Source organism: Rutidosis leptorrhynchoides, chromosome 3, assembly GCF_046630445.1.
Source record: "Rutidosis leptorrhynchoides isolate AG116_Rl617_1_P2 chromosome 3, CSIRO_AGI_Rlap_v1, whole genome shotgun sequence".
NCBI classification, from domain to species: Eukaryota; Viridiplantae; Streptophyta; class Magnoliopsida; order Asterales; family Asteraceae; genus Rutidosis; species Rutidosis leptorrhynchoides.
Genome location: NC_092335.1, coordinates 232084102 through 232156190, shown reverse-complemented (window position 1 = coordinate 232156190; position 72089 = coordinate 232084102). Strand labels below are relative to the sequence as shown.

The 72089-nt window shown below is 35.6% G+C and overlaps 5 protein-coding genes across 5 annotated transcripts; 1 reads left to right on the top strand and 4 right to left on the bottom strand.

Annotated features, from left to right (window-relative positions):
- Positions 1-3680: 3680 nt before the first annotated feature.
- On the bottom strand, positions 3681-5139 carry LOC139900864 (uncharacterized). The gene is made up of 4 exons (XM_071883615.1): positions 4630-5139; positions 4184-4385; positions 3947-4044; positions 3681-3881 (listed from the first exon to the last, which is right to left on the bottom strand). Exons 1-4 carry the CDS (start codon positions 5137-5139, stop codon positions 3681-3683), a joined length of 1011 nt encoding a protein of 336 aa, XP_071739716.1.
- Positions 5140-5241: 102 nt separating this feature from the next.
- LOC139900863 (uncharacterized) lies at positions 5242-9976 on the bottom strand. Its single transcript, XM_071883614.1, has 5 exons — positions 9867-9976; positions 9694-9770; positions 9094-9580; positions 5612-5784; positions 5242-5510 (listed from the first exon to the last, which is right to left on the bottom strand). The coding sequence occupies exons 1-5, from the start codon at positions 9974-9976 to the stop codon at positions 5242-5244; spliced, it is 1116 nt and encodes a 371-aa protein (XP_071739715.1).
- Positions 9977-26885: 16909 nt separating this feature from the next.
- On the top strand, positions 26886-27623 carry LOC139900862 (uncharacterized). Its single transcript, XM_071883613.1, has 2 exons — positions 26886-26945; positions 27024-27623. Exons 1-2 carry the CDS (start codon positions 26886-26888, stop codon positions 27621-27623), a joined length of 660 nt encoding a protein of 219 aa, XP_071739714.1.
- A 526-nt stretch (positions 27624-28149) lies between these two features.
- On the bottom strand, positions 28150-32418 carry LOC139900861 (peptidyl-prolyl cis-trans isomerase FKBP43-like). Its single transcript, XM_071883611.1, has 12 exons — positions 32338-32418; positions 32085-32158; positions 31709-31941; positions 31460-31599; positions 31059-31380; positions 30751-30903; positions 30477-30644; positions 29748-29988; positions 29592-29676; positions 29124-29165; positions 28521-28569; positions 28150-28439 (listed from the first exon to the last, which is right to left on the bottom strand). Exons 1-12 carry the CDS (start codon positions 32348-32350, stop codon positions 28358-28360), a joined length of 1602 nt encoding a protein of 533 aa, XP_071739712.1. The 5' UTR covers positions 32351-32418; the 3' UTR covers positions 28150-28357.
- A 1054-nt stretch (positions 32419-33472) lies between these two features.
- Positions 33473-41247, bottom strand: LOC139897277 (ATP-dependent DNA helicase 2 subunit KU80-like). Its single transcript, XM_071879973.1, has 12 exons — positions 41121-41247; positions 39538-39630; positions 39394-39445; positions 38998-39129; positions 38401-38807; positions 37784-38070; positions 37480-37675; positions 37195-37401; positions 35504-35671; positions 34418-34738; positions 33844-33974; positions 33473-33733 (listed from the first exon to the last, which is right to left on the bottom strand). The coding sequence occupies exons 1-12, from the start codon at positions 41133-41135 to the stop codon at positions 33667-33669; spliced, it is 2076 nt and encodes a 691-aa protein (XP_071736074.1). The 5' UTR covers positions 41136-41247; the 3' UTR covers positions 33473-33666.
- Between the last annotated feature and the right edge of the window lie 30842 nt (positions 41248-72089).

The following is a 72089-nucleotide window of genomic DNA, read 5'->3' as shown; positions in this document are numbered from 1 at the left end:
ATACAATGAGAGCTCGAGCTATACATACAGATAGTAGTATTATTATTTTTTTTTTGTAAGCGAGGAAACTCTCCTATGAACGAGCACATTGGCTCCCCCATAGAAGGTAAAACCTCAGGTAATCAAGCCCTCCGAGTGCGAGACCTGGTACCGGGTGAATTGCGCATTATGCGCACCCTCTAGTCACACTCCCTTTTTGAACAATTTGGCATAGTAAGGAATTGAACCCGGGTGGTGTGCTTCATTGGGCAACTCGGTGGCCACTCTGTGACGCCCCGTACAAAATTAACGTGTACGGATCATCAACAACAGGATCATTACAAGATCAAACACTATATGATGTTTTAAAATAAATTTGCATTCATAAGAAAGGGTGACGTCATAACCAACGTCATAAGTTTTACAAACGATAGTAGGCTTCTACGAATAGAAGCAATTAACATAAGTACGATACCCAATGGTCATTACAAATTCATTGTTTCAAAAGTAACATAGTTGTGAATGCAAGGTAAACGTTTCATGCAGAGACATCTCTAACAAAAGTAGCGGGAGTCTACACAGCAATACTACTACAGCGGAAGCATCAAACCTATAAGCACCTGAGAAAATATGCTTAAAAACGTCAACACGAATGTTGGTGAGCTATAGTTTAAGTATAACAGTAATGTAAGGTAGGCCACGAGATTTCGTATTTCAAAACAGTATGAAAAGTATATGCTTAACCGTGGGCACTTGGTAACTAACTTAACGTAATATCACCCCCTAAAAGTACACTTGGGGAGTGCGTAAGTTTACGAAGTATTAAACACCCGTTAAATGCTAGCGCTACTAGCCCGAGTGGGGATGTCAAACCCTATGGATCCATATCTAAGATTCGCGTTCACCGGTTCAAAAACCAATGACTAAACGTTACCGAGCTAAGGGAAAAGTTTATGTCGTTGTATAACCCACACATATATAAAGTTTAAGTACTCGTGCCTAGTATGTAAAACGTAAAAAGCACATGTATTCTCAGTTCCCAAAATAGTTAAATTAAAAAAGGGATGCTATAACTCACAGTGAAAAGTAGTAAAGTCGGTACGAGATAAGTAAGCAAGTAGTTGGTCCGAAAGGTCCTCAACCTAAGTCAAAAGTTACTAAGTTAGTAAATCGTTCCCAAAGGTTTAAAAGTATGTAAATTAGGTCTTAAGTATCATCATCACCAACAACATAAGTAAAAAGTAAAGTAAGTTTTCAATCAAGAATAGAGATCGAAACAAAGGCTGATTTTGTTCAGCTGTCACGACCTATATACAAAATGAAATGAGGTCAGACCAGTGGCCATGGCTCCGTATACGAGTCCTTTAACCACTGACCAATTTTCAGAACCAAACTCGTCTTCGTTTGACCGTGGCGACGGTTTAAGTGCGAGTAGGTCAGAAATTTCAGCACGACGTTAAAAGGGCGTAGTGAATTCCGGAAGGCTATAAATCCTAAACCGTAAGTCGGATTAAGATGAGTCTTAAATGAAAAGTCATCTACTCGAACCAAAAAATCTGGAAATCAACTTTTTCAGTAGCCCAGTAGCCTGATCAGATCCATAAAATAGTAAGCAAAGTGCTCCGGTGGATTCTTGGTGTTTGATGCTCATCACGGTTCTCATCCTTGATGCTTATAGCTTCAAGTGTACAACTCGTTGATGTGTTTGCGTCATCTTTACCAAGTTTTGACCATCATAACACTAGTGTATGTCTAATATAAATACCACAACTCATTTAAGGGTTGTAAGAAGGTTGATGAACCAAAGTTACATCAAGATCTTAGATCCGACACATACATGAGTTCTAATAGTAATATTAAGCTATAAACTTGAATGTAAACTAAATAAACAAGATCTTAAGTTATAGAACTTAGATATTAGTTAGATCTTGAAGATCCTAGACTAAAAAGTCTAGATCTAGTGTTCTTAAGTTAAACCCTAAATTATGGAACTTCGATCTTTACTTTAATAAAACCATAAGTTATGAAACTTAGATTTTAATCTTGTAGAATGTATATATAAGCTTATAAGCTTTTGTTTAAAACAAAATTAGAAGACCATAAGCTATAGAAACTTAGATCCAACATAAGTGTATGAAGTTATAACTAGAAAGTTTAACTTCCATGTTCTTGAACTTACAAAGTTTAAACTTCAGTTTCAAGAAAAATGAGATCAAGTTTAACTAGTAATACTTGACCAATATTATACAATCACAAATTTAAAACAAAAAAATAAAGAAATAAACTAAAGTTACAAGTAACAAGTTCATGTTTGTTTCATACTTAAGAAGATTCAAGCCAAAGCTTGGATCTTAAGAAAATGAACCTTAAGTTTACAAAACATGAACACAAGTAAGATCCTAAAGCTTATGAACTTTAGATCTTTACAACTTTTCAAGTGTAGAACCATAAGCTAACAAGCTTAGATCCTTGTTCTTAATTCCTCATCAAATAAAGGATGGAAGAAGCAAGATTCATGAATATACAAACTAGAAAGTTTGATCTTTAACAACAACAAGTAAATTGATGATGGTACTTGGTGATTTTTAAAGGAAAAAGAAGAAAGAAAAATAAAGTTGTTACTTACAGTTTAGAGAGAAAAAGTTGAGAGAAAAGAAAGTGTAAGAAGGTATGTGAAAAATGAAGTAATACTAGCATATAAGTAACAAAAAAAAAAAATTTGAACTCCCTCCCATGCTCCCAATGGCCGACGGTTTTTAGGGGTCCAAAAGGGGAAGTCAAGTTTGATCTTTCAAGTGTGGGAGAGTATTGTATGCTAGGAAGAGTATAAGGTTAATTACATGGGAAAGAGGTGCAAGCATGCTTGAGACATTCTTGTCTCCAACACTTAATTAATCTATGTTTAACCTTAATAAATCACAAGCATAATGATGGGCTCACAATTAGTCCATTAAGTAATGTAGGGTGGGCTTTGATAGTCCAAGTCCATAATAAAAGCCCATGTAAGTATGCAACAATTTAGTAACAAGCCCAAGTAATCAACTACTTACATTAGTTAATTAGGAATAATTAATAATAATTAATTATGAACGTAAATAATATTCGAAATATTATTCGTGAAAAGCACGTGTCGAAAGACGAGTCGGGACATGGAAAGTCAAATACGGTAACAAGTAAAATGTATAAGAATACATTTATTAACACGCAAGTATTAATAATAAATATTAATAATATAAGTTGAAAAATCCAGGGTCGTTACACACTCAGGCAAGCCTACATAGTAATTGATCTCGAGGTACAACTCCAGATTTGAGATCCAAGTACACCAATATACCTTCTTTCCTTTTACCTTACGAGAGATCCAATCATGGGATTTTACTTGTACTTCATTTAGAATCACCGAGACACTCCAACCTTTGTTTCGGAAGGTCATCATATTTCGGTTCTTCCAAATTAAGTATGCGCACATCCATCCAACGGCTTGCCAAATTGATGCACCAAGCATTGACATCTTGCGTGATGATTTTCCTTGAGAATTTCTTCGATATTTATACTTGAACTATCACCTAGATTCCACCATTTGAAAACCAGACACGAGACGTCCGAAGCATATTTACATAGCAATAAGGAGTGCTCCACTGATTCAATATTATCGTCACAAATGGGACACCGTACACTATGCAAATCAATGCCTCTTTTGCCTAGTCCGACTCGAACCGGGAGCCTTTTTGTAATGCTCTCCATACAAAAATCTCAACTTTTTTTGGAATAAGCTTATTTCTTACAGTTTCAGTACGAGAGGAACCTAGAAAGCATAACAGTTTATCGTCGATTAAAGAAGTGAGCTTCTTAACAATGAATAGCCCATTGCTTGCTAAATCCCACGACCATGAGTCTTTTTTCTGTCCATTAAATTGAATAGAAGATAGCAGCTCGATTAGTGTATGCAATTAGGTTAGAGTCCTACCAGTATGATCTCTACTCCAACTCCATGAGTGATGAATTTAACCAGGACCAGCTGCATATATACGATCTTTAAAGGAAACATCATGCTGCATTTCCAACCTGAAAAGTCTCAGAAAGATGTTACAGAATTTGTCTGACCCGCACCAGTGTTCACACTAGAAAGATGTAGTCCCACCATCACCGATTATTTTCTTGAATGAATATATGAAAGGAATGTGAAGTTCTTCTATTTGATAACCTGCACGCACAATGTTATTCCAAATGCCACCAGGCGGAATGTGAGTGAGCTCACGCTCCGCCCAAAGACCACCGTCAATTCCATAAATACTGCGAATGAGCTTGACCCAAAGACAATCGGTTTTGGTATTAAACTTCCACCACCATTTGCCAAGTAAGGCCAAGTTTTTACTTTTCAAAGAGCCAATTTTCAAACCCCCTCCCTATATTTAGCAATTACCCATTCTCATTTGACCCAAGGAATTTTTGAACCCAAAGAATCCCGCCCCCAAAAAAAAGCATGTCTCAAACTCTCAAGCGTTTTGAGCACACAGGAGGAGCACAAAAGAGCGAAAAGTAATACAACGACAGGAAATTGAGAACTGATTTAATAAGGACTACCCGACCACCAAATGACAACGTTCTCATTTTTCATTTCTAGAGTCTTGCTTTGAAATTGTCTATCACCGGGCCCAGTCCCCCAAATTTTTCATCATAGCTCCAATCGGTAAGCCAAGATAGATAAAAGGCTAGACAACCCATACGATTTGCGAACAGAACAACCTCATCATGCTTAACCCCAGCACCATATAAACAACTCTTACTGAAATTAACCTTGAGTCCTGAAGAAAGTTTGAAGCATTTGAGGATACTAATTAAGTTTCTTGCGTTTGTCCTAGACCACTCGCCGAAAAAATTAGTATCATCCGCATACTGAAGATGAGAGATTAAGACCTTATTAGACCCCACTTCTACTCCATTAAAAAGGTTCCTATCCACCGCAGCTTTGATAAGGATATTTAACCCTTCAGCTGCGAGGATGAATAGAAAAGGCGATGACGGATCACCTTGCTGAACACCCCTACCCATGAAAAACTCCTGTGTAGGCGAACCATTTATCAATATAGATATAGAAGCTGAACTAAGACAAACCAAAATACATTTACGCCATTTAGCACCAAGGCCTATGCAACCCATGACCTCCAATAAAAGTCCCAATTGAGACTATCGAAAGCCTTTTCAAAATCGGCTTTGAAGATGATACCTTTGTGACGAGAAGATTTCACGAATTCCACGGTTTCATTTGCAATAAGAACCCTCCATGATGTTCCTTCGCTTCAAAAAAGCACTTTGTTCCGTCCCGATTAGCCTAGGAATCACCTTTCTAAGCCTGTTGGAGAGGATCTTTGCGATGATCTTGAAGTAGTTTCCTATTAAACTGTTTGGTCGATAGTCCCAAAGACCGAGTGGATTGGTTTTCTTTGGTATCAATGTTACGAAGGAAGCATTACAACCACGAGAATATTCGGCCTTATCCCAAAACCACTTGACTGCATTTATAACCTCATCTGGAATTACATCCCAAAATTTCTTGAAGAATCGCATATTGAAACGTCCGGGACAGGTGCCTTAGAGCCACCGCTATCATTTATAGCCTCAATAATTTCACCTTCGCTAATTGGTGCTTCTAAATCAGCAGCCTCATCTTTGGATAGTGACGGATAGGATAAATCTTCCAAGCTAGGCCTCGATGTCATTTTATCCTCGAATAGTCCTTTGAAGTGGTTTAGGGTTGCGTCTTTAATTTCTGAAGGTTCTTCATTCCAAATGAAATGTCCCGTTCTTATTGATTAAAAACGTTCCATATTAATTGATTTCGTTGCGAGGTTTTGACCTCTATATGAGACGTTTTTCAAAGACTGCATTCATTTTAAAACAAACCATAACCTTTATTTCATCAATAAAGGTTTAAAAAGCTTTACGTAGATTATCAAATAATGATAATCTAAAATATCCTGTTTACACACGACCATTACATAATGGTTTACAATACAAATATGTTACAACAAAATAAGTTTCTTGAATGCAGTTTTTACACAATATCATACAAGCATGGACTCCAAATCTCGTCCTTATTTAAGTATGCGACAGCGGAAGCTCTTAATAATCACCTGAGAATAAACATGCTTAAAACGTCAACAAAAATGTTAGTGAGTTATAGGTTTAACCTATATATATCAAATCATAATAATAGACCACAAGATTTCATATTTCAATACACATCCCATACATAGAGATAGAAATCATTCATATGATGAACACCTGGTAACCGACATTAACAAGATGCATATATAAGAATATCCCCATCATTCCGGGACACCCTTCGGATATGATATAAATTTCGAAGTACTAAAGCATCCGGTACTTTGGATGGGGTTTGTTAGGCCCAATAGATCTATCTTTAGGATTCGCGTCTATTAGGGTGTCTGTTCCCTAATTCTTAGATTACCAGACTTAATAAAAAGGGGCATATTCGATTTCGATAATTCAACCATAGAATGTAGTTTCACGTACTTGTGTCTATTTTGTAAATCATTTATAAAACCTGCATGTATTCTCATCCCAAAAATATTAGATTTTAAAAGTGGGACTATAACTCACTTTCACAGATTTTTACTTCGTCGGGAAGTAAGACTTGGCCACTGGTTGATTCACGAACCTATAACAATATATACATATATATCAAAGTATGTTCAAAATATATTTACAACACTTTTAATATATTTTGATGTTTTAAGTTTATTAAGTCAGCTGTCCTCGTTAGTAACCTACAACTAGTTGTCCACAGTTAGATGTACAGAAATAAATCGATAAATATTATCTTGAATCAATCCACGACCCAGTGTATACGTATCTCAGTATTGATCACAACTCAAACTATATATATTTTGGAATCAACCTCAACCCTGTATAGCTAACTCCAACATTTACATATAGAGTGTCTATGGTTGTTCTGAAATATATATAGATGTGTCGACATGATAGGTCGAAACATTGTATACGTGTCTATGGTATCTCAAGATTACATAATATACAATACAAGTTGATTAAGTTATGGTTGGAATAGATTTGTTACCAATTTTCACGTAGCTAAAATGAGAAAAATTATCCAATCTTGTTTTACCCATAACTTCTTCATTTTAAATCCGTTTTGAGTGAATCAAATTGATATAGTTTCATATTGAACTATATTTTATGAATCTAAACAGAAAAACTATAGGTTTATAGTCGAAAAAATAAGTTACAAGTCGTTTTTGTAAAGGTAGTCAGTTTAGTCGAAAGAACGACGTCTAGATGACCATTTTAGAAAACATACTTTCACTTTGAGTTTAACCATAATTTTTGGATATAGTTTCATGTTCATAATAAAAATCATTTTCTCAGAATAACAACTTTTAAATCAAAGTTTATCATAATTTTTAATTAACTAACCCAAAACAGCCCGCGGTGTTACTACGACGGCGTAAATACGGTTTTAAGATGTTTTTCGTGTTTCCAGGTTTTAAATCATTAAGTTAGCGTATCATATAGATATAGAACATGTGTTTAGTTGATTTTAAAAGTCAAGTTAGAAGGATTAACTTTTGTTTGCGAACAAGTTTAGAATTAACTAAACTATGTTCTAGTGATTACAAGTTTAAACCTTCGAATAAGATAGCTTTATATATATGAATCGAATGATGTTATGAACATCATTACTACCTTAAGTTTCTTGGATAAACCTACTGAAAAAGAGAAAAATGGATCTAGCTTCAACGGATCCTTGGATGGCTCGAAGTTCTTGAAGCAGAATCATGACACGAAAACAAGTTCAAGTAAGATCATCACTTGAAATAAGATTGTTATAGTTATAGAAATTGAACCAAAGTTTGAATATTATTATTACCTTGTATTAGAATGATAACCTACTGTAAGAAACAAAGATTTCTTGAGGTTGGATGATCACCTTACAAGATTGGAAGTGAGCTAGCAAACTTGAAAGTATTCTTGATTTTATGTAACTAGAACTTGTAGAATATATGAAGAACACTTAGAACTTGAAGATAGAACTTGAGAGAGATCAATTAAATGAAGAAAATTGAAGAATGAAAGTGTTTGTAGGTGTTTTTGGTCGTTGGTGTATGGATTAGATATAAAGGATATGTAATTTTGTTTTCATGTAAATAAGTCATGAATGATTACTCATATTTTTGTAATTTTATGAGATATTTCATGCTAGTTGCCAAATGATGGTTCCCACATGTGTTAGGTGACTCACATGGGCTGATAAGAGCTGATAATTGGAGTGTATATACCAATAGTACATACATCTAAAAGCTGTGTATTGTACGAGTACGAATACGGGTGCATACGAGTAGAATTGTTGATGAAACTGAACGAGGATGTAATTGTAAGCATTTTTGTTAAGTAGAAGTATTTTGATAAGTGTATTGAAGTCTTTCAAAAGTGTATAAATACATATTAAAACACTACATGTATATACATTTTAACTGAGTCGTTAAGTCATCGTTAGTCGTTACATGTAAGTGTTGTTTTGAAACCTTTAGGTTAACGATCTTGTTAAATGTTGTTAACCCAATGTTTATAATATCAAATGAGATTTTAAATTATTATATTATCATGATGTTATCATGTATGAATATCTCTTAATATGATATATATACATTAAATATCTTTACAACGATAATCGTTACATATATGTCTCGTTTAAAAATCATTAAGTTAGTAGTCTTGTTTTTACATATGTAGTTCATTGTTAATATACTTAATGATATGTTTACTTATCATAGTATCATGTTAACTATATATATATCCATATATATGTCATCATATAGTTTTTACAAGTTTTAACGTTCATGAATCACCGGTCAACTTGGGTGGTCAATTGTCTATATGAAACGTATTTCAATTAATCAAGTCTTAACAAGTTTGATTGCTTAACATGTTGGAAACATTTAATCATGTAAATATCAATCTCAATTAATATATATAAACATGGAAAAGTTCGGGTCACTACACCAAACACCACCGATATTTAGCCCTCTAATATTGTTTGTGTTATTTCTTCTTTTGATAACGGAGTGAAAGTACTTGGTATTCTCGTCCCCCTCAAGAATCCATTTAACTCGTGCTTTTTGTTTTAGCATATTTGTCTTAACTCGATCTTTATGCAACCATTCTTTTCTTACGTTCCTCCATTGATCCATCTCTACATTGTTTAGCACGTTTGATTCTGCCTTAAGCTCTAGGTTATGTGCCAAGTCTTTATAGAACTTGATTCCCTTGTCTAACTTCCCATACAGTCGCATGCTCTTTTCCTTTATTGAAAATTTGATATTTTTTAACTTATTGCGAAGAATACAATCTTTACGCGAACTCCCTCCTGCACATTCTGCCCATTTTTCACGGATTAAATCATCAACACCTTCCATGTCTAGCCATTCATCAAACACTTTTACGAGTTTTGGACCAAAAATTTTCTCGTCATCTTTGAGTACAATCGGGTAGTGATCCGAATGTTGTCGAACTAAAGACACCACGGAAAGACAGTTCCATGCCGAGAAGAATTTGTCATTTGCTAAAAAGCGGTCAAGTTTACTGAATCGTAAGCCATCATCTCTCACTCAAGTGAACTTTCTTCCACCGAGAGGAAGGTCGATCAAATGAAATTGTTGAATTCTTTGTCTCTACTTTCAATGAAAACGCATTTGAATCTATCGTCTTCTTCATGCACTTCATTTCCACCTATGATCCAAGGCTCATCAAGACTGCCAATGATGTTTGTTAATTGATCCTAGCACTTCTGTTTGTTTGCATAGCTATGGGGCCAGTATACATTAATGAGATTGCAACTAGAGCCTTACCTTTTCCATTTTCCTTGCAAACCAATACAAAAATTGCGCACAAAGGCATCGGTAGCATCATATCGAAGGGTATCCCAAATAATTAATTGTCCACTCGATTTCCCAACCATGGCCTTTTGAATAAAAGTACACTGATTATTACCCCAGGGAGATCGAACCCAATTTAGATCAATTAGATGTAATTTTGTTTCTTGCAGGAAGATTATGTCAGGTTTTCCAGTCCTACAAAGTTTTTTTAACCATCCGAATTTATCAACCTTTCCATTTCATTCCCAGCCCGCACCCGAATTCGTGAATACCAATGTTGCAATCTGAATATGAGGAGCTTCTCGATGTAAGAACAGGTCCTTTACCCTTCGAACTTTTAACGACCCGTCCTAATCTACCTGGACGAAGTCATCAACATCTGGTCCCATTGCGAGGTACTGGCCTAAATATGCCATGAATGACTCCAAGTAATATCTTTAAAATGAGCAAATGTACAGCGGAAGATTTCTTTCATACCTGAGAATAAACATGCTTAAAAGTGTCAACCAAAAGGTTGGTGAGTTCATAGGTTTATCATAACAATCATTTCAATATTTTAATAGATCACAAGATTTTCGTTTATAAGTATATGTACACTCGCAAGTGTATAAAACCGTTCTGTTTATGTTGAGGCCTCAGTAACCAACCTTAATAATAATATAATAAGTCATCTTCGCAAAGATGGATATGTACACTCGCAAGTGTATAAATAATCCTCGAAGTACTAAACATCCGCCCACTAGCTCTTATGTCTAGCGCAGCCTACAGGATGGGGGTGTTAAGCCCGATAGATCTATCTTTAGGATTCGCGCTCACATGCTCTTATAACATGTAACTAAATTACCTAGCACATCAATCCGCATAATATTATTTTTAATCACTTGTCTCTATTTCGTAAAGCATTTATAAAATATTGCATATATTCTCAGCCCAAAATATATATTGCAAAAGCAATTAAAAAGGGAGCAAATGAAACTCACAATACTGTATTTTATAGTAAAAATACATATGACGAAACTGCACAATGCAGGGTTGGCCTCGGATTCACGAACATATACCAAGTATGTATATTAACACATATAATTGAAATCGAACAAATTTATATATTATTAGTGATTTAATTGTTATTTTTAATTATGTTTTTCATTAATAACCTACTTAATTATATTTATTATTATTTATTATAAAAATATTAATATATTTATGTTATATGTAGGAAATATAGTTTTAAATAACTAGTAGTTATTTGATATAATAATATTGATAATAATAAATAAAAAGTTATTTTATTTTGTAATAATAATAGTATTAATAACAAAAATATATTTTATAAAAATGATACTTTTAAAAATAATGATATAAATGATAACTTTTATTATTAAGGATAGCTTTAATGATAATGATACTAATAATAATTTTATCATAATTTAATTATAACTTTAATCATTTTAATTTTCATATTCGTATTTATAATCATTATATTTAATCATCTTTTTAACAATATTTTTGAAACCTTAAATATTCATAATCATAATAATCCTAATAATAAAAATAATGATACTAATAATAATAATAATAATAATAATAATAATAATAATAATAATAATAATAATAATAATAATAATAATAATAATAATAATAATAATAATAATAATAATAATAAAGTAAGACTACCTTTAAAAGAAGTTTTAAAAAAAATAAATGCTATAGCCGGGGCTCGAACCATCAATATGAGTCATCTCCTTTGTATGGACTAGCACATGACCAGTAACTAAATTTTGATTTGCTGATGTGATTTTACAGTTGTCGAAATCATGGACCACTCCCCACCATCTAGCAACTGCTGCGAAAGATGTTTCATTCCAGCATGTGACCGGAACACCTCTTATTTCCAACCATGCAAACCTTTCATTTGAATGATAACCTTTATTTAATCGATCGATATGAGAAAACCAATTCCTGAAAACCTGGTCCTTCTGTGAAATCATTAAGTCGGCCGCCTTTTTGGTGTCGAAGATCAACATGATATCAAGGCCCCCAAATACTTTAGTGTATAATCACTCAGTCCTTCTGATTTGCAGAACACATTGAATTGATTTAAAAAATCAATTTTTTAAGCTCCAAAACAATCGATCTATCAAATAAAGCACTGTTGTCATCGGTGCTTTTTATATCCACAACTCTTTCAGTGTTTATCTCCGTAGTCTTCTCAAATCTTTTGATGTTATCCAGTTTGACCCTTAGATCTTCCTTTGAGCTGTTAAGAACATTCCTTAAATCTTCCTTCGCAGGTCGAGAAACTTCGCTAAACCTCCTTTCATCTCTGAAGGCGTTGCCATGACTTGCCATATCATGTACCTTCTTTCCGTATCGATCAGTTTCATGATTCACTTGAGTCACCTTAGGGTTATCCCTATCATGAGCCTTAAACACCCTTATAGGGTTACCATTGAAGGTTATTTTTTTGAGTGCGGACAGTAGCAAATCTGGGTCCTTCACCTCACCAAACCTTGCGAAGGCAAATCTTTTCCCATTTCTTAGACGCTTTCCTACCATATAGATGTCTTTTAAGACGCCATGGGGCTTGAAAGTCTTCCACAGATCCGATATTTTCGAATCCTCCGGGAAGTTGAAAAACATGAACGAAGTCAAGTGGATGCTGAATAACCTCATAAAGTTTCCCTGCAGTCTGTCGTTGTATCTCTCACGCAACAATCCATTGCTTGCCTTGTTGTGCACTTGCGTTGCTCTCTCTCTCTCTCTCTCTCTCCTCTCTCTCTCTCATCTCTCTCTTGTATTCTATATTGTAAAGTTCACTAAATCTGTACTACGTGCATATAATAAGTAGTTCAATAACTAATTTAAATTATTTTTCACTTCTAAAATAACGAATACTATAAAATGGAGCACTTTCATCGGAAGATGAAAGTAACAAACTAATACAAAAAACACGGAAAAGCTCGAGACTAGAAAATGCAAGACAACGAACAACCGTTATATACTATCGAACATAACCTAATCAATTTAAATTATTGTTGTGGTTGAGAACGAGAATCCTTCATTGCAACTAAATCATTATCAGGTAATGATTGAGTTGTGATTAGGAAATCTCGATCATCACCTGGTCGAAATGAAGAACCTCGGCCATGACCAAATCGCGACCAAGAAATTACGGTCACAACCAAACATGATCCGTGATTTTTTTTATACTGCGCATTGAGATGATCGAGAAAACCCATCGAGTCATGACCTGGACGTGATACATATCACAGTCGTGAGGCGTGACATGGAAAAATCGGTCATGATTTAGTCACGATCAGAAAATTCCTATCATTACCTGGTCGCGACCTGAAAATGTTGGTCACCGCAAACGCATTGAGAGATATGTTTTCATTTTGGTACTTGCGTGTCCAAGAAAAATTGATAAACCTAGCAGCGATCAGGAAATCTCGGTCATGTCCCGATTGCGACCAAAATAGCATGACTTGGTCTCGACTAACAAATTTTGTTCACTGTAAAACACAAACCGGAAAAAGGTCTCAATTTGCGATATTCGGTGGCCGGTAAAACCTGATCATGAGTCAATATAGACATGGTTACGATCAGGGTCATGATCTATCGCAACCATTAAATCCCAATTACCGCATCAGTGTAATTGTGAAAACAAATTTATTTTTTCTTTTTTCTTAAGGAGTGGGACATTTTGCAAGTTTATGATAAAGTCATAATGTCACGACCTGGAAAATTTCGACTGATTTTTAATCAAACTCTCGATACGATTTAATATTTTTGACACGATAAGAAAAGTTTGTTAGGTTGAGTCTCAAAAATTTTGAACTGTTTCATATATTCGATTGACCTTCGACTGCTCTCGACGATTCACGAACAATTAGTTGTAAATAGATATGTGTGTATGTATATATAAATAATAATTCGAAATATAATTTAAAGTATTATATGTTGTTGTTATTGAGAAATTAATAAAATAAAAATATGATATTATAATAATTATTATTTAAAATATATCTCTATATATAAATAATGTATATTAAAAATAAATATTAAAGGATTGAATACTCGTTTGATGTTTTGATTGATATTGAGCAAGTTAAATTCAAACTTATTTGATTTTAAAATAAACGGTGATACGAAAATGAGTTCTATAAATTTTTGGCTTACTAAAAATATATTTAGGACCTAGTTATTAAGTTTTAATATTTTTTTATATTTCTCCCATAAATGAGAGGGGCAGATGATGTAATTTTTATTTAATAGTTAATGACCAAATTTTATACTATAATGATCAAAATAAATAAATATAGTTAATTTTAAAAATTGGAGATTTTTCTGATAGACTTTTATCCGCTACTAATTAACAACGGAGTACGATATAACACTTCGTCTTAAAAGTGTTGGCATAAGATTCTAAATCAACCGGCTGCATTACTATGCTTTATTATTGGACACTGTTTAGATATTGAATTTATCAAAATTATTCTGTGTTTGTTATTTTTCTTTTGGCATTCTGTATTCCACTAACACATAATATGTATTTATATATGGTAACTTATATATGCATGGGACACAGGTAAAATATCAACTACACATGGTACTCTTATATAATCAATTCACTTGTTTTATTTAGCATTTTACAAAACCCAGTACTTGTTTCTTTCTTCTAATAACCCAATACACCATTAAATATTTTATGGTTGCTGCACTCTTGAACGACATCCAAGCACTCATATACTACCACTATTTCGATTTCTATTAAAGTTGAAAAACATTGAAACCACCACCCATCATCACCCTAACAACCGTCACTCCATGTATTTCACCACCTCACCACCATCGTTGCCTCTTCAACCACCACCATCTTCAAACCTACCATCGAGCTTCCACTACCTCACCATCTTTATAAATCACCACCTTCATTTAATCACCCTAATAACCACAACATTCAAGGTCCTGTTTTGGTTGCAAATAACACAAACTCATTTGTTTGCTCGAGCCATTTGATGCTACTACACCCTTTTGTTCTATTACCATCAAAGATCAAACACAACAACTATTAGCACAATCAAAGCCGCCATGGCGCAATATTTTTCTGTTACAGCTAAAATTTAACACCCTCATTATTAACAAGATGGTGAATATGTTACATAAAATAACAATGATGATATATAATATTTTTTTTACTGCTACCGTTATTCATGGTATTCGTAAACCACCAAAATAAATTAGACTTCCCTTTTGTTCTCTCCTGTTCCGAACACAACAACAACCTAAACCATCATCTTCGTTTTCTGATCCGATCACAACCAAAACGCCACCATGTTTGCAAACCGTTGAAACAACCATCACTTTCCCTTTCGTCTTCAATAAAATCACAAATACCATAAACAACCGCCACCTTTATGATCTTTTTGCTCGACAACAATCAATACCACACAATTAAACCACCACTACATCTTGCTGCTACTTTTATTTTTTTGTTTCAACTCCTATTTCAACGAAGGAGATACTAGTGATGCTACCGTCATCTCTTCTTTATGTCTTCAGTCCAAATAGTCGACCCAAATTGCAACAGGAAGCTAGTATTGCCTTTCTGTTTCTTTTTCTGTTTCTATCTTAATAAAATCACGAAGAGATAATGATGCTGTGAGGATTATACGTTTTCCTGTTCTTTTTCCTTTGTGGCAGACAACAATTAAACAATTAAACCCACTTGACTTTGGTAGGGTTACTCTACTGGATCATTAACTTAAAATACAGAGACGGGCCGAGTTGGTATGAGCTAGTATATTGGGTTTTAGATGAAGGGGATATTGGGCCGTGTTTTTATTTTTTTTGTTGGGCCAAATATATCAAATGTCATAAGGAAATCGCTGCTTATGTTCTTTAGGAGTAAAACGCGAAAATGATGATGTTTACGTGTTTATGAAGTATGATAAACGATGATGATGGTGTCGTGGTTATGTTGTGATAATAAACGAGACGTTGATGTTTATAATTATGATTATGATCATAATAACATGATATAGAGGAACGATGGTTATGAGTATGTTTATTTTTGAGAAAGAAACAAAAATCGAATTTAAGGGTTAAAAGAATTTAATGTTCATACTTAATCAGAAATGAATGGACATTGGAGTGGTTAGAGTGTTGTCATTTTAAGCAAGCGGTCTCGAGCCGCACTGTGGCATTTTTTTTTTAAAAGAGCTTTAAAGGTAGCCTATTTTATTTATTATCATTATTATTATTATTATTATTATTATTATTATTATTATTATTATTATTATTATTATTATTATTATTATCAATTATCAATATAAGTATCATTATTAGAATAATTATTATTATTATCATTTTTACTATTATCATTATTATTATTATTATTATTATTATTAATATTATTATTATTATTATTATTATTAAAAAAATCATCATTATTTTTAAAATTTTCATCTATATTAAAATTATCATTTTCATTAAAATTATTAGTATTATCATTTTTATTATCATTATCATATTTATTAAAAGTATCATTATTATTAAAATTTTCGTTAATAATAAAACTATTTTTTTTTACTAAAAATTTCATTATCATTATTATTATAACAAATAAAATATTTTGAATATAAAAATATACTTATACTATAATTATATTAATATTACTTATATATTAAAAACATTAACATTTTTATTATATACAAAATAGATGCATATATAACATGTAATTTAAGATATATATATTATATAAACAAAATATACATTAGAATTTAGTACAAATTCTATATAAACTGCAACACTAAATATATAAATACTATATAATAAATAGATGGATTTTTTTTTTTCATTATATGCTTTAATATATAAAACTGATATAGGTTCGTGAATCCGAGACCAACCCTACACTTGTTAAATGACGTTATATGTATTTTTACTACAAAATACAGTATGGTGAGTTTCATTACTCCCTTTTTATATATATATTTTGGGCTGAGAATACATGCGCTGTTTTATAAATGTTTTACGAAATAGGCACAAGTACTAAAACTAATTCTATGTGGGTTTAAACCAGAAATATACCCTTAGCTTGGTAACATTAAACTACTTGTCTATGTACGGTAGGCGCGAATCCTAAAGATAGATCTATTGGGCCTGACAAACCCCATCCTGACTATGGGATGCTTTAGTACTTCGAGGTTATTTTAAACACACCTGATCTGGTGTACTTCAGAGGGTAAAACATGAACGTTAAGGCTTGTTACTGGGTGCCTACAACTTATAGAATACTTTTATACACTTGCGAGTGTATATATATTTACAAACGGAAATCTTGTGGTCTATTAATATATTGAAATGATTGATATGATAAACCTATGAACTCACCAACCTTTTGGTTGACACTTTTAAGCATGTTTATTCTCAGGTACGAATTAAGTCTTCCGCTGTGCATTTACTCATTTTAAAGATATTACATGGAGTCGTTCAAGACATAGAGGTCTGTACCTCGCAATGGAACCAGTTGTTGAAGACTTCGTCCAGGTGGATTAGGACGGGTCTTTACAGGTGGTATCAGAGCGGTGGTCATAGCGAACCAGGTCTTGCATTAGTGTGTCTAACTAGTAGTTGTTAGGATGCATTAGTGAGTCTGGACTTCGACCTAGTAGTTGTTAGGTTATATTAGTAAGTCTGGACTTGAACTTGGTCTGCACGTTAAAAGTTTTGCTTATCATTCATTGTCGAAATATATCTATCCATCGTTTTTAGTCTCGACACGTCTTATTGCAATTATTGCATAGATGGTGTACAGATAAATTCATATCCAATCACATTAAATCTTGTCTGATATGTTTCCTTAATTCCCTCCGTAATTTACGGGATCTTCTGTAATATATACATGTATTCTATGTAATTAGAATATCATCCGATATCCAAAAATCATCTCATATCAAAAATCCTTTATCTAACCGTACAAGACGGAACTCGCAACTAGTTCAAATTCCTTAGATTCCCACAGCTATTTCGATATGGATTTCGACTCAAGCTCCGAAGACAGTGTCACCGGAATGGATCAACCAGTTAGTCATCACCAATTCTGGATGAATTGGGGATGGGTTCATAGCCTACTTAATCATTGGAGGCATGAAGAAGGTGATCCCTTCCACCAACCGAATTCACCTCTGGGTGAAGAACCTGAAGCACTTACCGGCGAACCTGTCCGAAACACCATTTTCTCTCTCATTTCCCGAGTATCTAGTCACGATCATATACTATACCAAATTCTAGATCTTATTTATCCACTCGTCCGAACCGACAGTCACCCCGGTATAATATAAGAAGTCAACGAGCTTCGCGCTCGGGTAGTGGCTTTAGAGAATATGGTGCGAAGGTTACAAACACCACCAGCAGCACCAGCAGCATAACCAGTACCACCATCAACAACATCAACAGTACCATCACCACCACCAACATCAATATCTGCATCCCACATCTCAATATCAAAATCTTTACCACAAACATCAACATCATACGCACCATATATACTAAGGAGTACCAACAACAATGAAAGATGAAGTATTGATCCATAACTTCATTGATATTCTGCGAAGAATATGTAGTTCCTAATAGGTTTAGAGATTACATATTCTAGCTCAAACTGAAAATCATATGAGCTTAATATCATATTAACTCATTAAATCCATGATTATATCTGAAGAAAATATATATGTATGTATATTTTCATAAAGATTGTAATTAAAAATTCTTTTGTACAAACTGTTAATGGTGAAAATATTTTAACGGGTAGGTAATACCTGAGAAATATTTAAATTTCACATTAATAAGTTACACTGTACATTCTTCAAATCTGATTCAACAGTCATTCACTATCCTACTTACAACCACCGATATACGTATCCATTCAGCACAGAATAACCATTTTCATTCAATTTCATATTTGGATTTTGATCTATCAGAATCCAACAAGTGGCATAATGAAGAAAATATTGACAAAATAAAATTTGATAGAAACAAACGAATTAACTAATTGAAATTTTGTTAAGAATCCACGCTAACTGTTCCAGCTAACTATTCCTAGCTAACTGATTACATTCTATTTATCACAATTTATTTATCGCAATTTACATTCTGGCAATTTTGTTTATCGTCATTTAATTTCTGTTATTTACTTTACGCACTTTATTTATCGTCATTTAATTTTTGTTATTTATTTTTACGCACTTTAAATATCGGGACACGTATACAAGGTTTTGACATATCATATCGACGCATCTATATATATTATTTGGAATAACCATAGACACTCTATATGCAGTAATGCGGGAGTTAGCTATACAGGGTTGAGGTTGATTCTACAATAATATATATAGTTTGAGTTGTGATCGAGTCTGAGACGTATACGGGTCACGAAACGTATTAATTAATTCGAATATTATATATTAAAGTATATATGAATTATTGGACTGTTAACTGTGGACTATCGACTGTGGACTAATAATATTGGACAATTAAAATGAATTAAAATATTAATTATAACATATGAAACTAAATAATTCTTCAAGTTTGCCACTTGATTTCATCTTAAACATCCTTGTAACTTGATTTCATCTTAAACCTCATTTGAATCTTGATGATTCCAATCCATGTTCAAATCTTACATGATTCTTGAAAACACCTCAATCGAGAGGATAAATCAACCGCACTTCATCTACGGAAGAAAAGATTGATACACATAGTTATGCACCTGAAAAACACTCGGAACCTGAGCAAACGTTTAACACGTATCTGTGCTATCACCTTGGGCGTTATTATTACCGAAAAATCACTTTATAATCCCTTTTCAAAGTAGCCAATTTTGTCACAGCTCCAGCAAGTCAACTTCAACTTTCATTCGGGTTTGCCTTATTATAACGTTGATATATATGTACGTGCTCATTTATTGTTACCAGGAAACCATTTATATTCCACCATATTACCATCAGCGTTTAATCATCTAAAAACACAATTCTCCTGAAACCTCCTCGGTTTGATAACCGATGACCCAGATCCGTTAACTTTGAAAATGCTGAGGAAGTAGCATGTTATAGATGGTCTTAATGGCCAAGAGTTTGATGATAAAGAATGGAGTGTTGGGAACGCTTGATAGAAAGTTTGATATTGAAAAACGGATTGAGCTAACCATGAAGGAGACTAAGGACAAATACAAGGACCAAACCCTATATTCAAAGAATCCGGGTAATTCTGAATCCACCGAAATCTTTAGAGAATATCATGTTCCGAAGTCATGTTAAAATCTTGAGGAAAATCTTTCTTCATCAACCTTCGAACTTAGAAACTCCAAAATATCATCATAAATATCTTCGATATTTCTGGGGATATTTTCATAAATATTCTTGTCCGAAACTATCTACCTCTTCGTGTTTTCTGTATTCCATTATATTGGAAACTCCTATAAAATCTGAGTATGAATTATGAATGAATTGTAGAGAAGTATTGGGAATTGAAGCATGGGTTAGTATAATATAATGACACTTGGCCAACGTGATTATATTACAGTAAGTCATGCTGAGTTTCTAATGGAACATGATAAAGGATCACGGATCATACCTTTATCATGAACCATGTTACATAACTCTTTCATTCTATTTAACCTCTGAACATATCAAGAAAATATATATTCTTGATAGTTCCAGCCTCAGAGATTCTGGTAATTTGACAAATCAAATCGTGCTAATACATTCCTTTCTGCTTAGAATACTATAATCATTTGAAACTCTATATATACAAATTCTGGACCATTATTCGGTTGACTTAAAGTCGGGAAGAGAAAACAAAAGCATAGAGCTTCGAAATATAAGGGAGAATGTAAAACCCGATAACAACACATAAATTACAAACCGTGTATATCAATGTTTATCGCAACATAAAGACACGGGAGAGTTAAGAACACTATAACCCCAAGGGCAAAGTAGAAGAAAGCAGATTCCTTCGGTGGTAGATGAAAAAGGAAGAAGACAGAAGTGATTGACAGAAGAAGGACAAGGATTAGAACCGGATTAAGCATTTTTACAATCTTTTGGATATATGAACTGAGAAAGAAAGTATAGGAATGGTGAGAATAATGGGAAGGAAGAGTTTAAATTATAATGGAAATATCAGATAGAGTAATCGAGGCAGATCACCATATCTAATCATAGAGATCTTAATTTCCTTACTCGCCGAAGAATCAAATCTTTTAGATTTCGAAGATTTTCTTTAAATCCCTTGAATTCCGGAATTCAACCAAGACAACGTCAAAAGTTAAGACGCACCTTATTTTCTAAATTCAAATGTGACTGCGTCAAAAGTTAAGACGAACCTTTAATTTCCCGGTTCGCTCTTTTGTGACATCTTCCCTCGTACGCTTCACATAATCGAATCGTTTTATCTATATATTACCCAATAATGATAAAACTCTATTTATCAACTTATATTCATCATGAAAAACATTTTTAGTGTTAGCCATGACGACCTCGATCAAATTTCGGGACAAAATTTCTTTAACGGGTAGGTACTGTCACGACCCGGAAAATTTCGACTGATTTTTAATCAAACTCTCGATACGATTTAATATTTTTGACACGATAAGAAAAGTTTGTTAGGTTGAGTCTCAAAAATTTTGAACTGTTTCATATATTCGATTGACCTTCGACTGCTCTCGACGATTCACGAACAATTAGTTGTAAATAGATATGTGTGTATGTATATATAAATAATAATTCGAAATATAATTTAAAGTATTATATGTTCTTGTTATTGAGAAATTAATAAAATAAAAATATGATATTATAATAATTATTATTTAAAATATATCTCTATATATAAATAATGTATATTAAAAATAAATATTAAAGGATTGAATACTCGTTTGATGTTTTGATTGATATTGAGCAAGTTAAATTCAAACTTATTTACTTTTAAAATAAACGGTGATACGAAAATGAGTTCTATAAATTTTTGGCTTACTAAAAATATATTTAGGACCTAGTTATTAAGTTTTAATATTTTTTTATATTTCTCCCATAAATGAGAGGGGCAGATGATGTAATTTTTATTTAATAGTTAATGACCAAATTTTATACCATAATGATCAAAATAAATAAATATAGTTAATTTTAAAAATTGGAGATTTTTCTGAAAGACTTTTATCCGCTACTAATTAACAACGGAGTATGATATAACACTTCGTCTTAAAAGTGTCGGCATAAGATTCTAAATCAACCGGATGCATTACTATGCTTTATTATTGGACACTGTTTAGATATTGAATTTATCAAAATTATTCTGTGTTTGTTGTTTTTCTTTTGGCATTCTGTATTCCACTAACACATAATATGTATTTATATATGGTAACTTATATATGCATGGGACACAGGTAAAATATCAACTACACATGGTACTCTTATATAATCAATTCACTTGTTTTATTTAGCATTTGACAAAACCCAGTACTTGTTTCTTTCTTCTAATAACCCAATACACCATTAAATATTTTATGGTTGCTGCACTCTTGAACGACATCCAAGCACTCATATACTACCACTATTTCGATTTCTATTAAAGTTGAAAAACATTGAAACCACCACCCATCATCACCCTAACAACCGTCACTCCATGTATTTCACCACCTCACCACCATCGTTGCCTCTTCAACCACCACCATCTTCAAACCTACCATCGAGCTTCCACTACCTCACCATCTTTATAAATCACCACCTTCATTTAATCACCCTAATAACCACAACATTCAAGGTCCTGTTTTGGTTGCAAATAACACAAACTCATTTGTTTGCTCGAGCCATTTGATGCTACTACACCCTTTTGTTCTATTACCATCAAAGATCAAACACAACCACCATTAGCACAATCAAAGCCGCCATGGCGCAATATTTTTTTGTTACAGCTATAATCTAACACCCTCATTATTAACAAGATGGTGAATATGTTACATAAAATAACAATGATGATATATAATATTTTTTTTACTACTACCGTTATTCATGGTATTCGTAAACCACCAAAAAAAATTAGACTTCCCTTTTGTTCTCTCCTGTTCCGAACACAACAACAACCTAAACCATCATCTTCGTTTTCTGATCCGATCACAACCAAAACGCCACCATGTTTGCAAACCGTTGAAACAACCATCACTTTCCCTTTCGTCTTCAATAAAATCACAAATACCATAAACAACCGCCACCTTTATGATCTTTTTGCTCGACAACAATCAATACCACACAATTAAACCACCACTACATCTTGCTGCTACTTTTATTTTTCTGTTTCAACTCCTATTTCAACGAAGGAGATACTAGTGATGCTACCGTCATCTCTTCTTTATGTCTTCAGTCCAAATAGTCGACCCAAATTGCAACAGGAAGCTAGTATTGCCTTTCTGTTTCTTTTTCTGTTTCTATCTTAATAAAATCACGAAGAGATAATGATGCTGTGAGGATTACACGTTTTCCTGTTCTTTTTCCTTTGTGGCAGACAACAATTAAACAATTAAACCCACTTGACTTTGGTAGGGTTACTCTACTGGATCATTAACTTAAAATACAGAGACGGGCCGAGTTGGTATGAGCTAGTATATTGGGTTTTAGATGAAGGGGATATTGGGCCGTGTTTCTATTTTTTTTGTTGGGCCAAATATATCAAATGTCATAAGGAAATCGCTGCTTATGTTCTTTAGGAGTAAAACGCGAAAATGATGATGTTTACGTGTTTATGAAGTATGATAAACGATGATGATGGTGTCGTGGTTATGTTGTGATAATAAACGAGACGTTGATGTTTATAATTATGATTATGATCATAATAACATGATATAGAGGAACGATGGTTATGAGTATGTTTATTTTTGAGAAAGAAACAAAAATCGAATTTAAGGGTTAAAAGAATTTAATGTTCATACTTAATCAGAAATGAATAGACATTGGAGTGGTTAGAGTGTTGTCATTTTAAGCAAGAGGTCTCGAGCCGCACTGTGGCATTTTTTTTTTAAAAGAGCTTTAAAGGTAGCCTATTTTATTATTATTATTATTATTATTATCAATATAAGTATCATTATTAGAATAATTATTATTATTATTATCATTTTTACTATTATCATTATTATTATTATTATTATTATTATTATTATTATTAAAAGAATCATCATTATTTTTAAAATTTTCATCTGTATTAAAATTATCATTTTCATTAAAATTATTAGTATTATCATTTTTATTATCATTATCATATTTATTAAAAGTATCATTATTATTAAAATTTTCGTTAATAATAAAACTATTTTTTTTACTAAAAATTTCATTATCATTATTATTATAAAAAATAAAATATTTTGAATATAAAAATATACTTATACTATAATTATATTAATATTACTTATATATTAAAAACATTAACATTTTTATTATATACAAAATAGATACATATATAACATGTAATTTAAGATATATATATTATATAAACAAAATATACATTAGAATTTAGTACAAATTCTATATAAACTGCAACACTAAATATATAAATACTATATAATAAATAGATGGATTTTTTTTTTTTTTTTGATTTTCATTATATGCTTTAATATATAAAACTGATATAGGTTCGTGAATCCGAGACCAACCCTACACTTGTTAAATGACGTTATATGTATTTTTACTACAAAATACAGTATGGTGAGTTTCATTACTCCCTTTTTATATATATATTTTGGGCTGAGAATACATGCGCTGTTTTATAAATGTTTTACGAAATAGGCACAAGTACTAAAACTAATTCTATGTTGGTTTAAACCAGAAATATACCCTTAGCTTGGTAACATTAAACTACTTGTCTATGTACGGTAGGCGCGAATCCTAAAGATAGATCTATTGGGCCTGACAAACCTCATCCTGACTATGGGATGCTTTAGTACTTCGAGGTTATTTTAAACACACCTGATCTGGTGTACTTCAGAGGGTAAAACATGAACGTTAAGGCTTGTTACTGGGTGCCTACAACTTATAGAATACTTTTATACACTTGCGAGTGTATATATATTTACAAACGGAAATCTTGTGGTCTATTAATATATTGAAATGATTGATATGATAAACCTATGAACTCACCAACCTTTTGGTTGACACTTTTAAGCATGTTTATTCTCAGGTACGAATTAAGTCTTCCGCTGTGCATTTACTCATTTTAAAGATATTACATGGAGTCGTTCAAGACATATAGAGGTCTGTACCTCGCAATGGAACCAGTTGTTGAAGACTTCGTCCAGGTGGATTAGGACGGGTCTTTACACATAAGAAAAATCTTTTGTATTTAATTATCCGAGATTTTACCTTCTATGGGGAAGCCAATGTGCTCGTTCATAGGAGAGTTTCCTAGCTTACCAAAAAAAAAATAATAATAAATAAATAAAGCTTACAAATAATCAATAATCAATAATATATATTGAAATAAACTTCATAAATGTTATATGTGGTTTGCATTAATTTACAAAAATCATCTATACTGTTATTTTTAAATATTAATCATAGATTTACGTTTTACCAAAAAAATAATTTGCCCATCATTCTAAAGTAACTGAAGTGTTAGTATGTGACACCTAAAATGACTACAGATTTACTTCGTATTATTGAACTTGGTGAAATCAAGGAAAAATTGATAAGGGTATTCTGGTGTAAATCTTATAGTACTGAAAACGAATTGATAAAAGTATAAGGACGGTTATCGTAAACTGATTTAAACCATGTGAATTAATTTACTCTTAATTTTTCACACGTTCCACTTAATTTTTTTCAAAGTTTTACGACAAAAATGTCGAGATCCAACGTTCCATCACTCCACTTCGGCATTTGCTTGGCGTTGTACATCGTCGTTTTACTTCAGAGTCTTAAAATGGACTTCGGGTTTTTCAGTGTTCCACATTTTATTTTGATTATTTTTAATTTATTTCTTTTGCTTATTACATACTCTTCTTGAACAGTAACCTGAACGCCAATATCATTCTCTTACTTTTAAACTTCATTGTTCTAGAAAAATCGCTAAAGTATACTGGAATTATAATTATAATGATTTATAGTTTCTATTAAAATTCTATAATGATGATGTCATTAATAGAATAATTCTTTTATTAAAAAAGAATCAAAAAACAAAAGAAAAAAATTTAAGCATGGTGGGTGATGTCATTAATCTAAATAATTTTGAATAAAATTAAATCTTATTAATTATTTATTATTATTAAATCATATTAATAATTATTTATTTTAATTATTAAAATTAAATAATTTTGAATTATTTTAATTAATTATTTTGAATTGAGTACGATAAAGTATAAAAGCTAGGTAGAAGGAAACCAATTCTAAATTTATATTTTAATTTACATTTTTAAAATAAAATGACAACCAATATTATCTCTTATGATTGGATGTGAATTATTTAATATGCATTTTAGGTTTTTGATGAAATGTTAAGCTGACGAGTTTCTTAGTCGAACTTTGTGATTCCACGGGTTATTAAACTAAATGACTTTAGCATTTACGTTCACTTAATACTTAAAACATATCATTAAACTGTTTCGTTTAAACAAACTCGTGATTCCACATGTCATTTCACTAGTAATGATATATATCGGTAGTTTTATGGAACAATCGATAATCTCGTACTTAACTTATTAAATGTCCATTTTCTAGCTAGCAAGTAACGTAGAGCTTTCTTGAACTTAAATGCAAGTTTATGTATTCCTCACTAATATTTTATTGCTATAAAGAAAGTTTTGTGGGACCATGTAATTTGTCAGCTTTAGGAAATTGAATTGAATGAATATTGAATATATAAATAATAAAGTGACACACAAATATTTAGTACAAAAATGAGCTTATATATTTGCTCATATCAACCTTTTCATATTTCAGTTGTAAAGAAGAGATGAAGTTAGTTTGGTCACCGGAGATGGCATGTAATGCTTACATTGATACTGTAAAAACTGTAAGTACTTTTATAAGATTCTATGAATATTTTCTTATTTTCTTATAGTTGTGTTGATATTAATTTTTTTTAATATAGTGTAAAGATTTGCAAGAATCCGATCAAGCGGAGATGATCTCAGCCATGGCGGGCGGATGGAATCCAAGATTTATCGTAGAGGCATGGTCGAGTGGTATTGAAATCACAACGAGCATCGCGTTAAGTATTGCAGCGCGCCATATAGGTGCGCGTTATGTATGCACGGTACAAAATGAACGGTCAAGATCAGAGTACACAAACGCCTTCAAAGATCATGATCATGACATACAAGTGCCAGAATTGGTAGTGGGAGAAGCTAAAGAAGTCATGAAAAGATTTAAAGGGGTTGAGTTTATGGTAGTTGATGGTCGACGAAAAGACTTGTATGAAATGTTTGGGGCGGCTAAGTATAGTGTCCGTGGTGCGGTTTTAATGTGCAAGAATGGTATGCAAAGGTATATGGATGGGTTTCGATGGGAGTTGGCTGTTAGTGAGAAAGAACATGTTGTGAGATCAGTCATTATTCCTGTGGGACAAGGATTGAATATCGCTTACGTAAAGGAACGACGTGAATCAGAAAAGGCATTGGTTAAGGATCATAGCCGTTGGATCACGAGAATAGATAAGAAGACTGGCGAAGAACATGTTTTTCGAGGATGATTAAGGCTTAAGATGACGTATTTTTTGTATTAATTATAATGTCGTTTTTGAAATGGTGAGTTTTTATGGTTCGACTTGTATTAGAAATCTAAATAGATAGTTGACATAAATTATATTAATGATCTTAAGGAATCAAATACAATCTATAGACCGTAATCTATGTTACAAATTCTTAATTAGATTACTAATCTAGAAACAAATAAACTATAGCTAAACACTTGTCTAAATATAACCTTTGATATCAGTTGGCCAGTTGACAAAGTACACAATTATTAAAATAGACCATGTTCACTTTGATCTGATCTAGTTGAAAGAAGTTTAGTAGTCAAAAAACTAAAAAGTTTGAGAATCATGCAAATGACATTAGGCTTTTGATCGTATCTAGCAGCATACAGATCATGGTTAAGAACAAAGCGACTCGTTTAAATATACACGCCTTTAAAAATTATTACAGGAAAAAGGAACCATTTGAGTCCATAATAACCAAACTGTATAAATAACAGTAACAAAATTTTTTTGCATAATAAAATCCAAGTCCATAATAACTAAACGGAATATAGATTTGAAGTAACAATATATCTGCCTTCAACACGTTCTTAATAAAGGAGACTAATGATCAGCCCAAAAATACAACGAACAAAACTTTTTGAGCCATATCAATAACATACGTGCCTTTCAAAAAATATATATATCAATAACATACGCATTGGTGTTAAAAACTTTGGCGCATAGAACTAATGGATGCTAGTCATTTCAACATCGAATACCAGCCATGAATTTGGGGGTACATTCTCGCCAGTTCCCTTATACCCTAAACTGCACAGTCAACAACAATCGTATGTAACAAGAGATTTTTTTGGTATTAAAACATGACATTTATATATATCACTTGCATACCTCATCGACGGAGGAATGGTAAGTTGTCTTTTATCACCAACTCGCATACCTGGAAAATTGAGCATAGACATAATGATGGAAATATCAAATAACAGAGCATAATGAGTTTGGGTCAAAATGTGTAAGCTTAGTTCGGGTCGGGTGAAATTGACTTGAAACACTTCCTTATTAAAGAGAACATACCAATTTTTTAGTTAAGTAATTGGAAAGGTTGTATACATTATAAATACACATTGGAAAACTTTCAACCAGTTTGACCCCTTTCTTCTTTACTTAATACATTGTTTAATTTTATCATATTGCCCAAAAGAAAGTAACGCAACGATCCTATTGTAAGAATAATAGGTCAAACTTGCTAGTTGCTACAACTATTATCTTCCACTACAAACATATAATTTGATATGTTCCACGAAAACTGCAGGTTATTCAATTTTGACAAGTTCTAAACTCAAAATTACACAATTTTCCCTTTAAAATACTTTTAGATGAGGTATAATAAACTTTTGATAAGCTATTGTCAAATACTCATATCAAACGTTGCAGTTTTCAAGAAACAAAAAAAAAAACATGAAACTTAAAGTCGAATAAGTCAGTAACTATTACCATCTAGTCCAATGTTCAATCCTTCGATTACTTCTTTGTCACCTGCATAATAATTTTAATACACATGTAAGTGCAAACACACGAGAAATAAGATACAAAAAGAGCATATTAAGTATAGCTAGAAAAACAGACTGGTCTGGCAGGTTGGGTAAAGGGTCAAATATAGGAATTTCAGGGATGTGGGTCAATAGGGTCAAGCCAGGTTAAGTTGGCCCGCCAACATTTTTTATCCATTTATTAGTAAGTTTAAAAATAGCTACTGTTATGTGTATTATACAAAAGAATATCATTCAAAAAACATATCTTATCCGTATGAATAAATCAGTTTAAGAGGTAAACAGATATTGCAAACAATTGGGGCGACTTTTTAATCCATTTGGCCCGTTTCACCTTTAGGTAATATTTTAAGTTTAACCCAATGACCGTTTATATATAAAATTTGATCCAAACTAATCCATTTCCAAATACCTAGTCGGAATTTGTGAGGAGATTTTCCAGTTGAATCGATAACTTGTCCATTCTCTTTTAACTTGACAACATATTGTACCTTGACCTGGTACAAATAAAGGTTACATAATGATGAATTTTGAATAATAGACGAATTAGCAAATCATGAAAACTTACCTTTTTTCCTGCTGTGGCCACTTTTCTTTTCGAGTTGCCACCTGTCACGAGGTCTTCAATAACAAGTCCATTCGATAGGGTCCTTTTGTTGCAAGATTCACGTTTAATTTCCTTCTCATCATCCTTTTTTATGTTTTCTTCAACCTCTTGTGTTTTAGTTGTTTTTCTCCTTTTCTTTTTAATCTTTTTCTCCTCCGACCCGTTTCCATTAGCTAATTGATTGGAATCAATACATGAGCTCCTGTATGCATAAGATACAAGAGAAGTTTTAAGCTACACATAAACATCACAAATCTCACAAAAGACCTTTCATATGTATAATAAGAGATTTCAAGGCTCTATTTTAAGTATAAAACGATATCAAATCTTGTAGTGAGTTACTAGCACTATGAAGTTTCACTATAAAGTGAACTCACTTGTATTCTATAAAGAAACGTATGCAGGTGCTAATTACTTATTTTGAAAGATGAGTATTCTATTAAGACTATTCTAGTATTCAGATATGATAACTAATATCAAAAAGTTAATCAGATATAGTTTTCTTCCATTAGTACATAGAACATTTTCATATAATGGTGCATATGTAAAGATTGACTTATAGTGCTTGAAGTTACGCTAAGAATAATCACCACATCAGTAACTAAACATTTCTCGCATTTAATCGATAACTTCAAAAAAAAAAATTAAAAAAAAAAAATTACCAACATATTAATAAAAAAAAAGAATTACTTATCAATTGCCTGTTGATCATTTTCCTGTTTGTTTCCTGCAAGCAAAGTGTTGTCCGTAGCATCAGCAATTACATCATCGCGTCCTTTCCTTTTCTTCTTCGGTTTCAAATTCTTTTCAGGCACAACTTCAACAGAATCCAAAACCTCGAGTGAACGGTCAACACCCCTACTTATAAAATCATATATAACACATACAACAATCAACAAAAAGAATACAATTATATTTCCAGTATACCTTTAGAGACCAGAAGTAGGTATAAAACTAAACTTACGTATCACTAGGAATTTGATCATCTTTATCAGCCAATTTTCCAGTTGGTGTCTCTTCTTTAGACAAATCTCGTTTTTTCTTTTTTGATTTCGATTTGCTTTCTCGCACTATTTCAACTGAAGAAGGGACGGTTTTATCTGGTTGTTCCTCTTTCCTGTCACAAAATAAAATAATTAATAAAGAAAATGCATAAAAATTGTTCACTAAAATATCATTCTTGATTTCAGATCCAACAAAATACGCAGATAACAAGTAATTCCCCATGATACTTTAAATAAAACCTAAATTCAAAAATTATAAAGAACTCACCTTTGTGTTTTTTCGTCCACTTTGCATGCTTTATTTTTTAAATCAAGAACAGGGGGAATGACAGCCTCTGACTTAAACTTGTCATCACCATTTTTCTTCTTTTTGTCTACCTCGGCTGATGTTTCTTTGTTAGTTTTTTTAGCCGATGCTCGTGACTTATTCTTCTTACATACAGATGAAATTGGAACATCGTCTTCTTCATCATTCTCCTTCATACTCATTTCATCGTCAGATTCAATTGACTGATACCTCTTTTTCAGTCTTTTGAAACCGCCGTTCGCAACCCGTTTCTTCTTTGGAAGATCATCCTCATCATCGTCATCTGCTCATTAAAATACAAAACCATTTTAGATAAAAATATATAATAATTCATTTTAAGGCACGTGACTATTAAAATTTACCCTTAATACTGGAAACAGGAGAAGGTGAAAGAGGTTCAGGTTCATCATCATTAATAAAGCTATCTTCATATTCATCCTCATCAGAACAACGATTTGACTCGTGCGTATCAGAATTCGCAATATCCTCTCCAAATGATTCTCTTTGCCATCAAAGTAAAGGATATAGTTGTTTGATTCAAGTACTAATTTTTTTGACAAACAGTTAATTTTATTGAATAATACAAATTAACAATAAGCAAAAAAGGATACGATTCATCTTGCAAATTCGTGTGTCGGTTGCGACCAACATAGTAGCCAGAAAGGTAAACAGAACGTGGACCAAGCACAGAAAATGTTACATCTTCAGCTTCATCGAATTCCAAATCCAGTTGCAATGACTCGGTCTTATTAGGCAGTAGGGCACATAAAAGAACAGGGTGTTTATCTCCAACATTGCATTGCACTGAACTCCTCAATGTGGGAGTTCCAATACCCAAAGTTGCCTAAAACATCATAATAAAGGAGAAGAAAAAGCTAACAGGTTCGTGTGTGTCTATTGTATACAGAGTATATAAATATAAATTACATATATACGGTATATAGATACAACTTAAAAAGTGACCGCACAAACAAAAATTAGGTTTACCTGAGAAATTCGCAGTCGTCCTGTACCATTTTTGGATGAATGAGTGTAAGGAGCGCCAGGTTTCACTTGAATTCCTACATATAATACGATTGATGGTTCGATTCATTAGGAGATGTTACTAAAATTTAATAATAATCGTTAAATACAGAAAACCTAATTGCATGAAAGCAAACATATGCGATTAAAATTATCAGAGAGGAATACAATCAACGACAAATTGTATATTAAAGTAGAATAATTAATGAAAACTGACCCCAGAAAGCCATGATTTGAATTTTTGAATTCGGTTTCTAGGGTTTTAAAAAACCCTTGGCTTCTTTTGTCTTAAACCCCTGCGTTTCTAGTCTAGTCTAGGGTTTATATATGTGCTAAAAGGACAGAAACCGGAAGAAATTTTAATTTGGTGGTGGACCATACAAAGTGCCACGTGTATTCTTATACGCGCGAGGATTTAAACCAGCTTCCTAAAATCCTAAAAAGCAAATATTCAAAAGCTTTTTAATACGTTTAAAGTGCTACAAGTATACAACAAGAACAACAACAACAAAACTCAATTCCGTAACTTCGAGGTATATGGAGGTGAGATATAGACAATCCTTCCTCTACCCTAGCGTAGAAAAAAAGTCGTTTTTCTAATCACGAGTCGAGAAAAAATTCTCCACTCACAGGAAGAGAAAGGCATCTTCCGGTCTAAAAAAAAGAAAACTTAAAAGAAGGAAAACTTTTATTAACATGTTAACATCAACCTAATTGAAAAATACTAAAAATATATATATATTTTTAAAAAGTTTAACCTAAACATGTACGCAGTATCAAATAGACAACAAAATCTTAAATTTGTAGTGATTGAATCAGAGGTAAACTTCTATTTTTTGAAAAAATGTTGAATGTGTATTGACCCACAGTCCCACAATGCAGAACATACGATATATGCTTATTCACATTGTACCAAAAAAATATTTTTTTTTTTTTTTTGGAACATCAACAATTTTATCACTCACCTGCTTAGAAAGCTTCTAAGGAGCATAATCACGAAAATTACAACGGATTCATCATCCAATCGTTCCACGAAATATTACAATGACTTCTACTTTTTAACCAATTAAAAGAAAGATCACAAAAGAAATATTACATTGTTCAAGTATTTATGTACCAGTCTCGAACTCTCAATTCACATGTATAGTTAAGGTCGAGTAATTAGTAAAAGGGTTCTCGAGTTCTTAATTCAAAAGCCGAGCTCGATATCCGATTAGTAGATATGAAGAATTTTGGCCAGGTAAATTTAGTGTAGGATGCTTATTTCTAAGTATTGTATTCTTATTGTATGTTTATAAATTGATGTGATTCTTGTCAGTGTTAGATAAATATTTTCTAATGCTGAACCTTCATACATGTTTAACCACACAAAAAATAGTATTCAGCGCTGTTATAATTACAGAAAGCACAAAATTCCATCCTAAACGATTCGATACTAATTAAATCTTCTGTCAAATAGAGCATTTTCAGGTCTAAATACAGAGCTAGAACAGAGCACAAAACTTAGCATCACAATGGCCTACACCAAGGTTCAAAGTGTTTAGCATTACACTAGTTGTGTATTTGGTTCCGCTTTAACAAACAAGCTTCTAGCGTCTTTTTCTTCAATTTCACTGCTCAAATCCACATGTAATATAGATGTCAGCATAAGTTTAATACTGAATTACTGATAGACATTTTCTAGTTCAGAAACAATCATATGAAAACAGACAAGATTTAGTACCTGTCTTCAGCTTCTGTTTTAGTGATGAAGGTGACATCATTTGTAGCAAGATACTCAGAGAAACTTGATAAGTCTTTCTCCTGACAGAATCTAAAAAGATGGCGCAGAAAGTTGTTGAATTGCTTTGGTTCCTAAATATTTTAGACAAAAGTTCAAAAGTTAAACGTGCATGCAATGGTAACGTTGTCTTCTACACTTGAATAACGCTAGCAAAATGGGCAGGTTGAGTAATGGGTCGAAACAAACAGTCTAAACGAACTTAGTTTCCCTGAAACAATTTCCTCTTACATATTAAACTGCTTACAAAATATTAGTGTGTATACAAAAGAAACTACTAAACCATTAACAGATAATTATCAGAAAAATATAATAATACAAGAAGTTTAGGCGTTAAAATACTCTTTCAACTATTTTCAACAGAGGTTCAAATGTTTCCAATCTAACAATTTCTGTATAAACTTATTCACTTGGCAAATTAGATACAACGTGAACCGGGTGTACAGAAGTAAGTGGGTTAAAATTGCCACCTTTAGATTACTATCCATAGGCTTAATAGAAGGGGAAAAATGCTTACTTGCTCAATGACACAGCCCTTTCGAAGTGCAACTAAACATTCTAAAGCCTTTGGATAAGTGTCACCTTCATAAGAACTCTCCACCAGATCAATTACTTTATTTTTCATAGCGAAAATCGCTTTACTAACCCACTCGGGACTATCTCTACGAGATATCATAGCTTCGAAATCTGGTACGGGGCTCGAGTCCCCAATTGTCTCTACCTTCACTTTAGACGTAGAAACCGCTAAGTCTGTAGAGTCGGCATCGTTCTTACCAGCTTCCAATTCAAATGATCCAGATGTTTTGTCCTTTAACAACCGCCTACTTGACTTCTTTAACTGAAATCAAAATTTTAAATGTTATATGTATTCAATATTTTGATCGTGTTCCAAAAAAAAAGTAAAAAAAAAAAAAAAAAATAGAGGTGACAAAACGTTTTGGGCAGTGTGAACCCATAACAGTTTTTTGTTCACATGAAATATCAACCCGTGTGTCAAAATATAGTTATAACTATAACTATAACAGTTATATTATAAGGAATAACTAGATTTAGAAGGTTTTGCAACTTCAGAATACCTTTTGGGCAACTTTTGCCACACTTCAACTCAAGGTTACAAAAATCGCTACTCGGGGAGTACTCGGTCGGAACATTGTAGGGAGTACCCAGATGTTGACCAAGTTTGACTTTGACTGATTTTGACCATTTTTACCGAATTTTTACCAATTCTCCGAATAATCCAGAGTTTTGGTCAACTTTTGACCGATTTTCTAAATAATTCCGAGTTTTGGCCAATTTTGGCCAATTTTGACCAAGAACTCGCTGAGTAATTCTGAGTTCTGCAACGCTACTTCAACCATTTGACCTAGTTACCCGTTTCCTTTTAAGCTAGTTTACATTTTATTCCACTCGTAACACGTTTGACCATGCCCAAATCAACCAATATATAAGAAAATAGATTACAAAAATGATACCTCCAACCTTTATATAAACAAAAGATGTAGACTTGGGTAGTTGGGTCCCAGTTACTTATATAAAAAGCATTATGATTGGGACTCAATCTGGTTATAAATCTAAAAAATAAAGGAACTTTTGGAGAAATAACCTTAGGATTCTCTTTTAGTTCAAAATGCCTGCGAAAATTATCAATTACGAGCTTATTCTGTGACATTACATCAGAATCAGGCTCTGTTATTCTTTTGAGAGTTGCATCAAGTGGCGGCACAGCTGCATCTGGATCCTTCGATTTCAGTTCAAGGTGATGGTAGAAACGCTGAACAAATAACGGTCAAAATTCAGAACATAAGCAAGAAGATTGGCGTCATTAAAACATTTGTAGAAGTTAAATAAAGCATACCATTTTTTCTGAGCACACACGATAAGGATTCAAGTAAAATAACAAAAATGAATCATAACTTTTCTATCCTGTAACGACAAGATTATTTCCTTTATAATATGCGCCAAATACATTAAGACAATTTATCCAAGATGATCTCTTTGCCCATTAATGCTCATTACAAACTGTTGTCGGTTAACACTTTGATCCACCTTTTGAATTGCTTAGTCTTAGTAAGAGACAGTTTCTTATATTTAGATAAGAGGCTGACCAAGCACTTTCGAACCAACGGGCTACGTGTGAACTCAAACACGGTCCTCATTTGGGGATAGAGAGAGTATATTGTATTCTCTAACAAAGTAAGTTGACACTAACTAGCCAAATGATAATTCCATTCATCAGAAAGACACCCGTTTTGATTCAGGGCAGTAGCTAGAGGTGGCAATTATATCTTTTTACTTACGGACGGGTCGATATAAGCAGTATAATACAGAAGATTGTTCAAATACATAATAGCTAAAGAAGAACCGATGAAACATGTTAAAGCTCACCCACAGTCTATCTACATAGCACTAAACCTCCTAACGCATTATCATTCACGGATTAAAAATATCATTATAATAACATTTTCATCATAATAACTAACCCAATATATATGCACTAAAAAGTGTTTACAGGTCACGTCAATCCGTCCGGTTCCAACCCATACTTAAAATAAAGGTTAAAAAAGTCACAAGATGGAGACGAGTCGGTCCGGACTTTGAACGACTAGTCAGTCGAGCCCGGGACTAGTTGGAAGTTGAGTAACGTTGACTTCTAGCAATATATATTTAATATATAATATCACATAAATATATCAAACATAAATATTTCAAATGTAATGTTTCAGACATTTTAATATAAAAAATAATAAAATTTTTGAACTAACTTTGACCGACTCAGATAGACTCATACTGACTTTGATCTGACTTTATAGCGTTGACCGACTAATTAGATATCTTTGGGCGAGATGGGAGGGGCTGGTCACAGTGGTGAGTTTAGCTTTACACCCGTGGGTCACGGGACACCGCTAGTTTAAAATTTTTATGTAATCTTTAAATTAGGACACCACTTAATTTAACTACATGACCCCATATATTTTTCGAATTTATAGTTTTTCTTTAAATTGTGTAGGACACCAGTAAATTTAACTACCCGAACCACATATATTTTTCAAATTTGTAGTTTTTGAAGGTAAACGACCACTAAAGTAACATTCAAATATAACTTGAATCGCCAGTGGCTAGTCAATTAACCGACTAGTTGCCTAAGACGGTCGACGTTAACATCACTGCTTAAAGTAACTCGTTTAAACCTGTTGTTGTAACGTGTAACCCAGCTTGACCATCTTACCCCCTATAGTAGCAGTACTAGAATCAGTTTTGCTTCTAATTACTCGAAAACAACTCACAACTACATACCTCCAAAACAGGATTTGGGGTGAAATCTGGCCTTAAAGCTTCCTCCTTACCAGCCGGTGCTAAATCCAGCATCATTACCAACTTATCAGCAGCTTCTTGCTGTTCTGCATTTGGCTGGACAGATGTCGGAAGGTTGCTGAACGACGGAAACTGAAACTCTCGAACGTCTTCAGCAAACGGAAGAACATTGAAGTAAAACGAATCTGCCTGTCATTTAATGAATAATGTCAACAGCAACAAATGGACAAAAGTCAAAAGCCACCAAAAAGGCAACCGAGAACTCACAATGTTATCCTTGTCAGATACATTAGGAGTTAGAACACCTATGACAACATTAGCTTGCCCTTGTCTCCATACACATCGTAAAATTGCAACTTTATTCATTTCCTTCATTGCTCTTGCGAGTGCAGATACCGCAATAGCAGCCTTTTTGTTGCCAGGATCGGCAATAAAGATGTTGACATCTTTCATATAGTAGTGTCTGCCATAAAGATTTAAAAAAATGAAGTCAGAGTAAACAGTCCAATTACTTTATGTATACATATAAAATTAAGGCTATCTATCTCAATAGATAAAAACGTAATCGTACCGCATAACATTTGAAGCGTTTGTGAATCCTAAAAGTTTAACGCCTTTCTCTGGTCTGAATTTCACTGCTTCTAATTCAGCAGATGAGATAGGAATCACTTGAGGTCCATATCTATAGCCTTTTATCCTTTGTTCAGGCGGTACAACCTTATTGGGATCTTGAATACTTTTATACTCGTAATCTAATTTAATTTCATGAGTGGCAAATTTATCTGTTGAAGGTGCTTTGTCAGAATATTTTTTTAAAGTAGGGAACTTTTCTTCACAAGTTTTCTTGTAGACCCAAACCTGACCATTAGCAAGAGTAAGAAACTCAGTTTCAGTTCAAGAAAAAACAGGAAAAGATTGATACATCAAACCAATATCTTGGTTTGATTATCATAAGCTATGTTGTAGGCTACATATGCGAGTGATGTAATCCTTTGTAAATTGTGGTCATGGATAGAGGTGCCAAAATGGGTGGGTTGGGCTGCAAACCAAAAAGGCTAACTTTTGGTATAAGTCGGGCCAAAACACTTTTTGTCCATTATTTCTAAATACAACATAAACTTGTGTCTTAATATGATACCCAATAACTCAATTAATATAATTATGTGATGTGATAAATATATAAACCACCTTTATTTTGAAGGCAGAGCTTATTTCGAGATCACCCCTGAATGTGGTTACAGGAGCTATATTACGAGTCCTCAGAGCACCTAATAATGAAGTCGAACTCTCAACATGCACTGCCTTTGCCTTTGTCTTTTTTGAAAATATACTCAGCAACATATCATTTTCTTCAATGATAGATTTATCCTGTGCATCCTGTTCTTGATTTCCCCTATACACGATACAATCAATTTTCATCCCACATGTATTCATCTGCTCAGCGATAGTGTTGACTTGATCTTCTTTTGAACCTTCGTACGGTGCTTTGATAGGGTACATAGCATTAGTAATAAGACATATACGTTTTTTACCCTTTAAAGTATCTTGATATTTCTTAATTAGCATATCCATTCCCACAACAATGGCATCCATAACTGTCATCTAAGTCAAGGTATCAAATGCTAAGTTTTGAAACCAACAAGTACAATGTAGACTTATATGATGACCTGCATGACATGATGAGCTTATAGAGAGCCGCATTGGACATAGAATCTTCTTTTCTAAGATAAAAGTGTTGGAAAACGTATGTGATATAGATAATGTAACATGAAAAACGTAGGATACAATCACCGGGAACTGTTCCTAAAGGAAGTTGTTGTGTAACATCAACAAGATCTCCATCCACGACTTTGATTGGCTGCAAAACGGTGACGTGTTCATATCCACCCACTTCTTTTGTCAGATCATTCTTAGTATCTGTAAAATATACAGACCCAAAATACAAATAAGACAAAAAAAAAAAAAAAACGGTTGATTCACTTGATGTAGCAGTATACTTATGAAGGATGTATACAAATTAGCCTCGTGCAACTGAAAATAACTAATTGATAATGGCTCCAGTTAAGGTAAAATTCATGGACTTGATATGATTCTAAAACACACACACACACAAAAAAAAAAAATAAATAAATAAAACTAGTGGTAATAGCGATGAAGCATGGTCAACTACATTTATATTACCTTCTGTTCCGAATACAACAACTCCTACTTCATCATATTTGCTATAAACCAGCTGCAAAGATATGAATTTTGGTAGGTTAAGACAAATTAACATAAGCAAAATCTATAGGATTAAGACTACAACAAATAAAAATAAGAATATACCTTTTTCTGTACTAGCAAAGAGCAAACCTTCTGAATCTCTGGTAAGACACCGTGCATTGATGGACCAACATCAATCAATAAAATCAATCCTTCCTGTATATATTCCAACAACAATTTTTTAGTAAACCAACTTCTTATTCAATTTTTCAATTTTCTTGAAAATGGTATTAACAAAGTAAACCAGCTTGTTTACAAGACCTATATTTTTGCACATAAGAATATTATGGGGTGTTTGGTATGAAGTTTTGTCGGCAGGGAATGAAATAATACCTATATACTCATGTTTGATTATAAGTCTTACAATCAACTTTTGTTCTATTTTTGTTACATCTAGCTAAACATATCTGGTTATGATTTGAAGGACTATGGGATGAACGGTTGATACATAAATCACTATTAACCTTTAGTATTAGTATTAATATTAATATTAATATATAAATTCCTGAGTTCTCTTACGGTATTAGTAGAGAAGACCATTCAAATCAGTATCTTAAACTGTACATCCAAACCCAAATGTAAACCCAAGCAGTATTATCGAATATAATTCCAACATCCTACATATTCCCATTCCACACTATACCTATGGACTATATTGATCCCAAACAACAAACCAAAGAAGGCTTTAGGTTACATTTCAGCGATACGAAAACATCATGTAGTAAATCATAGAAAAAATATGAACTGTGTTAGGTGCAGCTTTGAGACTTAAGTAATTTTATAATCAAATATTAGAGCTTAGGCATAAGAAAATCTCCAATGGGGCGTGCTAGCCTCTTGTGTGCCTGCAACACCCATTCAACACGCCTCTAACGCGGCGTGTTGGAGGCCTTCAAGGTTGGCGTGCGTGGTAGGAGCACTTGAACAAAGATGGCGTGCAGGTTTATGGGCCAATTTTGATTGGTCAAAAAATTTTTAATTTATTTTTATCCACTATTTCACCCACCTTCCAATCATATTTTAACACATCACCCAACACGCCACTCAACACTCCACCCCATTATTTCCCAGTTTACTAGCACGCCCATCAAGCACCCCACCCCTACCCAGCAACACGCCAACACGCCCATCAGGGTTAAATATGGTCTAAACAACACATTTAGATGTGTTTTATGTAACTGATTAGGCCGCTTACATCTGAGCAAAATACTAGCTCTCCCCAAATAGAGTACCGAATAGGTTCGTGTACCCTAACTGATTATTAGTACATAGTTTACTTGCTACATTTAGACATCAAATAATCGGTTTATTACAAGCCAAAACATAAAAAGATAATTAAGGATAAAGAGCTACGCATAATAATGTTACATGTTAAGTCCATTTTTTGCCCTAACATTTAGCAACTGTCAAATTAACAATTCAATCGTACACTATATATTCAAACATATGAACCATAACAGATAAAATTCAACATCTGAGCAGAAATTGAAATGAACAGCAGTGTTTTATTCCATAATAGTATACTGTAATTATTTATTAAAAAGAATGAGTATAAGTTTATTGGCATCTATGCCCTAAACAGCAACTGATTGCGATAAATAAACATGAGATGAACAAAAAAAAAAGGGTTAAGGAACGAAGTTAACCTTGTTTCGAGCCATTTTGATGTGGAGTGCAAGTATGAAAACGAAGAGGTCTAAATCGTACGAAACAAGTATTGCTTCCTTCTTCCCTTCCCGCCCCTAAATTCAACTCGGGTGGTCACAAAATAACTTTACGGGTCAAATAATTTACTTTCGTTTTTTTATATCAATATCAAATAAAAATAAATCTAAGATAGGCGATTCTCAAGGTTATGGATTTCTAGTAATTCGTCTTTCGATACGGTTCATGTTAAGAAGTCGAAAAAAGAATTTAAAAAGAAATTGATGCACGTTGAGGAGTTAGAAGTGTTTAAGGAATTTATCAAAGACGCTTGATTCTTTTAGCTAGATTGTTGGCGACTTTCCTTTTCGTCTTTAGATGAATCTCTCCCGGTTGCCGGTTAGATTGGATTTCATCTATTTCGTTATGTTTTTGTCGTTTTTTTTTTTTTTTTTTTTTTTTGCTTAGTAACACTTTGTCTTTGTATTGGTGTTGCGAGCTTTGTGTAGGTTTTGTCTAGTTATGCTCGGGTTTCTCGGTTTGTATTTGTTTCTTTTTTTTATATATCAAATAATTTGGTCCGGATTCAGCAGGCCCTTTTGTAGTTGGCATAGTCGTTGTTTTTCTAACGGGTCAAATGATGGTATTGTGAAGGGCCTTATTGGTTTCGAGCCGCCGCGCCCAAGTTCGACAATTATAATGGTAAAACGTGTATCGATTCGATTACTAGGGGTTTAACCGAAGGAGATTCTTTAGCGACTTTCATCGAGGTTATGGGTAATATGGAGGGAGTTCAAAAGGGCATTGTTTCTAATTCTAGTAATCGGCTTCCGATACAGTTCATTGATCAAGCATAAAATGGTCCAAATGGTTCGGTTCATGCAAGATCAACAAACAAGAGGGATTTAAGGGTTTTGATCAAGCATAGATTAATCGGGTCGGGTTCGGTCCATGCTTGACATCAAAGAAGGGGGATTTAAGGGTCAATTGGGTTTAACTCTCCGGTCCGGAGTACCGTGAATAACCCCTCACGAGATGATGATCTCTGTAAGGGTGGTTAAACATATACCCACCATCAACGGGTTAACCGGCTGGCGATGGCTCGCGCTAGGTTATAGGGTTTATGTTCATAGAACTTTACCTGTATATCAAGAATATCTAGTGAGATGTTTTTAAGTCCGGTAGCGCGGGTTAAACAGCACTATGCGCTATTGTTGATAGTGTGTGAGTGTGTGTGAAGTGAATGTTCCTTGCTCCATGCTGTGGACGAAGTCCTTTATTTATAGGGCAATCCTTCTTCTCTTTTATCGCCACATAATAAGGTTAAAAGGATCGTGGCCTGCCAATAGTACATCTTTGAGTGAGGTAACCCGACAAAAGTAAAAAAGTGTTCTTGTCGGACTTGACCTCTTGTCTGTCAGGTGTCCTCTGCCAGCTACAGCATCGCCTGACATGTGCACGTCACCAATGCGCATGGATGGGATCAGCGCTATAGTTGTTTCTTTAGCGCTACCTGCCTAAGCGAGCGTCTCTTACGACTCTTGTGGCGATGCTCTTTGATACGCTACACGAGCTGATCGGGTATGCGTATCATTAAGTCCCCCAGTTCAAAGGTATGCGCAGGTACTGCGCATGGCGTTGAACTCAACTTATGACCACCGTCTGCCTATTCCTCTCCAAGCACCTTCGCTTTCTTCTATTTTTATTTGAACAATGTTGTGTCCTACTGCATTAAATGCAAGGTATTTTAGGCGACGTTTGTCAGTTGCTACAGTGATCATCCTGTCATTTCCGTCGCCCTTGGTTACCTCGTACTTCTTCCTTTCCGGCTTTTGACACGTGGCTCCATCTCTGCCGTTCATATTTTAACCGCCCTTTTCAACTTCTCTTGAGATCTCTTTCGTGTTTTTTACTTCCCTATAAATATCTCATAACTACCTCTCTCATTTTTTACTCCTTCTGTATTCTTCAAACCTGCGCAAATCTTCTCGGCTTACTGCTTCTTCGATATCGTCTTTAAGTTTTTTTCAGGTTAGCGCGTGTTTAGTTTCTTTACTTACGGTCTTTTGAATTATTTGTTAATAGATGGCATCTTCTTCTTATACTGGCGATCCTCCGAATTGTGGAGTCATTAGGTCCATTAAGACAGCCCGTAAAATCGCGCTTTTGGTGGACTGGTACCCCCCTTTGGCTGATTTGAATCCCATAGCGCCGCTTTCGAATCAACGCGCAGATACCGTTATTGATGGTAAGGTCACCGTGTATCGGCAAGTCGTGGTGGAAGGAAATGTGCGCTATCCTTCTACTCCTTTTTTCATATAGATCCTTAATTATTTCAACATTGGTATTGGCCAGCTGCACCCGTATAGTGCGTGTCGCGTTACCCTTTTCGAGATGATTTGTCATCATTACCGGTTCTCTCCCTCGCTAGCTCTATTTAAACACGTGTTTTCGTACCTCAGAAGCCAGTAGAGTTGGTATGCTTTTGACGACATGATTAACTTTCTGAAGCACCTGAAAGCTGGGGTGCGCAATAAATGGAAGAACTCATTCTTTTATATTGATGATACATTTATTCCCCTTGCTTATAGAAATATTCGCGCGTGGCATACGGCCGAGAAAGATTCACGGTTAATCATTAAACCCCCTCTCTCCCCAGTTGATGCACGGAGGCTTGAGCATTTCTATAACCGCGAACTCCCCATTCGCCAATACAGCAGCGATATCTTGCGGATTGCTAACTTGTGTCCCTATCCGCCTGCCCTGCCAGTTATCAAAGATGCCAATGATAATGGTAGGCGGCAGATGGGCATTAACTTTGTACTTGTCTTCTTTCCATTGCTTCCTTCTAACATATCTTTTTTGAATTTGGAGAGATGCGTATAGACAGGCTCCTTGCGTCTCGCGATATCACGGGTGTTTACACTGAGGTGCCCGAAATGGAGAATGAGGGCGAGCAAGGCTTGAGAGCTAACGCCTCTGGTGGCGCTGGGCAACATGAGAGTCACGCGGGTGACGATTCTCAGCGAGTGGATGCCGAGGGCCCAAGGTGACTGAGGCCCCAACCAAGAGTGGGCATAAGCGTAAACGCGCTAAGAAGGCAAAAGGTAGTTTCATTTTGCTTAAGTTATGAACAATTGCGCTACTAATTATGTCACTAATTGGTTATCCTTTTGCTTATAGAGGCTCGCTTGCAGTTTTATGGTATGAATGACCTTCTGTCAATACCAGAGAAGACGATGACCTCCCAATTCAACTATCTGGAGAGTATCAAACTCCCCAACTACTTTACGCATCTGCCACCTGAAGCGGCATGGCGCTTCGATGTTCAACTAAATATGTTGAACTTGATGCGTTCTCAGTTTTGCCTACAGGGGGCAAGGGCTCATTTGGATGGCGCGGGCTCTTCTACACCGGGCACATTGACTGCTAATCAGGCCCACGACCGCATCGTGCATATGAACTCACAGCTCGAGGAGGCAGAAAAAGCGCGCTAAGAGGAAACTACCGCCTCGTCTGCCTTAGCTGCTGAGAAGGCGTCTTTGATTTCTCAGGTTGAGGGGTTAACCGAAAAGGTTAACTCTGTTGAGTCTGAAAAGAGCGCTCTAGCTAAAGAGCGCGAAGATTTGATTGGTCAATTGTCTTCGTGTAAGAGCGATCGTGACGCGGCGGTGCGTCAATTCGAGACTTTGAAGAAGGGTCTTCCTTCGCTGGTAGCTTTGTCCAACGATCCTACTGCCGACGCTCATCGTTTGTTAACTGAAAAGTTGTAATTTATTATTTCCTGCATGTATGTAATGACTTTTTGGGAAATGAAATATCTATCTTTATCGCGTTTTTCTTATTGTGGATGGTGTTTGACTTTTATAGCGCACTTAAGTTTATGAACGTGCATGTATGCTGTTTCAATATCTTTGGTGATTTGCTCTTTTCATAATTACTGTATAGTCAAGCGCACAAGATCATTTGTTAACTTGTCATTCTGTTTGGCTAAGTTTCTTGTCGATTTTAATCGTAATTATACTCAAGGCATGTCAATATTTAACTTATCACATACATTGTTGTGCACACAATATACGCTTAAGTTAAACATCCATGTGTGCTCATCGGGAGTCTTCTAAGTGCCCCAACACTTAGGATTGAGATCAGGCGCGACCAACTCCTTCGTTTATAGTCATGACTTGCATATCTCAAGTTCTGCGCGGGTAGGTTAGGTCAATCTAATGACGCTTAACCGTCCGGTTATAATAGACTAGCTTGTCGCCAAACAAGCTTCTGCCGCACGGGTGCCGGAGAAAGCGACCCTTCAAAGGCAGGAGTGCGCTGCCTACAAGATTGTGCGCACCGTTTTCAAGTTATAGAACTACTTTGCATGCAAATGGCACAAAGATTTTAGCAGACAATAACTTGGAGACATGCAAACGTAAAATAAATTAAATTGCGCATAAAGCGCTTAGGATCATTGTTATAAGTACAAACTTCAAATATGCGCCGGACACAATGCGCATTATGACAAACATCCAAACTTTTCTAATACCAATAGTAACCGTATCCACCATGATCATAGCTGAAGCCACATGCTCTCTCCCTCAACTTCTCATCCTTGTACTCATCGAACTCATAGTCCACGCAGGCAATTTCGTCTCCCTCGTCATTTCCAGCTCCTGAAGAACTGGCCCCCATATTTCTTCGCCTTTGCTGCGGCTTGAATACTTCGAATCTGTGGATAGCAGTCAAATAGTGTTACAAATCAACGAATGCGCGAGTATGTGTGCAAGCGCACTCTAATATGGGTCTTATGTTTCGGATTATGTAAGATTGTGCTCATTTTAATGCGGTAAGCATTGCGTTCCATCCGGTTAAGTATGTAAGTACCGATTTCGTCATTATGTGACCGCGCATGATCTGTAGTTTTAATTCTCAAAACAATTAGTTATATACGTGTGCATGCGTACCTGTTGAAGTCGATAGTCTTTTGCTGTTACTTTAGACTTGAGTGTGGCTTTCCTAGCGAGGTAGGTAGAGTTATGATTCCTTGATAAAGGCAAGTGCTGATGGTAAAGTGTGATAACGCCGGTTGCCCAAGGATAGCATCGTATTCTGACTCCACACGGATCACCTTAAAGTCAACCACCAACGTGTGCTCCCTTTCACTGTCATGATCATCCCGCAGGGTCAACGCTGCTCCGAGTATACCTTTTGACCAAGCTGGGTCCCCACTTATTCCTCTAAACTGTTGCTTCATGTAACGACCCTGGATTTTCCGACTTATATTTATTAATATTTATTATTAATACTTGCGCTTTAATAAATGTATTCTTATACATTTTACTTGTTACTGTATTTGACTTTCCATGTCCCGACTTGTCTTTGTGACACACGCTCTTCACGAATAATATTTAGAATATTATTTACGTTCATGATTAATTATTATTAATCATTTTTAATTAAGTAATACAAGTAGTTAATTACTTGGACTTTATTTATTTAATTGTTGCATACTTACATGGACTTATGTTAATGGACTTGGACTTGGGCTATCAAGGCTCACCCTACATACTTGTTGGACTAACTAGTAAGCCCATCATTACGCTAATAATTCATTAAGCTTAAACTAGATTAATTAGTTAATGAGGAGACAAAATGTTCAAGCATGCATGACCACCTCTTTCCCATGTATTTAACTTATTACTCTTCCTAGCATTCACCACCTTCCCACACATGAAATAACAAGCTTGACCTTCCCTTTTGAACCCCCTAATACCGTCGGCCATATGCAAGTGGGAGGAGAGTTCAAATTTTTTTTTTGTTACTTATATACTAGCATTACTTCATTCCACACACACACCTTTCTTACACTACTTCTTTATCTCATCTTTTCTCTCAAAATTGTAAGTAACATGTTTTATTTTTCTTCTTCTTTTTCCTTTGAAACCGAAATCTATCATCATCATCTTTACTAGTTTGTTGTTTGTTGTTCAAGATCAAAATTTATAGTTTGTATCTCCATGAATCTTGTTTCTTCCATCTTTGTTTGATGAAAAGTCAAGAACAAGGATCTAATAACTTATGGTTCTACACTTAAGATGTTATAAAGATCTAAAGCTCATAAGCTTTGAGATCTTACTTGTGTTCATGTTTTGTAAACTTAAGGTTTATTTTCTTAAAGATCCAAGTTTTGGCTTGAATCTTCTTAAGTTTGAAACAAACATGAACTTGTTATTTGTAACTTTAGTTTATTTCTTTCTTTTGTAAGTATTTCAATTAGTGATTTATTTAATTTTGGTCAAGTATTACTAGTTAAACTTGATCTCATTTTTCTTGGAACTAAAGTTTAAACTTTGTAAGTTCAAGAACATGGAAGTTTAACTTTCTAGTTATAACTTCATACACTTATGTTAGATCTAAGTTTCTATAGCTTATAGTCTTCCAATTTTGTTGTAAACAAAAGTTTATGAACTAAAATACATTTTACAAGACAAAAATCTAAGTTTCATAACTTATGGTTTTATTAAAGTAAAGATCCAAGTTCCATAACTTAGGGTTTAACTTAAGAACACTAGATCTAAACTTTTTAGTCTAGGATCTTTAATATCTAACTAAGATCTAAGTTCAACAACTTGAGATCTTGTTTATTTAGTTTACTTTCAAGTTTATAGCTTAATGTTACTATTAGAACTCATGTATGTGTCGGATCTAAGATCTTGATGTAACTTTGGTTCATCAACCTACTTACAACCCTTAAATGAGTTGTGCTACATATCTTAAACATACACTAGTGTTATGATGGTCAAAACTTGGTTAAGATGATGCAAACACATCAACGAGTTGTACACTTGAAGCTATAGCCATCAAGGATGAGAACCGTGATGAGCATCGAGCACCAAGAATCCACTGGAGCACTTTGTTTACTGTTTTCTGGGTCTGACCAAGCTACCTGGGCTACTGGAAAGTTGATTTCCAGTTATTTCGGTTCAAGTAGATGATTTTCTATTTAGGTCTCGTCGTAATCCGAGTTACGGTTTAGGATTTATAGCCTTCCGAAAGTCACTACGCCCTTTTAACGTTATGCTGAAATTTCTGACCTACTCGCACTTAAATCGCCGCCACGGTCAAATGAAGATGAGTTTGGTTCTAGAAATTGGTCAGAAACTAGGGGACTTATATACAGAGCCATGTCCACTGGTCTCACCTCATTTCAGTTTGTATAGAGGTAGTGGCGACTGAACGAAGTCAGCCTTTGTTTCGAACTCTGTGACGCCCCGTACAAAATCATCGTGTACGATACATCAACAACAGGATCATTACAAGGTCAAACACTATATGCTGTTTGGAAACCAGTTTTGCATTCATGAACAGATAACGTTTTACAAAAGATTAATAGGAAACATTAACATGAGTACATGATACTAAGGTCATTACAAAGCTATTGTTTTGAAAATAACATAAGTTGCGAATGCAAAGTAAAAGTTCCATGCTTGAGACATCTCTAAGTAATGCAGCGAAAGTCTAACACAGCAAGTCTGTAACAGCAAGTCTATACACTGAGACTAGAACAGCAAGGCTAACAGCGGAAGCAACAACGTCTAAACACCTGAGAAATACATGCTTAAAAAGTCAACACGAATGTTGGTGAGCTATAGTTTGTTTGGAATCAGTAATGTAATATAGGCCACGAGATTTCAGTGCTTCAAACAAACGTTTCAAATCAGTATGATAAAGTATATGTATAACCGTGGGCACCCGGTAACTAGACTTAACGTTTATAACCCCCTGAAAGTACACTTGGCGAGTGCGTATGTTCACAAAGTATTAAACACCTGTTAAATGCTAGCGCGACTAGCCCGAGTGGGGATGTCAAACCCTATGGATCCATATCTAAGATTCGCGTTCACCGGTTCAAAAACCAATGACTAAACGTTACCGTGCTAAAGGGAATGTTTATGCCGTTGTATAACCCACACACATATAAAGTTTAAGTACTCGTGCCTAGTATGTAAAACGTAAAAGCGCATGTTTAGTCCCAAAATAGTTAAAGTAAAAAGGGATGCTATAACTCACAGTGAATAAGCAATACAAGTTGATACGAAAGTGTGCAAGTAGAAAGTCGGTCCGAAAAGTTGTCAACCTAAATCAAAGATTACTAGGTCAGTAGATTGTCTTTATAAGTTCTAATAGTGCATAAAATAAGTTTAAGTGTCATCATCATCATCATTCATCATCATAAAAGCCAAGTAAGTTAATCAAGTATAGTGGTCAAAACAATAGGCTGAATTGGATCAGCTGCTACAACCTCTACGTAAATCGAAAAGACACAAAATCAGTGGCCATGGCTCCGTATGGGAGTCCTCTAGTTGCTGACCAATTTCTAGACTCAAACTCGTCTTAGTTTGACCGTGGTGACGGTCTAAGTGCGAGTAGGTCCGAATTTTTCAGCACAACGTTACAAAGGAGTATTGACTTTCGAAAGGCCATAGATCCTAAACCATAACTCGGATTAAGACGAGGTATAAACGGAAAATCATCTACTCGAAATGAACTAACTGAAAATCAACTTTTTAGTAGCCCAGGTGGTCTGATCAGATACGAAAAACAGTAGGTTCAGTGCTCCGGTGGGGTTCTTAGTACTTGATGCTCATCACGGTTCTCATCCTTGATGCTTGTAGCTTCAAGTGTACAACTCGTTGATGGTTTAGCATCATCTTGACTAAGATTCCACCATCAATACACAATATGTTAAGACCAAGTAAGAATACAACTCAATCAAGAGTCTTAGATGGATGATGAACCAAGGTTACATCATATCCTTAGTCTTAACACAAATTCAAGTCACATTTACAACTAAAGCTACAAACTTTACATCAATCAAATAAGTATGAACACAACCTAAGTCAAATGAGGTGATAGAACCCTAAGCTAGAGAGCTTGGATCCGTTTCACACAAGTTACAAGGTTGCAAAGCTAGAAAGCTTGCACCTTTCATGTTCTTGAAGATCTTGAAGCATAAAGCTTGGATCTTGAAGCTACATGAAAATTACAAACACAAGTTTGAATCTTTTCAACAAAATAACAAGATCATAAGTTAGAAAACTTAAATACAACAAAAAGATATGAAGATTCAAGCTAGAAAGCTTGAATCTTGATTGTTCTTGAAGATCTTGAAGCATAAAGCTTGGATCTTGAAGATACATGAAGATTACAAACAAAAGTTTGAATCTTTATCACAAAATAACAAGATTAAAGCATAAAATAAGTAGATCTACAAAGTTGGTGAAGATTCAAAGCTAGAAAGCTTGAATCTTCCATGTTCTTGAAGGATTCATACTTGAATCAACAAGATAAAATCAAGATCAAAGTTAAAGGAACTTGATCTCCATATAATGATGATGATGAGCCACGAATTTGAAAAGAAAAAGAGGAAGAAAAGAAAACTTACAAGAATATAGAAAGGAAGGAAAGAAAAGAGCAAGTGTGTGTGAAAATCAAAATGAGAGCAAGTGTAAAATGGGAGAAGTATGGCTAGTATTTATAGGAAAAATAAATGACAAGGATTGATGACATGGAGGCCTCATTGGCCGTGATTTTCATGGAGGGGAGGGGGAGACACCATTTTGCTTTTTGGGTAGTAGTTGTCTAAAGCATGTACTTATGCTAGAATCTCATGTAACCATATGGATAATCCTTATCCAAATTCTTATATGACTCATTAATTAATTTATTTTATTTATTTTATTTATTATGGGTCACTAGTAAATAATACTTGGGCTATTTAATTGGGTCACTAGCTAGAGTAGGGTGGACTTAAGTCCAACAAGGTAGAAAGTCCAACAAGACTAACTATTGTGCATAATTAAATTACTACGCTTAATTAAGCATCCAAAAACCCAGGTAATTATTATTATAAAATAATAATTAATATTTTGCAGTCATAATATTCCGATTACGACAAAAGTTAAACGTGCGCGCAGTTCGCGGTTTATTCGAAACGTCAAATAACACTAACGGTTATAAAGGCTTCCAATGATCAAGTTATGTATCCTACGTACTCTAAGGCACGTTTTAACATATAAATGGAAGTAAAACACGTAAATCAAGTTTCCAAAGTATAAAGTAACACAGTACGCACAAATACGCAGTTTCGCAAAAACGCAAGGCACAAAAGCAAGTCGAAAAAGCCGGGTCGTTACAAACTCTATTCTTGATTGAAACTTACTTTACCCTTTTTGACTTATGATGAATGATGATGATACTTAAGACTAAATTTACATACTTTTAAACCTTTGGGAACGATTTACTGACTTAGTAACTTTTGACTTAGGTTGAGGACCTTTCGGACCAACTACTTGCTTACTTATCTCATACCGACTTTACTACTTTTCACTCTGAGTTATAGCATCCCTTACTATTTTGGGAACTGAGAATACATGCGCGTTTTACGTTTTACATACTAGGCACGAGTACTTAAACTTTATATATGTGTGGGTTATACAACAGCATAAACTTTCCCCTTAGCTCGGTAACGTTTAGTCATTGGTCTTTGAACCGGTGAACGCGAATCTTAGATATGGATCCATAGGGTTTGACATCCCCACTCGGGCTAGTAGAGCTAGCATTTAACGGGTGTTTAATACTTCGTAAACTCACGCACTCGCCAAGTGTACTTTTAGGGGGTGATATTACGTTAAGTTAGTTACCAAGTGCCCACGGTTGAACATATACTTTTCATACTGTTTTGAAACACTAAAATCTCGTGGCCTACCTTACATTACTGTTATACTTAAACTATAGCTCACCAACATTCGCGTTAACATTTTTAAGCATGTTTTATCAGGTTCTTAGAGGTTTGATGCTTCCGCCGTAGTTGTCTTGCTGTGTAGACTCCCGCTGCTTTTGTTAAAGATGTCACTGCATGAAACGTTTACCTTGCATTCACAAACTATGTTACTTTTGAAACAATGAATTTGTAATGACCTATAGGTCTCGTACTTATGTTAATTACTTCTATTCATAGAAGCATACTTTCGGTTGTAAAACTTATGACGTTGGTTATGACTTCACCCTTTCTTATGAACGCAAACTTATTTTATAACAGTATATAGTGTTTGACCTTGTAATGATCCTGTTGTTGATGATTGGTACACGTTAATTTTGTACGGGGCATCACATTTGGTATCAGAGCATTGGTTGTTGGGAATTAGGTTGCATTAGTGAGTCTAGACTGGATCGAGTAGGATTCACTAATAGGACTAATCTACAACTTGCTAGTTTACTTGTTTCCGCGGAACTTGCTGCATGCTGCTGCTTACTTTTACTGCTATATGCCGTATACTGCTACTTGTTTTCACTACTGCATGCTACTATCTACTTTCGATTGCATGATACTTCCATAGGATTTGTTATTATTACCATGCTACTTACTGCTATAGATGATCTGGACTGTCGTAGTTACTTTGCCTAATACGTGCTTGCTATATGACTTACTGACATGGAAAAAGTTATTTTTCCTTGTTCGGATGTCGGACATCCCGCCCATCATCATTGACTTGGACAGCGACTCAGATTCATCTGCCACCTCGCCTGCTATTGCCGCCGACTCACAGATCCCGTCACTGCTACCCTCCAGTGACTCTGGCGATTCATCCTCTGGGAACAGTAGCCACGCACCTGACCTGATGATCATCTCAGATGGAGATGGGGACCCAGAGGAGATTCCAGCTCCACCTAACCCAGGACTCCCGGAGCCACATCATAATTCTGGTAGTACTGTGATTCCTGGGGAAAATGGGGATGGTCCTTTACGTAATAAGCATGGATATTGGGCTAGACACCTTCCTGATGGACGTGTCGTGCCGACCCCGCCTGGCAGATACTGACTTATGACTACCGGTCAGGCACATCATCCTTCAGATAATTCAGATGACTCATCATCCGACGACTCATCATCCGATGACTCCAGCGACGAGGACCCTGAGGAGACACCCGTGCAGCCGCCCTATACCCCGCCGAAGAAGCGGTATCGTTTCGATGGTACTGTTATTCCGGGAGTTAATGGAGGTAGACCGTTCGTGGACGCACGCGGACAGTTGGTTAGGGTTACCGCCAGTAAGCGGGTTATGCCTTACCCTGCCGATTCATTCGTGTGTAAGGCTTCCCGTTACACACCGTCTACTTCTAGTGCTGGACCGTCTGCACCACCAGCTCCACCAGCATCATCTGCACCACCAGCTCCACCTGTACCATCTGCACCGCCTACCCCACCAGCATCCCCCGTCGTCGAGGAACTGACGAGGGAAATGCATATCCTCCGTGCTCGGGTAACTGAGCTCGAGGACCAGGTGTCCCACATGATGGACATCCTTTACCCACCGTCACCATAGGGCTATTGTATTAGATTTCATTATGTAATCCCGTTTGTAGTTTCATGTTTAACTCATGTACTGTACGAACCTTATGCTGATGTATGCAACTTTCTTATTTAATGAATGGAACCTGGTGTTGTTTAATTTCTGTACGGTGTTCTATTTACGTTACTATATGATGATTTTGTGGTATATGTATCTAGTTGCATTACTTAATTAACATGCGATGTTTTGATTCCATGTTGGTTACCATATACCGTATTACTATTTATTGAATGCTGGATTTTGACTTAAGTCGAAATTTCTGTTTCGAAGATCAATGGCAAACGGAAGATCAACGCCTACAGCAGCACAGATTGAGGAGATGATAACTGAACGAATAGCCACAGCAATTGTGAATGTCAACCCCCAAGCTCCACCTGTTAACCAGAACAATCATAACGGGTGCACCTATAAGGAGTTTCAAAGCTGCAAGCCCCACAATTTCAGTGGTACTGAGGGGCCGGTTGGACTGACGAGGTGGTTTGAGAAATTGGAAGTTGTGTTCTGTGTGAGCAACTGCTCTGAAATGAACAAAACTAAGTATGCCTCCTGTACACTGTTGGACGGTGCTTTAACCTGGTGGAACACACTTGCTCAGGCTAAGGGTATTGACGAGGCCTATGCTACACCGTGGGAGGAATTTAAGGGGGCTATGATCGAGGAGTACTACCCCAGAACAGAGATTCAGAAAATAGAAGCTGAGTTTTGGGAGTTGAAGGTTGTGGGAACCGATTTTGACGGTTATAACCGAAGGTACTTGGAACTAGCTTTGATGTGTCCTACGATGGTTACCCCGGAATTTAAGCGAATGGAACGGTATTTGTGGGGACTTCCCAAGTCTATCCAGGGAAATGTCACCTCTTCAAAACCAACTGATGTCCCAGAAGCTATGCGCATGGCGCACACCCTGATGAACCAAATTACCAGCAAGGAACCAGAAAAAGGGAAATCAGAATCGGGAGCTAGTAATGAGAAACGTAAGTGAGACAACAACAAGGGAAGGGTCTTTGATCAAAACCCAGCTAAGAGGCATGAAAGTTTTAAGGGAAACAACTCCAACCCGAACCCTAGCTCAAACCCTAACTATAAGGGTAGTCTCCCGCAGTGCAAGAGATGCTACAAGAATCATACCGGGTACTGCAACGTGGTCTGTGAAAAGTGTAAAAGGACTGGGCATATTGGCAAAGACTGCAAGATCACCACCCCAACTGTGAAGACAAACCCTACTGGGCCAAGGAAATGCTATGAGTGTGGACAACAGGGCCACTTCAGGAATGAATGTCCCAACAAGAGAAAGGACGGCGGGCCAGCGCGTGGAAGAGATTTCAACATAAACGCAAGGGATGCCCGTGAGAACCCCGACTTGGTTACAGGTATATTCACTATCAACAATCTATTAGCTTCTATCCTATTTGATACTGGTGCCGATAGAAGTTATGTATGTAGACACTTTTGCTCTAAGATAAATTGGTCGTTAGTTCCTTTAAAGGAGAGTATACTTGTTGAGGTAGCCAATGGAAAACTTGAGAAAGTTGACCAAATTAGCCGAAGAGGTATTATCAACATAGCAGGTGTGGATTTTGAGATTGACTTGATACCCATCAAATTGGAAAGTTTTGACGTGATTGTCGGTATGGACTGGTTGACCAAGGTAAGGGACGACATTATCTGTGGAGATAAAGCTATTCGTATACCACACGGAGATGGTGAGGCACTGATTATTTACGGAGAGAGATGTAACTCGAAGCTGAACCTCATTAATTGCATGAAAGCACAAAAGATCATGAACAAAGGACGTCTTGCTGTTTTAGCACATGTGAAAATATTAAAAACCGAGGTGAAGAGTGTGGATGATGTACGAATTGTGAACGAATTTCCAATTGTCTTCCCAGAAGAATTGTCGGGATTACTGCCAACGAGGGCAGTGGAGTTTCAGATCGATTTAGTGCCAGGAGCTACACCTGTGGCTCGCGCACCTTATCGACTCGTACCTTCTGAAATGCAAGAGTTGCAGAGTCAACTACAAGAACTTCTAGATCGTGGATTTATCCAACCAAGTTCATCGCGTTGGGGCGCACCTGTTTTGTTTGTGAAGAAGAAGGATGGATCTTTCCGCATGTGTATCGACTACCGCGAACTCAACAAGTTGACGATCAAGAATCGGTATCCCCTTCCCCGAATTAACGATCTTTTCGATCAGCTGCAAGGATTAAGCGTTTAGTCTAAAATCGATTTGCGATCCGGTTATCACCAGTTGAGGGTGAAGGAGAGTGATGTGATGAAAACTGCATTCAGAACCCATTATGGTCATTATGAGTTTCTCGTGATGCCATTCGGTTTAACCAATGCACCTGCCGTGTTTATGGATCTCATAAATTGTGTATGCAAGCCATACCTGGATAAGTTCGTTATCATCTTCATAGATGATATCCTCATCTACTCCAAAAGCGAAGAAGAACATGAGCAACATCTTCGACTAGTGCTTGAACTCTTGAGACAAGAGCAACTTTATGCCAAATTCTCCAAGTGCAAGTTTTGGTTGAAGGAAGTCCAATTCCTGGGTCATATTGTGAGCGATCAAGATATCAAAGTTGATCCCACAAAGATCGAAGCTATCAGAAAGTGGGAAACCCCCACTACTCCGACTCATATCCGCCAATTTTTAGGTCTCGCCGGTTACTACCAAAGATTTATTGAAGGTTTATCTCTAATTGCGCGTCCTCTGACCGCGCTGACTCACAAAGGGAAGAAGTTCATTTGGGAAACCGAACACGAATCAGCATTATAAACCTTGAAGCAGAAATTGACCACCACGCCTATCTTATCACTCCCTGAAGGCAGTGACGATTTCATCGTATACTGTGATGCCTTCAAAAAATGGTTTTGGATGCGTATTGATGCAAAGAACGAAGGTCATTGCTTATGCTTCTCGTCAACTGAAGATTCACGAGCGAAACTACACTACTTACGATCTCGAACTTGGAGCCGTTGTTTTTGCGCTCAAATTGTGGAGACACTATCTTTATGGAACTAAAAGTACTATCTTCACCGACCACAAAAGCCTCCAACACATATTCGATCAGAAACAACTGAACATGAGACAGCGACGATGGATCGAGACACTGAACAACTATGATTGTGAACTTCATTATCATCCTGGCAAGGCAAATGTTGTAACTGACGCTTTGAGCCGAAAGGAAAGGATGGCACCTCTTCTTGTCCGCACCCTGAACATCACCATTCATTCGAATCTCAATAGTCAGATCCGAGTAGCCCAAGATGAGGCTCTCAAGGAGGAGAATATTTCTCATGAACACTTGAACATTCTCGTCTCTTGATTCGAGGTTAAGGAGGCTGGACTCCGATACTTCACCGGAAGAATTTGGGTGCCTAGTTATGGGGATTTGCGAAGCCTCATTCTAGACGAAGCCCACAAGTCAAGATATTCGATTCATACAGGAGCCGGTAAAATGTACCACGATCTCAAGGAACAGTATTGGTGGCCTAATCTTAAGAGAGATACTGCAACTTATGTTGGGAAGTGTTTGATTTGCTCGAAGGTTAATGCCGAACATCAGAGGCCCTCTGGGTTACTTCAGCAACTGGAAATCCCGCAATGGAAGTGGGAAAGGATAACGATGGACTTCATTATGAAACTACCAAAGACGGTGGGAGGATACGATACCATCTTGGTTATCATTGACCATCTTACCAAATCTGCACACTTCTTAGCCATGAAAGAAACGGATACGATGGAGAGACTCGCTCAATTATACATAATGGAAATTGTATCTCGTCATGGCGTGCCCTTATCGATTATTTCAGACCGAGATGCCCGTTTTGCTTCCAGATTTTGGCGTTCTTTGCAAGAATCCTTGGGGACTCGTCTCAACATGAGTACTGCGTATCACCCACAGACCGACGGACAAAGCGAACGCACAATTCATACTTTGGAGGACATGTTGCGTGCTTGTGTTGTTGATTTCTAAAAGGCTTGGGAAAGGCATTTTCCGCTAGCCGAATTCTCTTACAACAACAGTTATCATTCGAGTATTAATGCCGCACCTTTCGAAGCGTTGTATGTCCGCAAATGCCGTTCTCCTATTTGTTGGGCCGAAGTAGTCGAAAATCAAATCACCGGACCCGAGTTAGTCCATGAAACAACTGAGAAGATTGCCCAAATTCAAGCGAGACTCAAGACGGCCCGTGATCGCCAAAAGAGTTATGCCGACCTTAAATGTAAAGACTTCGAATTCAACGTGGGTGATCGTGTAATGTTGAAGGTCGTACCTTGGAAAGGTGTGATTCGTTTTGGAAAACGTGGGAAGCTTAACCCGCGATACATTGGTCCTTTCGAAATCTTGGAGCGTGTTGGACCCGTTGCTTACCGTTTGGATCTTCCGACTCAATTGAGCTCAGTTCATCCTACCTTCCACGTATCAAATTTGAAGAAGTGTCTTGCTGAACCGGAACTTGTCATACCACTGGAAGAACTTACGATTGATGACAAACTCTACTTCGTGGAAGAACCTGTCAAAATTATGGACCGTGAGGTCAAAACTTTGAAACACAACAAGATTCCGATCGTCCGAGTTCGATGGAATTCCAAACGAGGACCCGAGTTTACCTGGGAACGAGAGGATCAAATGATGCAGAAATATCCTCACCTTTTCCCAACTCCTCCATCTACCTCAGCTTAAAATTTCGGGACGAAATTTTCTTTAACAGGTGGGTAATGTAACGACCCTGGATTTTACGACTTATATTTATTAATATTTATTATTAATACTTGCGCTTTAATAAATGTATTCTTATACATTTTACTTGTTACCGTATTTGACTTTCCATGTCCCGACTTGTCTTTGTGACACACGCTCTTCACGAATAATATTTAGAATATTATTTACGTTCATGATTAATTATTATTAATCATTTTTAATTAACTAATACAAGTAGTTAATTACTTGGGCTTTATTTATTTAATTGTTGCATACTTACATGGACTTATGTTAATGGACTTGGACTTGGGCTATCAAGGCTCACCCTACATACTTGTTGGACTAACTAGTAAGCCCATCATTACGCTAATAATTCATTAAGCTTAAACTAGATTAATTAGTTAATGAGGAGACAAAATGTTCAAGCATGCATGACCACCTCTTTCCCATGTATTTAACTTATTACTCTTCCTAGCATTCACCACCTTCCTACACATGAAATAACAAGCTTGACCTTCCCTTTTGAACCCCCTAATACCGTCGACCATATGCAAGTGGGAGGAGAGTTCAAATTTTTTTTTTTGTTACTTATATACTAGCATTACTTCATTCCACACACACACCTTTCTTACACTACTTCTTTATCTCATATTTTCTCTCAAAATTGTAAGTAACATGTTTTATTTTTCTTCTTCTTTTTCCTTTGAAACCGAAATCTATCATCATCATCTTTACTAGTTTGTTGTTTGTTGTTCAAGATCAAAATTTATAGTTTGTATCTCCATGAATCTTGTTTCTTCCATCTTTGTTTGATGAGAAGTCAAGAACAAGGATCTAATAACTTATGATTCTACACTTAAGATGTTATAAAGATCTAAAGCTCATAAGCTTTGAGATCTTACTTGTGTTCATGTTTTGTAAACTTAAGGTTTATTTTCTTAAAGATCCAAGTTTTGGCTTGAATCTTCTTAAGTTTGAAACAAACATGAACTTGTTATTTGTAACTTTAGTTTATTTCTTTCTTTTGTAAGTATATCAATTAGTGATTTATTTAATTTTGGTCAAGTATTACTAGTTAAACTTGATCTCATTTTTCTTGGAACTAAAGTTTAAACTTTGTAAGTTCAAGAACATGGAAGTTTAACTTTCTAGTTATAACTTCATACACTTATGTTAGATCTAAGTTTCTATAGCTTATGGTCTTCCAATTTTGTTGTAAACAAAAGCTTATGAGCTAAAATACATTTTACAAGACAAAAATCTAAGTTTCATAACTTATGGTTTTATTAAAGTAAAGATCCAAGTTCCATAACTTAGGGTTTAACTTAAGAACACTAGATCTAGACTTTTTAGTCTAGGATCTTTAAGATCTAACTAAGATCTAAGTTCTACAACTTAAGATCATGTTTATTTAGTTTACTTTTAAGTTTATAGCTTAATGTTACTATTAGAACTTATGTATGTGTCAGATCTAAGATCTTGATGTAACTTTGGTTCATCAACCTACTTACAACCCTTAAATGAGTTACGCTACATGTCTTAGACATACACTAGTGTTATGATGGTCAAAACTTGTTTAAGATGATGCAAACACATCAACGAGTTGTACACTTAAAGCTATAGGCATCAAGGATGAGAACCGTGATGAACATCAAGCACTAAGAAGCCACCGGAGCACTTTGTTTACTGTTTTCTGGGTCTGATAAGGCTACCTGGGCTACTGTAAAGTTGATTTCCAGTTATTTTGGTTCGATTAGATGATTTTCTGTTTAGGCCTCGTCGTAATCCGAGTTACGGTTTAGGATTTATAGCCTTCCGAAAGTCACTACGCCCTTTTAACGTTGTGCTGAAATTTCTGACCTACTCGCACTTAAACCGTCGCCACAGTCAAACGAAGACGAGTTTGGTTCTGGAAATTTGTCAGCAACTAGAGGACTCATATACGGAGCCATGGCCACTGGTCTCACCTCATTTCAGTTTGTATAGAGGTCGTGGCGACTGAACGAAGTCAGCCTTTGTTTCAAACTCTATTCTTGATTGAAACTTACTTTACCCTTTTTGACTTATGATGAATGATGATGATATTTAAGACTAAATTTACATACTTTTAAATCTTTGGGAACGATTTACTGACTTAGTAACTTTTGACTTAGGTTGAGCACCTTTCGGACCAACTACTTGCTTACTTATCTCGTACCGACTTTACTACTTTTCACTGTGAGTTATAGCATCCCTTTTTACTTTAACTATTTTGAGAACTGAGAATACATGCGCATTTTACGTTTTACATACTAGGCATGAGTACTTAAACTTTATATATGTGTGGGTTATACAACGGCATAAACTTTCCCCTTACTCGGTAACGTTTAGTCATTGGTCTTTGAACCGGTGAACGCGAATCTTAGATATGGATCCATAGGGTTTGACATCCCCACTCGGGCTAGTAGCGCTAGCATTTAATGGGTGTTTAATACTTCGTAAACTCACGCACTCGCCAAGTGTACTTTTAGGGGGTGATATTACGTTAAGTTAGTTACCAAGTGCCCACGGTTGAACATATACTTTTCATACTGTTTTGAAACACTGAAATCTCGTGGCCTACCTTACATTACTGTTATACTTAAACTATAGCTCACCAACATTCGTGTTAACGTTTTTAAGCATGTTTTATCAGGTTCTTAGAGGTTTGATGCTTCCGCTGTAGTTTTCTTGCTGTGTAGACTCCCGCTGCTTTTGTTAAAGATGTCACTGCATGAAACGTTTACCTTGCATTCACAAACTATGTTACTTTTGAAACAATGAATTTGTAATGATCTATAGGTCTCGTACTTATGTTAATTACTTCTATTCATAGAAGCATACTTTCGGTTGTAAAACTTATGACGTTGGTTATGACTTCACCCTTTCTTATGAACGCAAACTTATTTTATAACAGCATATAGTGTTTGACCTTGTAATGATCCTGTTGTTGATGATCGGTACACGTTAATTTTGTACTGGGCATCACACTTCATGTCTCTTATGTTGCATTTCATTTTGTAGGATAGGTCATCAAAGCAGTGGACGAACATAACTGTGACGCAGCTACCAGTGTCGATGAGAATGTTGTTGATGTATTGGCTGAACTCAGGCAAGTAACCTTCCACAACCATCGGGGCACATTTCCTTTCATAAATAGGTTCGCGTGGAAGGTGTGCCTTGAGGGAATCATATGGCAGCAACGGTTCTTTCTCTATCTCTTTCCTCTTCTCCCACGAAAAGACATAGATAACCTTGTCCTTCTCAGCTCCTTCATGCTCCTTCTTGTATCCACCTGATTCATCTTTCCCCGGCTTCAAATGTTTTAGTTCTCCGCGTTTGAGACAAACGACCACCTTATCAACCAATGCTTTGCAACGATTGGTCTCATGTCCGAAGTCATCATGAAAGTCGCAGAATTTAGACTTATCGCGTCGTGCATATTCGGACATGCGTGTAGGTTTTTCAAACGTTTTGGAGATGGGTTCCGTCACGTATATCTCCTTTAGACTCTTGTTAAGGCTTCTGATTAAGGCTTACTTGTTTTCCCTTGTGTCATTGTCTCTGTTCTGATGATGTTGCTGGTTGTTATTGTTCCCTTGATGGTTTCATTGGTGCTTCTTATCACTGTGATGATTGTTTCCTTGGTGGTGGTACGGGCTGGAGTCATGTTGGTTTCTTCCAAACCCGCCTGACTGACGTCCGCCCCTTGGCGAATCGTAGCCATCGCGCCGACCATTTCCTGAATCGCGGTAACCGGAGTACCTGGTAGTATCTTCTTCAGCGCACATGTGCTCATGCGCTTCCCTGATTGCTCCTGCTAGCGTCTCTGGAGGGCGCTTCCGAAGCCTCTGCCACAACGCCAAGTGGCGTTCCCGGCAAATTCCATGTATGAAGCCAGATACCTTTAACGATTCAGCGCAGTTAGGGATTTTGGCTACTTCTTTGCAGTATCTATCGATGAACTGTCCCAGGGACTCTCCTCGTTCATGCTTGATGTCATGGCATTCGACATGCGTCCTTCGAGTTGCACACATGTTATGGAAGTTAAGCAGAAAACGTGTTCGAAGATCATCATAACAGCTTATAACGGGCGCTGGAAGGTTGTTGAACCATTGTCGAGCTACACCTTTATGAAGCGGAGGGAAATCCATGCATTTTGTTTCATCAGCCCAACGTTGGTTTCGCGCTATTCCCTCGTACTTCTGCAAAAAGTCATCAGGGTCCGAGAATCCATGGTAATACCCTAAGGTGAGCAGTATTACGGGCAGTGGCGTCGAGACGTGGTTTAATATGTGCGCTATAAATTTTTCCCCAGTGGGAGTGGTTTCAAAAGAGGGTTTGACGGGCTCCCCTTTCATTCCCGCATACAAGTTTTTGATCATGATTTCAGCCTTCCCAGGCTGCTCAAATTCGTGCACCATGTCATCCGGCACATCATTCATTAAATCATAGATCAGATTGGCTTGGTTGAGGGCACGTTGTTCGCACGTTCGAGCCGGTGATTCGGTGGAGGTGCCTCTTCCCGCGGGTGAAGTTTCTTGTGCGAAAGTAGTGGCGCTAGATCCAGGAGTTGTTGGGGAGGCATCCCGTCACGGCGAGGTCGAGGGCCTTGTACTTTGTGGGCTGGCAGGACTGCTAGTGTGACTTGGGCTACTGTGCGTGGCCTCAGGCGCGGGGTAGGCGGGGGTGAACCCACGCTCGGGGTGTTCGAGGCCCAGGGTATCGGCCTGATTGCCTCTGGGGTCTTGAAGGGTGATGTGGGCGCACCAAGGGGAGGTATCTGGGCGCCCCTTGGTGGCGATTATCGGAGGTTCCTGCAAATCCTTTGGTTGCCGGCTTAGGTCTTGCGGGTGAGGTAGCTTGTGCTTGTGCAGGTTTAGGTACTTTTGGCTTGCTAGTCATTTCAACACCTGTTACTGTATCAAAAAGAAACAAGCGAGTTGTTAGTGGACATACAGGAAAAAGATCAAATCAAAATCTTTTAACTTGTGCGTCCCACGGATGGCGCCAAATGATCAAATAGTTTAATCGGGTCGGGTTCGGTCCATGCTTGACATCAAAGAAGGGGGATTTAAGGGTCAATTGGGTTTAACTCTCCGGTCCGAAGTACCATGAATAACCCCTCACGAGATGATGATCTCTGTAGAGGTGGTTAAACATAGACCCACCATCAACGGGTTAATCGGTTGGCGATGGCTCGCGCTAGGTTATAGGATTTATGTTCATAGAACTTTATCTGTATCTAGTGAGATGCTTTTAAGTCTGGTAGCGCGGGTAAAACAATGCTATGCGCTATTGTTGATAGTGTGTAAGTGTGTGTGAAGTGAATGTTCCTTGCTCCATGCTGTGGACGAAGTCCTTTATTTATAGGGCAATCCTTCTTGTCTTTTATCGCCACATAATAAGGTTAAAAGGATCGTGGCCTGCCAATAGTACATCTTTGAGTGAGCTAACCTGACAAAAGTAAAAAGTGTTCTTGTCGGACTTGACCTTTTATCTGCCAGGTGTCCTCTGCCAGCTACAGCATCGTCTGAAATGTGCACTTCACCAATGCGTACGGATGGGATCAGCGCTATAGTTGTCACTTTAGCGCTACCTGCCTAAGAGCGCGTCTCTTACAACTCTTTTGGCGATGATGTTTGATGCGCTACACGAGCTGATCGAGTATGTATATCATTAGGTTTCTTGAGTTTAACTCTCTGGTCCGGAGTACCGTGAATAACCCTCATACGAGATGATGATCTCATAAAGGGTGGTTAAATGTAACCAACCATCATTCGGGTTAGCCGGAATTGATGGCTCGTTGGAGGTGTTAGGATTTATGTTGCATAAATGTTACCTGAAACCGCAATGCGTATGGAAAGAGCTATTCTGGTCGCGCATGTTAGATGTGGTGATTGATGTGATTAGTAAAATTGAGAGTGATTCTTTTATGAAGTGGAATGCAAATTCTTTCGTTGTGTGTATTTCTTGCCCAAGTTACTCCTATATATACATGTGAGCTTTTATCCCTTAGTGCCACGTGAGGGGACAAAAGGATATGTTAGTGCCACGGTGTATTGTCTTTGTCCTTTTATTCCATAAAACTGTAAAAAGTACTGCAATTATTTTAGTGTTGTCTCCCTTATATCATGTTGTCCTTTTCTGGTTGTCCTACGATGTCAGGATTGTGTCGTGCTTCCATAGGTGTCCTTTCTTCTTTAGTGTCATTGATGTTGTGAAATCGTATCTTAAATGACTAGCTAAAAACTTAACAATTATCACACAATTACAGGCAACTATAACCCAATCATGCAGTAACTTATAAGTAAATTGACCAGTTCGTTCCACAGAGAGCAGTTTAATCAAGATCTTAAAACTAGTAATTATCCTAGGAGTTTAATAAAAGATGTTTGGATTGTATTTTAATTCACGCAATTAATGTGAAGCAAATGAAATGAATTAACAATTAAGAGAAAACGGTGTGTTGGTTAAATGTTGGTTAATGGACTAACCAAAGAATATGTTTTGATGATGACACATACAAATGCATAAGTGATGATCGACATCTTAATATAAAACACGCAAGTACACTAATCCATACTTGATCTTGCAAATGACCAAGTCAATAAAAACTAATAGAATGAAAATAAAGTACACGGTCAAAGTACGGTCGACCGCATACTTAGCCGAATAGCCGTAGAACCCCAGACTGAATTGCAACGCAGTTTTGTGAAAACAAGTTGCACAGTCGCCAACACGGTCAACTGTAGTGCGACCGCATAATTCTCTGTCACCATTTTCGATCAAATTTAGTTTGACTACTTCCCGACATCTATAATTCATGAAACCTTTCTCAACACGCTTAGAATAGATGCCCTCTCCATACTCAATTGAGTTTTGGTCATAAAAACACTAATCTTGGTTAATTACGCTTAATTACATCTTAATGACAGATTAACCATGATTAGGCATAACACATAAGTGTTAATAAAAAACTTGTGATCCTAAAACTTGTCTAGACATTCTTAGGATGATCACCAAGTACCAACACACTTAACCTAATGTCACTAGAACACTAATTACAATTAAAGATGACTTAGTGACAAATTAAGGCTAAATGAAGAACAATGTTTTCAAGTGTAACTAGTAAAGACTTGTAATCCTAAAATACACTTAGATACATTTAGGATGGTCACCAAGTCTCAACTAGAGATTTCTCTTCCCTTGTGCATGTGTTGTACACTATTGTGTGCTTACACATTAATCATGCAATATGTTATATTGCAAGTAAGCTTGCTAAAGCTTAAACCATAGTGTTGTACAAATATCTATATGAATGATTTTAGAATAACTATCTCTTGCTATGTGTGAGTATTACTTGCTACTTGCTAATATGTTTAATAATCATCAATTTGCCAACTTGATTAATATGCTTGCTATGTGTACTAGTTAGAATACTAGGATTCAAGTAACTAGTTTACTTCAATGAATTAAGTGCAAAATGGTTCACAAAGGAATAATGGTCAAAAATCTATTTGGTCTTGTCTAAGTAACACATTGTGATTACTTGCCCAAGTATGACTTAACATTGATGTCTTTACACACTTAATGTTTATTTTAGAAAGACATCACTCAATTAATCTCTACTTAATCTTAAAATGAATATGACTTGTGATTAATTGAAACTAGGAAGTTAATGACATGTTGACTAGTCTTTAGGATTGAACCAAATGCATTAATGAGCCTAACTAAGTCTTGACCAAACTGAGATTACCCAAAATATCAATCAAGACACTTCTCCAAGAATGTTGGGTTTACCACATTTGGAGTGTTATGTCATTTTCACTCAATAAGACCAAATCTCACACACTTAATGCGTATAGTACTTGTATAGGATATTGGGTTTCTTTTGCAGGTGCTACATGGAGTAAAAATTCAAAAATGTGATGTTCAAATCTGAGTCAAATGGCTATACAACGGATACATACTTTTGGACTGGAGCACGCACGGTCGAACCACGGTCAACCGTGTCTATAACCGTGTGACAATGGCTAGTTTTTGAATCTCATTATAAAAGGCAAGCATTGAAGAGCATTTGAAGCTGACCCTCTTGCATATTCAAAAAGCTTATTTCCAGAGATCACAAAGGCTTTAATTACTACTCAAATGTGATCAAGCAAGAGAAGATTATATGATCTTATAGATATAGAATTTGGTTGTTGTAAACTTACTAATTAAAATTGTTTATCTTGTGAGTTTACTTAGTGTAATGTATGTCATAGTATTGTCTTAGGAGCATCATTGCAAATTGTATAAGTCTTGTAACTTCAATTAGTAGAAGCATAGGCTAGCTTAGTGATCTACTTCCTTAAAGGGACTTAGGAAGTTGATTAATATTATTTGAAGATTAATACTTGTCCAAGTTGAAGACAAGTTGAGCTAGGTTGGAGTTGGTCTTTCAAAGGAATAGAAAGATTAGGTTTGTTGTCTACCAAAGAAGTTGAATACTTGTAAATCGGATCTCTACCGGGTTTGGAGAAAAGTGCTTAGTGAAGCAAGAAATCCCGATTAGTGTAATCAGGGAGTGGATTAAGGTGGATTAGTTAACATCCACCCGAACCACTATAAATCCTTGTGTTTATGTTCTTTACATTACCTTGATTATCATTTTGAACATATACACCGCACACATCAAGTTTGAGTTGAATTGGTTGATCATAGTTAATCAAATTTGGTGATCAATCGAAAACGTGTTAAAATGTATCAAGTAACTATTCACCCACCCCTCTAGTTACTTACAATTGGTATCAGAGCGGTTGCTGAAATCATTGCTCTATAAACGTTTTTGAAAGTGTCAAAATTTGTTTTGTGCAAAAACTTGAGTCAACGATTCTCGGATCAACTCAAACCATGGGATACTTAGAAGAATTAGTGAAAGAAGCTCCAATCTTTGATAAAGAAGATATTGATGTGTGGAAATTAAGATCTGAAGTTTATCTCAAATCTAAGGATTACTATTTGTGGAGAATAATCAAAGTAGGAGACTTTGCTCCACAAGCTAGTTCAAGCCCAGTGAAGTCAACATTTTAAAACAATGAAGTTTTGAAACAATTTGATGTTATTTCACTACTTCATGAAGTTCTTCCTAATGAAGAAAGAATGAAGATAATTCCATGTGAAAATGCAAAGGAATGTTGGGATTCACTATGCTCTCAAGAAGAAGAAAACTCTAGGAGTTTAAAGGGTAAAAGGGTAAGAGAAAAATTGAAGAAGCATGGAGATTGGGAAGATACTCAAGAAAAGGGTTTAGATGGAAATGAAGATTTTTGACTCATGGGTTCTTGGAATGATTTAAATCAAGATGGTCAAAGTGAAGAAGAGGTTGAATCTCCCTTCAAAGAAGATGATGTCTCAAGCATGGATTGCAATGAGGTACATGTATTATATCCTTCTAATTATGAAGAATTGCTAGATGATTACAAAACTATTAAGTTTGTATATGATAGTGGTTGTGACAAAGTAAAACTTTTAGAAAAAGAATTACACAAAGTTAAGCAACTTAACAAAGTTCTAATTGATGAAAACAACTCTTTGAAAAGAAAGCTTGAAAAGACAACTATTTATGATTCATCAAAAGATAAACTTGAAATGAACTTGTGTCACGACTCTATCAAATACAAATCATGTAATCAAAGCCCATTGTCTATTATTAGAAGAATTGAGAACATGGGAAAAATGGGCCAAACTAGCAATTCAATGGAAGGGATAAGTCGAGGATTGGGTAACCTTAAAATCAATCAAAACCAATGATCAGAATGCTAAGAATAACCTTTTTGTAAGACTTTGAATTAATGAAAGGTTCTTCATACAAATGCAAAATTGTTTGAAAATGATTTTAAAAGGAATGTTGAAGGAAGTCTACTTAATGTTGAAGGAAGTCTACTTGTATTAGGATTGTGTATTTGAATGAAACTATGAATTGCATGCTAAATACAAGTTGATGCGTTTTGTGTATACTGTATGTATAATTGAATATAGCTATATATATATATATATATATATATATATATATATATATATATATATATATATATATATATATATATATACAACAACAACAACAAAACCCAATACCACATGAGTGGTGTATGGGGGAGGTGAGATGTAGACAATCATTCCCCTATCCGAGAATAAAGACAAGTCATTTCTCCACCCAGAGTGAAACACTCTCAAGAGTAGAGAAAGTCATCCATCTCTTTATTTGACGGATAAAGAGATTGCTTCCGAGAGGACCTCCGACCTTTAAGTAGGAAAAAGTTAAAAAAAAAAAATACTAAAATAAAAATAATAATAGACGCCATGAAAATGGTATAATCAAATTTCCATGGGTTTGAAATCCTGCCTGAAATTTAATTTAGGCTCTAAGAGTCAGCCAAGTCGCCAATAAATCGACGATTGATGTCGACTCAATAGAGCCACTGATAAATATAGTATATTACGTGCCATTGATGATGAAACATCGGGAGGATGTGATCATTCAATGTTAGGAAAAGAAAACTTGTCCTCAAGTATTCTATAGAACCTAAGAATCGTCAAAACGAGTTCAAGAGAAGAAGAAGTAAAGAAATTCGTCATCAGGAGATCCACGGCTGCATCACGACTGACCGCAGACACGACCGTAAAAAACCTGGTTTAAACGTTTGGAAATTTCTCCCACGGCCAACACTACGGTCAACTGTACTTCGACCGTGCGTGGTCTGACTCTATTTTAAATCTAATAAAACCCCCACTTTTCATTTCATTCAAACTCACTTCAAAATAAATATACTCTCTGTGTAACGACCCTGGATTTTCCGACGTTTATTTATTAATAATTATTATTATTAATACGTGTGTTTAAACAAATGTATGTTATTACATTTACATGTTGCCATGATTGCCCGTACTTGACTTTAATGGCCCGAAACATCTTTGTGACACCCGAAACTTACACGAATAATATTTTCAGATATTATTTACATTCATGATTAGTTTATTAATCATTTTAATTAACTAAGGTTATTAGTTAGTTACATGGGCTTTAAATGGATTAATTTGTTAATTAATTGAACTTGGGCCTTGTTAATGTTAATGGACTCTTGAATGAGGACTTATAAGCCCAACCTACTTCTTAATGGATCTTTTAGCCCAACCTACCATGTGTAAGTATTACTTGTAAATGGAAACTAGTTAGTTAAGAACATTGGAATCTAGTTAACATATAATCCCCATGCATACACCTCCATTAACCACCTTTTATGACTTTAACATGCAAGAACACCATGGACAACTCTCTTCCCTCTTTTTTTTTGCTGCAGAACCGTGGCCTTTAGGCCTTGGGATGGAGTTTTTGGTTTCAAATTTTCATTACTTCCTTCATTCATACTCTCTCATTTACACACTCACAAATTACTTGCATTTTTCTCTCATCTTTTTCCTCTCTTTTTCTCTCTAAACTTAGTAAGTATCTTGAACATTTTCCTCTTTTCTTTCCTTCTAAAACCGAACCAAAACCTTCATCATCATCATTTCTTTGTTTAATGTTACTTGTCTTTGATTAATTGTTACTTAGTAGTAGTAGTTGTTGTTGTTACTTACTTACTAGCTTTCAAGAAGCAAACTTATTAGTTTAATTCTTCATCTAACTTGTTCTTACAAGGCATACAAGAACATAAAGTTTCTAGCTTATGTTCTTCATTTATTGTTTCAAAAGTTTGTAAGTTCATGGTTGTAAAACTCATACTTGTAATTCATGTTAGTAAACTTTAAAGTTTACTTTATTAAAGATCAAACTTTGGTTTGAATCTTTAAAGTATGCAACCCATGAACTTATTTACTTGTTTACTTAGTTTATGTCTTCATTTTATGTACTTTAATTTCATGTTTGTTGGTTGATATTGGTCAAATGTTACTAGTTAACTTTGATCTCATTAATCTTGAACTAAAGTTAACTTTAAAAGTTCAAGAACATGTAAGTAAGTTTTCTTTAATTATAACTTTATACACTTATGTTAGATCTAGACTTTTGAGTCTTGGATCTTCAAAGATCTAACTAAGAACTATGTTCTACTACTTAAGATCTTGATTTCATAAGTTTACTTCAAGTTTGTAACTTGTTTTTACTTTTAAAGTTCATGTAAGTGTTAGATCTAAGACCTTGATGTAACTTTGGTTCATCAACTTCATACAACTCTTAAGTGAGTTGTTATACATGTCTTAGACTCACACTTGTGTCATAATTGTCAAAATTTAGTTAGTATTACTTTTACATTTCATGTATGTGTTAAATCTAAGACTTTGATGTAACTTTGGTTCATCAAAACACTTGCAACACTTAAGTGAGTTGTGTTTCATGTCTTAGACTTGCACTTGAGTTATGATGGTCAAACCTTGGTGAAAATGATGCAAACACATCAACAAGTTGTACACTTGAAGCTACATGCATCAAGGATGAGAACCGTGATAAGCATCGAACACCAAGAACCACCGGAACCTACTGACCTGTCTGTTTTCTGTATTCTGGGTCTGATCAGTAAGACGTGGGCTGTTGTGATTATGATTTTCAAATAGCTCTGTTTGAGTAGATAACTTTTCATATAGGACTCGTCTTAATCCGAGTTACAGTTTAGGATTTATGGCCCTCCGATCGTCACTATGTCCTTTTAACGTTGTGCAGAAATTTCTGACCTACTCGCACTTAGACCATCGCCACGGTCAAACGAAGACAAGTTTGCTTCTGTAAATTTTACCACACTTAAAGGACTCATATACGGAGCCATGGACACTGGTCTCACCTTAATTCAGTAAGGGTAGAGGCCGTGGTGACTGATCGAAGTCAGCCTTTGTTTTAAACTACTTTCATGAACGAAACTTACTTTACGCCTTTTGTTTGATGATGAATGATGATGACCCATAAGACCTTATTTACATACTTTTAAACCTTTTGGGATGATTTACTGACTTAGTGATATTTTACTTAGGTTGAGGACCCGTTTGGACAACCTTCATTACTTGCTTACTTTCCGAGTCATACTTTACCGCTACTTTATCATTGTGAGTTATAGCATTCCCTTTTTACTTTAACTTATTTTGGGAACTGAGAATACATGCGGATTTTATATTTTATATACTAGGCACGAGTACTTAAACCTATATATGTGTGGGTTATACAACGGCATAAACATTCCCTTTAGCTCGGTAATGTTTAATCATTGGTTTTTGAACCATGAACGCGAATCTTAGATATGGATCCATAGGGTTTGACATCCCCACTCAGGCTAGTAGCGCTAGCATTTAATGAGTGTTTAATACTTCATAAACATACGCACTTGCCAAGTGTACTTTCAGGAGGTATAAACGTTAAGTTAGTTACCAAGTGCCCACGGTTAACATATACTTTATCATACTGTTTTGAAACGCTCTTTGTAGCACTGAAATCTCGTGGCCTACCTTACATACTGTTATACTTAAACTATAGCTCACCAACCTTTGTGTTAATGTTTTTAAACATGTTTTTCTCAGGTGCTTAAGGTTATTTGCTTCCGCTGTCGTGCTAGTCTTGCCGTAGACACCCGCTGCTCTAGTGTTATCACCGCATGAACTGTTTATCTTGCATTCAAACTTTAATACTTTTGAACTATGTTTTGTAACGACCTAAGGGTCACATACATTTATTCATGCTTGCTATTCGTAGAAGCATACTGTTGGTGTAAAACAATTGACGTCAGTTATGACGTCATCTTTTTATCGTGAATGCAACTTCTTTTACTACTGCATATAGTACTTAACCTTGTAATGATCCTGTTGTTGA

What these genes read in the sequence shown, in the direction of transcription:
- LOC139900863 (XM_071883614.1), bottom strand. Translation starts at nt 9,976, where the DNA reads ATGGTTGGGAAATCGAGTGGACAATTAATTATTTGGGATACCCTTCGA. An exon ending in CAAATGCGTTTTCATTGAAA is followed by an intron (nt 9,581 to 9,693) that starts GTAGAGACAAAG and finishes ACCGCTTTTTAG; the next exon opens with CAAATGACAAATTCTTCTCG. An exon ending in GAGGGGGACGAGAATACCAA is followed by an intron (nt 5,785 to 9,093) that starts GTACTTTCACTC and finishes TTAATCAATAAG; the next exon opens with AACGGGACATTTCATTTGGA.
- LOC139900862 (XM_071883613.1), top strand. Translation starts at nt 26,886, where the DNA reads ATGAAGTTAGTTTGGTCACCGGAGATGGCATGTAATGCTTACATTGAT. An exon ending in ACATTGATACTGTAAAAACT is followed by an intron (nt 26,946 to 27,023) that starts GTAAGTACTTTT and finishes TTTTTAATATAG; the next exon opens with TGTAAAGATTTGCAAGAATC.
- LOC139897277 (XM_071879973.1), bottom strand. An exon ending in TGTTGTATTCGGAACAGAAG is followed by an intron (nt 39,130 to 39,393) that starts GTAATATAAATG and finishes TATATTTTACAG; the next exon opens with ATACTAAGAATGATCTGACA. An exon ending in AACGCTTCAAATGTTATGCG is followed by an intron (nt 37,676 to 37,783) that starts GTACGATTACGT and finishes TCTTTATGGCAG; the next exon opens with ACACTACTATATGAAAGATG.
- LOC139900864 (XM_071883615.1), bottom strand. Translation starts at nt 5,139, where the DNA reads ATGGGTTGCATAGGCCTTGGTGCTAAATGGCGTAAATGTATTTTGGTT. An exon ending in GAATAACATTGTGCGTGCAG is followed by an intron (nt 4,045 to 4,183) that starts GTTATCAAATAG and finishes GAGACTTTTCAG; the next exon opens with GTTGGAAATGCAGCATGATG. An exon ending in TTGGAGTAGAGATCATACTG is followed by an intron (nt 3,882 to 3,946) that starts GTAGGACTCTAA and finishes TTTAATGGACAG; the next exon opens with AAAAAAGACTCATGGTCGTG.
- LOC139900861 (XM_071883611.1), bottom strand. An exon ending in TCCTCACAAATTCCGACTAG is followed by an intron (nt 29,166 to 29,591) that starts GTATTTGGAAAT and finishes ATTATTATGCAG; the next exon opens with GTGACAAAGAAGTAATCGAA. An exon ending in ATTGAACATTGGACTAGATG is followed by an intron (nt 28,570 to 29,123) that starts GTAATAGTTACT and finishes TCAATTTTCCAG; the next exon opens with GTATGCGAGTTGGTGATAAA.